General features: G+C 39.3%; 1 protein-coding gene and 2 pseudogenes across 1 annotated transcript; all 3 read left to right on the plus strand.

Annotated features, from left to right (window-relative positions):
- Nucleotides 1-19,784: 19,784 nt before the first annotated feature.
- LOC107782758 (uncharacterized) lies at nt 19,785-36,394 on the plus strand. The gene is made up of 9 exons (XM_075225116.1): nt 19,785-19,922; nt 20,720-20,805; nt 25,133-25,239; nt 25,688-25,722; nt 25,799-25,884; nt 26,174-26,282; nt 26,501-26,514; nt 34,102-34,203; nt 36,087-36,394. The coding sequence occupies exons 1-9, from the start codon at nt 19,883-19,885 to the stop codon at nt 36,207-36,209; spliced, it is 702 nt and encodes a 233-aa protein (XP_075081217.1). The 5' UTR covers nt 19,785-19,882; the 3' UTR covers nt 36,210-36,394.
- A 1,811-nt stretch (nt 36,395-38,205) lies between these two features.
- On the plus strand, nt 38,206-39,048 carry LOC107782756 (hypothetical protein At1g04090-like; annotated as a pseudogene).
- LOC107782757 (hypothetical protein At1g04090-like) lies at nt 38,930-39,654 on the plus strand (annotated as a pseudogene).
- The last annotated feature ends 32,435 nt before the right edge of the window (nt 39,655-72,089 follow it).

A 72,089-nucleotide genomic window follows, 5' to 3' on the forward strand; every position in this document is an offset into this window, starting at 1 on the left:
TTCTTTAACAAAATAAGTGAGAAAAACCAGTCAAAATTCCCCTAAGGGTTCTACAGGTCGGCACAAGGCCCCAAGCATGGCAACAAGCCCAATTCACAATAATAAAGTATATGTCTCAACCAAAAATGTAGTAAAATATCTCTCGGGACGGACCAAGTCACAATCCCCAATGGTGCTCTACCCCACGCCTGTTATCTGGCGTTCAAGTCACCTCAATATAGCGTTACGATGTGAAATTCCGGGGTTTCAAATCCTCAGGACATCATTTACATCTATTACTCACCTCTAGCCGGCCAAATACTACTCCGCGATGCCCTTTCCTTTCGTATCGACCTCCTCGCGCGTCGAATCTGGCCAAACCACAACGAATACATCACAATAGGCTAAGGGAATATAACCCAATCGGAAAGACTCGAAAAATATCAAAAATCACCAAATTTGCAAAACCCGAGCCCCGGGCCCACGTCTTGAAATCCAGAAATTTTTACATCAAAATGTTCCTTATCTCGCCACGAGTCTATACATACCAAATTCACAAGAATCGGAGTCCATTAGCCCCTCAAATCCCAAATTTAGAATTTCAATCTCAAGCCCTAATTTCTTATAATTTGGCTATGTTTTCATTGATTTCTAGGATTATTCTTCAATAAAATCATTTATTTAACTCATAAAACTTACCTCCAATCGATCTTACTGTTCACGGGGTATTGTTCACGGATACTGTTATGGGGTACTGTTCACGACACTATTCACGGATACTGTTACGGGGCACTGTTCATGTGCACTGTTCATAACTACTGTTCACAGTGCTGTAAAAAAATGCAGCAGTTTTATTTTTTTCGTGCCTAAATCGATCCGTTAACCTTTCGAAATACACCCGAGGCCCCCGAGACCTCAACTAAAAGCACCAACATGTCTTAAAACATTATCCAAACTTGCTCCAATCGTCAAAACACCTCAACTAACGCCAAAATCATCAAATTATATCGAATTCAAGCCTAAGTTCTTTTAAAACTTCTAAAACACACATTCGATCAAAAACTCGACCAAACGATGTACGAATGACCTGAAATTTTGCACAAATATCCCAAATGACACAATGAAGCTACAACAACTCTCAAAATTTCATTCCGACACCCGGATCAAAATCTCACCTATCAACTGGAATTCGCCAAAATACTAACTTCGCCAATTCAAGCCTAATTCAACACCGGACCTCCAAAATTACTTTCGGTCCTGCTCCTAAGTCACAAATCACCTCCCGGAACTAACCGAACCGTCGAAATTCACATCTGAGTCCTTTAACTCATAAGTCAACGTCTGGTTGACTTTTCCAACTTAAACCTTCTTAAAAGAGACTAAATGTCTCATTTCTTATCAAAATCGCTCCAAATAAATTCTAATGCACCCAATACCGATAATGAAACATGAGGAAGCAGAAAATGGGACGAACGAGACAGTAACTCATGAGACGACGGGTCGGGTCGTCACATTCTTCCCAACTTAAACAAACGCTCATCCTCGAGCGTACCCAGAGTTGTCCTAGAAGCCAACCAAAAGCTGAATGACCTTATCAAGCATAAACCCGGGGATGATCCCACGTCACCATATCTCACATTGGTCCGATAACGCGTTGTAACTAAGATCACACAATCTAGTCTAGCCCATAAATCATAGAGCCACATTTTACCTTTTCGGAATCATACACAAGATCAGAACCTCACACCTACATTCAGAATAAGTTTGAACCAGCTGTAATAGACCATGTCTGCAACCTTAAGTGCAATTGTATGATATACCAATAACTCAAACAAATGCAGCAATAACTTCCATTCACAACAGCTGCCCACAACAACCAAATACCGATAGAAATCTCTTATTAGCCAATGTCTCATTCCAACACTCTCATATACTGCCAATGATAATTGAAACACGCAATAAATCATAACCATTGCTCAGATCAACCATTCATGAGGCCATTTCTCCTCTAGCAATTATAGTAACAATTTTTTTTTTAAAACCGAAAATCGAACCTCGATATTTACCCATCAAACATGCTGAAATCAAATCCGTTCGTATTCATCAATGACCCCAATGATCACCTCGAATCCAACACACCACTCTAGTGATATGACACCTCAATACAGGCCTAAGCCACAACTTTCATAATACGCGCACCAATAAGAAACGGCCTGAACATACTCAAGTCATGAAAAATGACTCAAACAAAAGAGCCGTACCTCAAGCTCATCAGTACCATCAGCGGACCCAACAAGAACATGCCGCAATACTACCGAAATATCATTAGTTTAATAACATTACCTTTTTATGAGACATATACTCTCGTCAAGTCACTTTCAATTAGCAATACTATTTCCCCAATCATCTGAAGATCATTCGCCCTAATCATCTGAAGCTTTTTTTTCTCTAATCACCTAGAAGAAAATCGCTACACATCTCATGTTCTGCATGATGTACATAGGTATTGTTCTAACTCTTACAATATTGACATGACGGATGAGGTATGCATAAATTCATGACCACTGTCGAGACAACGATTCGTTGGTTCTATACTCCTGGCAAGAACTATCACCTCATTTTGAGCAAAATCATGGTCTTAGCTCCTTAATTTACTTCATATACTCAGATTGCACTAATCTCAAATTCAATGATCTCGTCTCACCCAGTACGAACTGCTTAGGTAATAAGCCATCCTAGACATAATCAAAAGTCGCATATGATGCCTCAATATGCCAATAAGCTATCAATTCGAACGCGGTACAAAAGGAAAACAAACTCTGGAAGGAATTACCAATCTCACACACTAATACAGACTTTCCTTAGAAAACAGGAAGCAAGGCATACAAATAGCATATAGAAAACTATACTCAACATCACACTGTTGCGGCGTGCAACCCGATCCAGATAACATACCCATGGCGGCGTGCCACCCGATCCACACATAGATCTCACATAAGGAGATGCACATCGAGCCAAATTTGCTTATTACAACAAAATACCAAGTATCGGTCGTAAGCATGCTAAGTGAATAATAATATCTCTAAGGGACATATAGCGTTATAAGCTACAAAACTCAAGCACAACTGAGGTGCGATGTAAAATCTGAATTTCAAGAGCCAAGATGCTCATATAATGTCATTCCTACACAGATTCTCAACACATAGCAATTTCTCAAGTCGTCTCACAACTCACACGGCGCAATGTATCACTACGCGAAATATCTGACAATGAAACATCAACCTAACTACTCTTCCATGAGGACCGCGTTACTAAAATGCACACATCTGCCCTGATATAGAGCCATTATTCACATTAAATCTATCCATCGACTTCAAGCCGATTCTGATCACACTGAACTAGTCTGATAACCTTTCAAAGGTCCATAATAACTCCCATTTTTCTCATAACACACAAGAACAACCATCACAATCGGGGTAATCCTCCCCAGTTCACAACCCAATATGCCAAGTGCCCTCTAGGCATGAATCTTTAATTTAACGACACCATCACAAACTTCATACTTGGTTTACATCTTTAATCAATCAAGTGATCACATGTCACACTTATATAATCTTCCCGTGGGACACACTCCTACAACCTACCACAACAATATCTGGAGCGTACCTCCAAACCATCGATCGCACTAACGCTGAAGAGAGATCAAGAGTCATTAACCGGGACGTAAAACCCTTTTTACAAAACACCGATCTTAGGTGACGCTGAAGATAATTCCAACTTACCGTAAACATCGAAACTTATCTCTTGCTCATCCGAGCTCATGACATCTTGTCAAAAAAATTCCTTCACTCGTGCCATTCTCGGCCTAATTTCCACAACCAGAACTGATTCACCAGCATGCATCAAATCGTAACTAACATAGTACATAACCGTACAATCCGCTAACCAATAGCAAGCTCCCCAACTTGGCTCGAAGCCATAGATCACAACACATATACTCTATTGTTGTCGTAATACCATGGTGAGATTAAACTCACTCCTTCATAAGCTTGTGGAAACACGAATCATCGTAAATTTTAACTCTTTTGCAATTTTTGCATTCACTCACACAACAGTTAAGCCCACTCTTTAGGCGACAATTTTTTTTTACTAAGTCCCAAATTTTTCAAAAATTTCGGCACAATTTTCTTTGTAATTGGGCCTATCCACCTACCAGAGAATCACCAAAATCATCCTAACAACACGTCCACAACTTGACAAAGCATCACAATGTATATCAACAACATTAATCTCAATATTACATGTATTATATTATCAAAATTGATACATGGACATGTGTTGCACCTATTTGAATCATAACACATAGAAAATACCTTTCAATCCTCCATTATTGGGCTATTCAACCGAGTAAGAACATATTCTTTCTTTAATGTTTTCGACCCTCAAGGTGGTCTCCTTGACTCAACAATTTCGTCATAATACATTTACAGAAGCGATCTCAGCTCCCAGACTTATCTAACTAGTATGACAAATAGATTCCCCTCATAAGCCAATTACCCACTAGCTTTACCTTTAGTTAATATTTTTTGTATACCTTCCACTGCCATACACATTACACAATCACTTAATCTTCCTGAGTCTAAACTCATACTGTAACATGAAATTTACTTCACTCCAAATAGGAGACATAAAAAGATTCTTCACGCACCCATAACTTGGGACTACACATCCTATCACAATGGAAATCATACACTCAATAGTTCATCTATCATCCAGTAGACCTTCCTCGTCACTTCCAAGTCATATAGATACATCTCGCAGTACTATCATACTCCTCACGTAGCTATCCAGCCATGATTCCCACTAATAGGGACAATACCGAACATAAAGGTTCAAAACACTTGCTCGCACAATCAGCACCTCAGTGCTCAAGCCATAGGCAAGATCCGGCTTCAAGTCCTCCAGACTGGCCTAACATCAAACTCACTGAGATCACGTCTCGCCCTTCTATCGGGGAATTACAAGCCATCAAGGTAAATCGAATACTGAGTACTCGTTCGCGCATACGAATATGTGGAAAGAATCGTAAGAGTTACTTTTCAAGCTGAATCAAGGACGCACGATAAGAATTCAAGAATGTGAAGTTTTCCTAAAGGTTATGCAGCCTCTCGAGGATAAATACAAACGTCTTTGTACCGATCCGCGAGACTCTACTAAACCTCTTCATGACTCGCGAGACCAATTAGCCTAGGCTTTAATACCAACTTGTCATGACCCAATTCCCGAACCTGGTCGTGATGGCGCCTCTCATGAAGACAAGGCCATCCATTCAACCCAATTCATCCTTTTAAGACAATTAATTAACACAATTATAGTATAAACATGGTTTAATAATATCCAATAGCGGAAAGTATAGATAAAATACGAAAATCCAACCCATCTCAGCCCTAACCGGGGCGTCACAAGTCATGAGCTACTACAGAGTTTACTAAAATTCTACAAAGTATGGAATTAGGAACAAAGTCTGAAGATATCATAAATAACAGAAGATAAGGGAGAAAACGGGTCTGCGAACGCCATGCAGCTACCTCGATAACTCCGATGAAAACTGAACAGCAGAAAACTCGCTCTATGCCTTAGCAATACCTGTACCTGCAGACATGGTGCAGGGAGTAATGTGAGTACTCCGACCCAGTGAGTAATAAATATAAATAATGACTGAAGGTAAGAAAACACGTTAAGGCACACAACATTCTATACAGAAGCAGTGAAATCATTTAAAATAACAATTCAGTGAAACATCATGTGAAATTTCTTTTAAACTAGTAAAATAGGTAATTTGGCAGTAAAATGACGAGTAGAAATCTGCCCCTCGGGCTCAATATCAAAATAACAAGTAGAAATCTACCCCTCGGGCTCAGTATCAAAATAATAACTAGAAATCTGCCCCTCGAGCTCAGAATCAAAATAATAAGTAGAAATCTGTCCCTCGGGCTCAGTATCAAAATAAAAATTAGAAATCTACCCCTCAGGCTCAGTATCAAAATAATAAGTAGAAATCTGCCCCTCGGGCTCAGTATCTCAGAACAGTATCAGCCCCTCAGGCTCAGAACAGTATAAAGCAACCAGTCAATGAAATAAGAGCACATAATTATTATGACAGATAATGCAGATAAAGAATAAATGCATGAGTGCAATGCAATGCATATGACGGTACCCTCTGGTACCCACTGCGGCGTGCAGCCCGAGCCATCCATATTTGTTTATCGTCGACGGCGCTCACTAGGGGTGTGTACAGACTTCGGAGGGGCTCCTACAGCCCAAGCGCAATATCAAGCCATCTCGTGGCATCAAATCTAGGCCCTCGGCCTCATATCAATCTCAGTATAATCACCCAGGCTCTCAGCCTCAATATCAATGTAATCAACCAAGCTCTCGGCCTCAATATCAATATAACATTGTTGCGGTGCGCAACCCGATCCATGCTCAGTCGAGAAATCATCATAAGCCCCTTGGGCATTTGTAAAACAGTAGTTCTCAGCCCGAAATATCATTTAGAAATATCATTTAAGTTTTCAAATCTTAGAAAGATGGCTGAGTTTGCAAAACAGTATTTAAAACCTTGGACTGAGGTCAAATGATATGCAAAATATGCGAAAACAGTGATATCAATCCCTGAAGGATTCAAATAATTGGCAAGAAGCCTACAATTGGAAACATGACTGAGGATATAAATTCTTTAACAAAATAAGTGAGGAAAACCAGTCAAAAATTCCCTAAGGGTTCTACAGGTCGGCACAAGGCCCCAAGCATGGCAACAAGTCCAATTCACAATAATAAAGTATACATCACAACCAAAAATATAGTAAAATATCTCTCGGGACAGACCAAGTCACAATCCCCAATGGTGCTCTACCCCACGCCCGTTATCCGGCGTGCAAGTCACCTCAATATAGCGTTACGATGTGAAATTCTGGGGTTTCAAACCCTCAGGACATCATTTACATCTATTACTCACCTCTAGTCGGCCAAATACTACTCCGCGATGCCCTTTCATTTCGTATCGACCTCCTCGCGCGTCGAATCTGGCCAATACCACAATGAATATATCACAATAGGCTAAGGGAATATAACCCAATCGAAAAGACTCGAAAAATATCAAAAATCATGAAATTTGCAAAACCCGAGCTCCGGGCCCACGTCTTGAAATACCAAAAAATTTACATCAAAATGTTCCTTATCTCGCCATGAGTCTATACATACCAAATTCACAAGAATCGGAGTCCATTTGACCCCTCAAATCCCAAATTTAGAATTTCAATCTCAAGCCCTAATTTCTTATAATTTGACTATGTTTTCATGGATTTCTACGATGATTCTTCAATAAAATCATTTATTTAGCTCATAAAACTTACCTCCAATCGATCTTAGTTGAAACTCCCTTCAATCCCCGTCCAAAAGCTCTCAAAATGACTAAAAATTGTGGAGAAATGGGGTATTTATCGCGTATGAAATGTAAACATTCTGCCCTCAATTTTTCGAAATTACTGTTCACCCTGTGTTACTGTTCACCCCGTGTTACTGTTCACCCTGTGTTACTGTTCATGGGGTATTGTTACGGGATACTGTTCACGGCACTATTCAACGATACTGTTACGGGGCACTGTTCATGGGCACTATTCATAACTACTGTTCACAGTGCTGTAAAAAAATGCAGCAGCTTTATATTTTTCGTGCCTAAATCGATCCGTTAACTTTCCGAAATACACCCGAGGCCCCCGAGACCTCAACTAAAAGTACCAACATGTCTTAAAACATTATCCATACTTGCTCCAATCGTCAAAACACCTCAACTAATGCCAAAATCATCAAATTATATCGAATTCAAGCCTAAGTTCTTTTAAAACTTCTAAAATACACATTCGATCAAAAACCCGACCAAACGATGTACGAATGACCTGAAATTTTGCACACATATCCAAAATAACACAATGAATCTACAGCAACTCTCGGAATTTCATTCCGACACCCGGATCAAAATCTCACCTATCAACCGGAATTCGCCAAAATACTAACTTCGCCAATTCAAGCCTAATTCAACACCGGACCTCCAAAATTACTTCCGGTCCTGCTCCTAAGTCACAAATCACCTCCCGAAACTAACCGAACCGTCGAAATTCACATCCGAGCCCTTTAACTCATAAGTCAACATCCGGTTGACTTTTCCAACTTAAACCTTCTTAAAAGAGACTAAATGTCTCATTTCTTATCAAAATCGCTCCAAATAAATTCTAATGCACCCAATACCAATAATGAAACATGAGGAAGCAAAAAATGGGACGAACGAGACAGTAACTCATGAGATGACGGGTCGGGTCGTCACACAAGGCTATCTGAAACCGCAGAAGCGGCCGAGGAGGCGTACCTGTGATAGCGCAGGTGCGGTATTTTTTACCATAGAAGCGGAAACTGGTCGAGTAAGTGGAAACCGCAGATGTGGCTTTTGGGACCGCAGATGCGGTGGATTGACCGCAGGTGCAAAAAGTCCTGGGTCAAAATGTATATATTTCTTCCTTCGCAATTTTCAGAGGGTTTCACCATTTTTAAATGCGAATTCTGAAGTTTTGGGCGATTTTGAAGAGAGAATTCAAGGAGACTTCATTGAGGTAAGGATTTTGGACCTAAAACTCATTTCCATGGTATTATTTCACGGATTGGAGCCATAAATAATGGAAATTAAAGGCTAAAAATTGAGAATTAGGGTTTGAGATTAAGAGACTTTTAGATGGAAATTTGAGGGGCCATTTGGACTCCGATTCCAGTGTTCTTGGTATGTATGGACTCGTGGAAGGATAAGAATTCCGTTGATGTGATTTTTACCGAGTTTCGAGGCATGGTCCCGGGGGTCAGGTTTTGGCAATTTCGAGAATTTTGGTATTAATTAATTATTTTTGCTTGGGCTGCGTTCCCTTAGCATATTTTGATGTCGTGATTCTGATTTTGGATAGATTTGACGTGAGTGGAGGCCAATTCAAGGGGAAAAGGCATCGCGGAGTAATATTACCACCGATTTGAGGTAAGTAACCATTGTAAATCTGGAACTGAGGGTAAAACCCCGGTATTTGACTTATTTTGATATGCGATGACGCACATGCTAGGTGACGAGCGTGTGGGCGTGCACCGGTAGGGATTGTGACTTGGTCCATCCCATAGCGATTGTTAAGCCACATATTTGATTTGGAACCTTATGATATTCCGTACTTTAGTCATTTATACTATATTATGGGTTGTATGCCATGTTTGGGGCCTTGTGCCGACCTGTTGAGACCCTTAAGGGCATTTTTACTATCTTTCCTCACTCTACTTGTTTGAAAGCATATCCTCAGTCATGTTTTACCTGTTTATTGTTTAAAACTGGTTTTATCACTCTACTTCTTAAATGTGAGAATTGTTTGGACTGAGTTCCCTAACTTCTACTATTATGCCCGAGAGGCTGTGAGGTTAATGACTGAGAGAGGTTGGGAACCTAATGGTGAGGATATTTATATATGTGTGAATTATGGATCGGGTTGCACGTCACAGCGATACTTATATGGATCGGGCTGCACGCTGCAGCGATATATATATATATTGGATCGGGCTGCGCACCGGATGCTTGGGCTGTAGGAGCCCCTCCGAAATCTGTACACCCCCAGTGAGCGTAGTTGACTATAAATTATGGATCGGGTTGCACACCACAAGGGTTACTATGGTTATTAGTATTATAAGATATTAATGAGCCTGAGTGCTGAGATTGTATATTGAGCGACGAGAGCTGAGTCACGAGTGACTGAGAGGTTGCCCGAGAGGCCATTTTCTGAGTGATACCTTGCCCGAGGGGCCCAGTTATGATAGTTTTTCACTGATTTCACTCTTCTTTTAAAATAAGCCTTTGTTGAAAATGTGCCAAGTAAATGATTTCAAGTATTCCAATTGAAACTAGAGTTTTATGATAAAGCTGGTTTACAAACGGTGGAATTTGACCAGTTATACTGTTGTTTACTTTCTTATATGATTTTAACTGCTTGTCACTGCTTTCAGACCTTATTTACCTTAGTTACTCACTGAGTTGGCGTACTCACGTTACTCCTTGCACCTTGTGTGCAGATCCAGGTGCTCGAGCGGCAGAGTGAGGGTCCACAGCTTATCCAGAGTTTTCTAGAGATTGAAAGGTAGCTGTATGGCATCGGCAGCCCTGCTTTACTCCTTCCTATCTTGTTCCTTTTTCCGTATTTTCAGACTATTGATGTATTAGACAGTCGGTTGTGTATTTAGAGGCTCTAGACTCGTGACACCAGATGTTTGGGCTGTGTTGTCTTATGTTTTATTGACTTTCGCATATTTCAGTTTTTTTAAACACTTCTTATGAAAATTGGTATTCAAACCCGTGTTAGAAAAATGATTTTTATGAAAGGATATTTGTTGTGGTTATATGATTAGGTTGGCTTGCATAGTAATGTGATAGGCACCATCACGACCGGGCATTTGGGGTCGTGACAAGTTAGTATTAGAGCCTAGGTTACACAAGTCTCGTGAGTCATGAGCTGGTTTAGTAGAGTCTCGCGGATCGGTACGGAGACGTCTGTATTTATCCTCGAGAGGTTGCAGAACCTTTAGGAAAAACTTCATTTTCTTGAAATTGTTGTCGTGCGATTCTGTTGATCTGAGTACTAAACTTCTATTATTCCATTCTCTCACAAATGGTGAGAACACGTGCTACCAGGCAGGATGGACGACTACTAGTACCGCCAGTTGGGGCCACTAGAGACCAAGGATGCGGTCGAGGCCGTGGTAGGGGCAGAGCAGCTAGGGTAGCACCTGCAGATCCACCAGCTGCCCCAGTTCAGGATCAGGTCCTAGTTGTGGACGCTACATCAGCACCAAATCAGGCACCAGTTGTGCCTATTGTGATTCTAGGCCTTTAGGAGGCTTTAGCTCAGATGTTATCAGTGTGTATCGGTTTGGCTCAGTCAGTCTCAGTTACTACGGCAACAACTACTTCTTAGGCCGGCGGAGGCACCCAGACTCCCGTTGCTCGCACACCTGAGCAGGTTGTGCAGGGACTCCACCAGGGGTACCTCCATCCTAGCCGGTTGTACCAGCTCAGGAGTATGTGGTATCGGTTATGCCGGACGACGAGCAGCATCGACTAGAGAGGTTTGGCAGACTTCAGCCTCTGACTTTCAGCGGTGCAGAGGGCGATGATGCCCAGGGTTTCCTGGATAAGTGCCAGAGGATGTATAATGGGTATTCTAGAGACCAGTGGTGTAGCATTCACTACCTTTCAGTTTTCTAGGGTTGCCTTCACTTGGTGGGAGGCGTATGAGAGGCGTAGGCCTGTTGGTGCAGCGCCCCTTACCTGGCAGTAGTTCTCTGTTCTCTTTCTAGAGAAGTATATACCACAGTATCATCGAGAGAAGATGCGCAGGCAGTTCGAGCAGTTATGTCAGGGAGAGATGACTGTGACACAGTATGAGATGCGGTTCTCTGAGTTAGCTCGTCATGTGGTCTGGTTGGTTCCCACAGATTGAGAGAGGATCAGGAGGTTTATTGATGGCCTCACATATCAGCTTCGGATTCTCATGACTAGGGAGAGGGTGACAGGTGCTACTTTCGAGGAGGTTGTTGACATCGCTCGTGAGATTGAGTCGGTTCGCCGCCGGGAGCGAGAGGAGAGGGAGGCCAAAAGGCCTCGGGGATCTAGTAGCTTTAGTAGTGCTCCTTCGAGGGGTCAGTTCCAGCAGGGCAGAGGCCGTCCATTCAGGCAGGCTCAATCAGCTCTCCCAGGTTATCGTGGGGCATCATCGGGTCATGGATCTCACAGTTCTCATTAGGTCCATTCATCATTCAGTGACCTTCTAGCCTAGAGTTCGTCCCGTCCTCTATCAGTTCAGGGTTCTTCTATGCCAGGTCCTTCTGCTAGTCATTCTGGTGCCAAGGGTTTCCTTCAGTCCCCATCTCCAGCACCAGGGAGTTGCTATGAGTGTGGAGAGTTTGGGAATATGAGGAGACAGTGTCCTTGTCTTCATGATGGTCCGTCTCAGCAGAGGGGCTAGACCTCGACTTCAGCTCCAATTACTTCACTACCCACCCACCCAGCTAATGATGGAAGTCAGTCAGCTAGGGGTCGTCCTAGAGTGGGAGGTCGATCAGGTGGTGGTCAGGCTCATTTCTATGCCCTCCTAGGTAGACCAGATAATGTTGCTTCAGACGCCGTGATTTCAGGTATTGTTTCAGTCTACCACATAAATGACTCTGTATTATTTGATCCCGATTCCACCTTTTCTTCTGTGTCATCATACTTTGCCCGTTATTTGGATACGCCCTGTGAGTCTCTTATTTCACCTATTCATGTATCTACTCCGGTGGACGATACTGTTGTTGTATACCGTGTGTACCAGTCGTGTGTGGTGACTATTGAGGGTCTGGAGACCCGAGTGAATCTTTTATTATTGTGTATGGTGGACTCCGATATCATTTTGGGCATGGATTGGCTATCTCTGTGTCGTGCTATTCTGGATTGTCATGCCAAGACAATCACATTAGCTATACCGGGTGTGCCACAGATCGAGTGGCGAGGTTTGACTAATTATGTTCCCAGTAGAGTGATCTCATTCTTGAAGGCCCAACGTATGGTTGGGAAGGGATGTCTTTCGTATCTAGCCTTTGTGAGGGATGTCGGTGCAGAGACTCCCAGTATTGATTTTGTCCCAATTGTGAGGGATTTTCCCGATGTGTTTCCTGCAAACTTGTCGGGCATGCCACCAGACAAGGATATTGATTTTGGTATTGACCTGGTGTAGGGCACTCAGCCCATTTCTATTCCGCCGTATCGTATGACGCCAGCGGAGTTGAAAGAGTTAAATGAGTAGCTTAGGAACTCCTTGATAAAGGGTTCATTCGGCCTAGTATGTCACCTTGGGGTGCGCCGGTTCTATTTGTGAAGAAGAAGGATGATACTATGAGAATGTGCATTGATTATAAGCAATTGAACAAGGTAACAGTTAAGAACAAGTATCCTTTGCCTCGCATTGATGATCTATTCGACCAGCTTCAAGGAGCAAGAGTGTTTTCCAAGATTGATCTCTGTTCAGGTTATCACTAGTTGAAGATCAGGGACTCGGATATTCTTAAGACAGCTTTCAGGACCCGATATGGTCATTATGGGTTCTTGGTGATGTCTTTTGGCCAGACTAATGATCCAGCAGCGTTCATGCATTTGATGAGCAGCGTGTTCCAGCCTTATCTCGATTCGTTTGTCATAGTCTTTATTGATGATATTCTGGTGTATTCGCGTAGTCAAGAGGAGCACGCGGGGCATTTAAGAGCTGTGTTGTAGAGATTGAGGGAGGAGAAGCTTTATGCAAAATTCTCCAAGTGTGAGTTTTGGCTCAGTTAAGTGGCTTTCTTGGGGCACGTGGTGTCCAACGAGGGTATTCAGGTTGATCCGAAGAAGATTGAGGCAGTTTAGAGTTGGCCTAGACCGTCCTCAGCCACAGAGATTCACAGCTTTCTTGGTTTGGCAGGCTATTATCGCCGGTTTGTTCAGGGGTTCTCGTCTATCGCATCGCCCTAGACCAAGTTGACTTAGAAGGGTGCTTCATTTGTATGGTCAGATGAGTGTGAGGAGAGCTTTCAGAAGATCAAGACAGCCTTGACCACAGCTCTAGTGCTAGTTTTGTCATCAACTTCAGGTTCATATACCATGTATTGTGATGCTTCGAGAGTTGGAATTGGTTGTGTATTGATGCAGGAGGGTATAGTTATTGCTTAGAACTACCCCGTTCATGCAGGGCCGGATTTGTGTGCCCAATGTAGATGGGCTTCGGCAATTGATTCTGGAGGAGGCCCATAGCTCGTAGTATTCCATTCATCTGGGTGCCGCGAAGATGTATCAGTATTTGAGGCAGCATTATTGGTGGATAAGAATGAAGAAAGACATTGTGGAATTTGTAGCTCGGTGTCTCAATTGTCAGCAGGTAAAATATGAGCATCAGAGACCGGGTGGCTTGCTTCAGCAGATGGATATTCAGAGTGGAAGTGGGAGAGGATCACTATGGACTTTGTAGTTGGACTTCCACGGACTTTGAGAAAGTTCGATGCTATTTGGGTGATTGTGGATCGACTGACCAAGTCCGCGCACTTCTTTCCTGTGTGTACTACCTATTTTTAGAGAAGTTGGCAGAGATCTATATCTGGGAGATTGTTCGTTTGCACGGTGTCCCAGTTTCTATCATTTCAGATAGGGGCACTCAGTTTACTTCGCAGTTTGGAGGTCTGTGCAGCGAGAGTTGGGTACTCAGGTTGAGTTGAGCACAATTTTTCACCCTCAGACGGACGGGCAGTCCGAGCGCACTATTCAGATATTGGAGGACATGTTGCGTACTTGTGTTATTGATTTCGGAGGGTCATAGGATAAGTTTCTACCGCTTGCAGAGTTTGCTTATAACAACAGCTACCAGTCGAGTATTCAAATAGCTTCATATGAGGCTTTGTATAGGAGGCAATGTAGATCTCCAATTGGTTGGTTCGAGCGCGGTGAGGCTAGGCTATTGGGGACAGACCTGGTGCAGGATGCCTTAGAAAAGGTGAAGGTGATTTAGGAGAGGCTTCGTACAGTGCAATTGAGACAGAAGAGCTATGCCGATATGAAGGTTCAGGATGTGTCTTACATGGTTGGAGAGAAGGTTCTATTGAAGGTTTCACCCATGAAGGGTGTTATGATATTTGGAAAGAGAGGTAAATTGAGTCCACGGTTCATTGGGCCTTTTGAGCTGCTTCGGAGGATTGGGGAGGTAGCTTATGAGCTTGTTTTGCCACCCAGCTTGTCGAGTGTGCATCCGGTATTTCATGTTTCTATGCTCCAAAAGTATATTAGGGGTCCGTCTCATGTTCTGGATTTCAGCACGGTTCAGTTGGATGGTGATTTGACCTATGATGTGGAGCCAATGGCTATTTTGGATTGTCATGTTCGAAAGTTAAGGTCAAAGGATATAGATTCGGTGAAAGTGCAGTGGAGAGGTCAGCCCGTGGAGGAGGCTACCTGGGAGACCGAGCGGGAGATGCGTAGCAAATATCCTCACTTGTTTGAGGCTTCATGTATGTTTCTTGACTTCTTTGAGGACGAATGTTTGTTTAAGTTGGGGAGGATGTGATAACCCGCCCCGTCGTCTCATGAGTCACCACTCCATTTCCCCTATTTCTGCGTCTTATTGCTTTGTCTTATGGTTCTATATGTGATCGGGTTGATTGGTTCGGGTTCAGAGAGGAATTGGTAAGGTTTGAGTCACTTAGTCTCTTTTGAGGAAGCTTAAGTTGAAAAAGTCAACTAAATATTGACTTATGTGTTAGAGGGCTTGGATGTGAGTTCCGATGATTCGGATAACTTCGGGAGGTGATTTGGGACTTAGGAGCGTGATCGGAATGAGTTTTGGAAGTCCGAAGTAGATTTAGGCTTGAATTGGCGAAATTTGATTTTTGGCGATTCCCGGTTGATAGGTGAGATTTTGATATAGGAGTCGGAATGGAATTCCGAGAGTTGTAGTAGTTCTGTTGTATCATTTGGGATGTGTGTGTAAAATTTTAGGTCATTCGGACGTAGTTTGGTTGGGGTTTTGATCAAAAGCATAATTTAGAAGATTTTGGAAACTTAGGCTTGAATCCGATGAGTTTTGGTTGATTCAATGTTGTTTGAGGCGTTTTGAAGATTGGTATAAGTTTGAATAAGGTTATGGGTTATGTTTGTGCTTTTGGTTGAGGTCCCGGGGGCCTCGGGGTGATTTCAGATGGTTGACGGAGAGTTTGGAAATTTTGAAGAAGCTGCAGATTTTCTGCTTCTGGTATTTCTGCACCTGCAGATTAGGGACCGCAGGTGCGATGCCGCAGATTCGAAGAAAAGGACCGCAGAAGCGAAAAAGGTCAAGGCTAGCTGAAACCGCAGAAGCGGGCGAGGAGGCGCACCTGCGATGGCGCAGGTGCAGTATTTTGAACCGCATAAGCGGAAACTGGTCGAGTAAGTGGAAACCGCAGATGCGGCGCTTAGGACCGCAGATGCGGTAGATTGACCGCAGGTGCAAAAAGGCCTGGGTGAGAATGTATATATTTCTTCCTTCGCGATTTTCAGAGGGTTTCACCATTTTTAAACGCGAATTCTAGAGTTTTGGCCAATTTTGAAGAGAGAATTCAAGGAAACTTCATTGAGGTAAGGATTTTGGACCTAAAACTCATTTCCATGGTATTATTTCACGGATTAGAGGTGTAAATAATGGAAATTAAAGGCTAAAAATTGAGAATTAGGGATTGAGATTAAGAGACTTTTAGATGGGAATTTGAGGGGTCATTTGAACTCCGATTTCAGTGTTCTTGGTATGTATGGACTCGTGGAAGGATAAGGAATCTGTTGATGCGATTTTTACCAAGTTTAGAGATGTGGGCCCGGGGGTCAGGTTTTGGAAATTTCGAAATTTTTGGTATTAATTGATTATTTTCGCTTGGGCTTCGTTCCCTTAGCATATTTTGACGTCATGATTCTGATTTTGGATAGATTCGACGCGAGTAGAGGCCGATTCGAGGGGCAAAGGCATCGCGGAGTAGTATTTCCACCGGGTTGAGGTAAGTAACCATTGTAAATCTAGAACTGAGGGTACAAAACCCCGGTATTTGACTTATTTTGATAAATGCGGTGACACACATGCTAGGTGACGAGCGTGTGGGCGTGCACTGGTAGGGATTGTGACTTGGTCAGTCCCGTAACGACTATTAAGCCGCGTATTTGATTTGGAATCTTATGATATTCCGTACTTTAGTTATTTATATTATATTATGGGTTGTATGCCATGTTTGGGGCCTTGTGCCGACCTGTTGAGACCCTTAGGGGTATTTTTACTGTCTTTCCTCACTCTACTTGTTTGAAAGCATATCCTCAGTCATGTTTTACCTGTTTATTGTTTAAAACTTGTTTTATCACTCTATTTCTTTAATGTGAGGACTGTTTGGACTAAGTTCCCTAACTTTTACTATTGTGCCCGAGAGGCTGTGAGGTTAATGACTGAGAGAGGTTGAGAACCTAATGGTGAAGATATTTATTTATGTGTGAATTATGGATCGGGCTGCACGTCGCAGCGATACTTATATGGATTGGGCTGCACGCCGCAAAGATATATATTGGATCGGGCTGCGCGCCGTAGCGATATGACGTTTGGGCTGTAGGAGCCCCTCTGGAGTCTGTACACCCCTAGTGAACGTAGTCGACTATAAATTACGGATCGAGCTGCACGTACGCAGCGGTTACTATGGTTATTAGTATTATGAGATATTAATGAGCCTGAGTGCTCAGATTGTGTACTGAGTGACGAGAGCGGAGTCACGAGTGACTGAGAGACTGCCTGAGAGGCCATGTTTTGAGTGATACCTTGCCCGAGGGGCCCAGCTGTGATAGTTTTTCACTGATTTCAATCTTTTTTTAAAATAAGCCTTTGTTGAAAATGTGCTAAGTAAATGATTTCAAGTATTCCAATTGAAACTGGAGTTTTTATGATAAAGCTGGTTTATAAACTGTGGAATTTGACCTGTTATATTGTTGTTTATTCTCTTATATGATTTTAACTGCTCGTCACTTCTTTCAGACCTTATTTACCTTAGTTACATACTGAATTGGCGTACTCGCGTTACTCCCTGCACCTTGTGTGCAGATTCAGGTGCTCGAGCGGCAGAGTGAGGGTCGACAGCTTATCCAGAGTTTTCTGGAGATTGCAAGGAAGCTGCATGGCGTCCAGCCCTGCTTTACTCCTTCCTATCTTGTTCCTTTTTCCGTATTTTAAGACTATTGATGTATTAGACAATCGGTTGTGTATTTAAAGGCTTTAGACTCATGACACCAGATGTTTGGGCTGTGTTTTCTTATGTTTTATTGACTTCCGCATATTTAAGTTGTTTTAAACACTTCTTATGAAAATTGGTATTCAAACCCGTGTTAGAAAAATAATTTTATGAAAGGATATTTGTTGTGGTTATATGGTTAGGTTGGCTTGCCTAGTAATGTGATAGGCGCCATCACGACCGGGCTTTTGGGGTCATGACATGTCTGAGGGGATGATATTACCCGTATCGGACCGTATCGCTCCGAATTGGGTGTAAGGGTAAGGGATTTGAATAAATTGTAAGGGTAATGAAAAAAAAAACCGTAGTACCGGTCCAGTTGGTACCCTTAAGGTACCAGACCGGTCTGCACCGGTACCGGTACCCTTATATATATATATTTTTTAAAATGTGGACGTTTTTGCACTGTTAGCCAATGGTTATTTTAAAAAAAATAGTTGTTGGCGACGGCTAAAAATGGCTATTTTTGCCTCCCTAGCCTCCTAACACTCCCTCTGCGCCTTAATTTATATTTTACTCTAAGTTTGTTTAAATACGCTTTGGCCCTATTTTAAAACTATAAATACCCCATTTCATTCATTCAATGTTCACACAAAACTCTCATATCTCTCTAATTCTCTATCTCTAATTGCAATTAACGTTCTAGCACTCATATTAATTTTCATATTTAGTTTTGTTATATTTGTATTGCTATTTCTTGTAATTTTAGTTATTTATTATTAAAAATGGTTCCTAAACTAGTAAAAAAAGTGTGTAATATATTGACTAAGGGTAATGCTAAGAAGGGGGTCCTCGTTTTGAAGTAAATCCTAGCCAATCCGATTTTAGGCGTTACATACAAGAAACGTATAATCTTGATTTTCAAGGTTTTCCTAGAACAACTGTAAAAAATCGTATTTGCGAATATGAAGGAAATGAAGACTCGTTGAAATAGTGGAAGAGAAGAAACTCTGGCCTTCCAGAAATAATTCATGAAGACGACGATGCCTATGTGAAATACTATCTAGCGGAGACATCAGGGACGCAAAAGAATAAGTAATATCAATTACAAGCGAAGAAGCAATAGAAGTTATTAAAATATTCATGTAAATTATAATTTTATTTTAATAAGCATTGAAATAAAAGTATTGAATTTTTTTATCAATTAAAGTTTGTTTGTATTTAAATATAATTTTTTTTATTTTTAATTTAAAATTATTCCTAAGTATCGGTACCGCACCCTTAGTACCGGTAAAGGTATTAGTGGGGTACCACTAAAAGTAACCTTACCCCATACCCTTAAATTTTCTTAAATAAATACCCTCTAAGGAATCCTCCCCTTACCCTTATCATACCCTTAAATCCTTGATCCGTAAGGGAAAATTTTATTTTGTGTCTCATACAATTGACACTAGTTGTATGAGACATCTTTTTTGTCTCGCAGTTTTGTGGACCCAGAAGTGTAAGATTGGGGTCCACAAATTTGTGAGACAAAAAGGAGCCTCATACAGCTAGTGTCAGTTGTATGAGACACAATAAAACTTCTCATCTTTAAGAACAGTTTATGTGAACCTATTTTCTTTTTGGTCCGTTCAAAAAAAAATGACCCATTTCTAAATTTGGTAATAATTTAGCTTAAACTTATAATTTTACCTTTAATAAGGAGTTTTTATAATAACACAAATACTATGAGTTCCTTTTTGACTTATTTAGGATCATAAATTTTAAAAGTTTTCATTTTTTCTTAAATTATGTACCCAATCAAATAAGTTCATGTGAATTGAGACGGAGGGACTATTATTTTCTGCATAACATAGTTCAATTAGAGATAAGACACGTAAGCACTTACACACGAAAATTACAAGAATGTCCTTGGTCGGGCAGTACCAAACGAGTTTTCTTGTGGCAAAATTCCATGATATTAAAGAAAAATGAAAGAAGAAAAAATCTGGACACAGATATCTTATCATATTAGAAAAGCTCTGTTAAATTGTTTCTTTGGCGGTGAATGGAGCTCTCCGCTGTTTGTTCGCGAAGCTTTGGAGGAGGTACTCTTTACTCTCTCCTCCCTCTTTTCATAATTTAGTGTCTTCTTCACTCTCACTGGAGTTTTCGGTTTGGTTAAGAATAGAATTTTATAAATTGGGGGATTGCTCTTCTGCGAGACGTGTTGTTTCATGAATTGGTTTATACTTTTGTCAGTATCTTGTAAAATGGTTGCCTCATTATTTTCATTTTACACTTTATTGATGGAAATTTGGTATGAAAACAGTTAGTCCCAATAGCTGATTTTATACTGAGGGACATCTATAGAAGAAATCATGGCCTAGTGTGAGTCATGCTATATTACAATAGTTGTTCGCTGATACCTTCTTCTCGGTTCCTTCTTCCATAACTAGAGCTCGGGCCCTATGTTAACATGGAAATTTACATGTTTGTTTCATTAATTTAATTAGAAAAATGGGTTTTTGACTTGGATAAGTCCGCAAAAATGTGAATGCTAAGCTTGTTAATTTAAAATTAAGAAAACAATAATGACTAGAACAAAGACAGACGGGGAAGTCTAAATGTGTCAAACTCCAAACTACCTGCAGTTAGTTACGCTCCAAAGTTTAATTGCATTGGAATGCATTTGGACTCTACTATGGGTTTCTGCTGCAAAATGTAATTTTATGTATGGGTTGAAGAAGGGGTTGAAGTTCCTACTTGTCTCATTGAAAAAATGCACAAGATCTGTTGAAACACTCCTATTGTGGAAGATCATCTTGTCTAATCTTGTAGTCACATAGCTGTTTTATTTGTTTTTTTTTTCTTTTCAAAATGGACTGCTCTTTCTCTTAAACAGATGGGCATGCTGGCTTGCCTTCTGATCGTATTGGAGTTCGTGCAAAAGTGATCTATGCTGCTGCTCCCGCAATGGGTCATAATCAGGTAAAGTAAATCTACTTACTATATGCATTATGAAGCTAGCTTTGGGGTTCCAAGGAATCATTTACTTTATAGCATCTTTTCTTAAAGCTGTCGTGGACCCAGCTCATGCCGAACAACCTTTTATATTGCTTACCCACCAAAAGAGTTAAACTAAAGTTATTTAAGCTGTTAAAGTCTTGATCAATTGCCAACCTTGCTTGGCATATGGCTTGTGGAGCAAGGAACCTGGACTTCTATATTTAGTCTGTTATGCTTAGCAATTCTACACTTAATTATGTGCACGTGTGGGAAGCAGATAAGTGAGAACAATAGAGGCTTAGAGTGTAATTGTTGATTTCAAAATGGCTACTTATTCTTCCAATTGTAAAGAAAAATGTATGCACACGTCTACTTCAAAGTCTGTCATTATTCCAACCTACTTTTGTTAGAAGCATAAGTAATGGCCTTACTCTGGATGATAGTTTGGGGAGTGACAATTAATACTCTATGTTGCCTTTGTCAAGCTGCCAGAGAATCAAATGAACATTTTTTTTTGGGTGCGCTCATACTAAAAACGCTGTGATTTGAGTATTATAACATCTGTTTCTCTCTAAAAGCAGTGGAACCTGGCCAAGAGAGCTCTGATGAAATTCACAAACATTTAGCTTCCATCAATGAGAAGTAAAAACTTAGCTGTTTTCACATTACATTTATTTTCACTCAGACAATGGAGCCAATCTTGAGCAACTCTGATGAAATTCACATATATTTCAAGTTAGAGTGCATGTATATGTATAAGTTTTCTCACTCATAAGATTTTGATTCATCGGCACGGGCAGCAATCTTCCCACATCAATTGCAATATCCTCTTCATAAGAATCATCAGCCGCTAAAAATAGACAAAAAAAATTGATAACTACAGAGAAAGAGTAAGAAAAAAGTTGACATAATACATCTCAATAAGAATAAATTTTACCTCCATGTCCATAGAGCCAATGTTGAGCACACAACTTAGCTTCTGCAGTTTTTGGTAAGATTGAACTTTGATAGTTCTCAATTACTTGTCCTCCAATGCTGAACTTTGGTTCAGACACAACAATACTAATAGGTATACTTAAAACATCTCGAGCCATCAGTGACAACTCAGGGTATCTAATGCACTATTAGATGTTGGGGATCTCATGTACTCCTTAAGCAATCAATGCAAATTATCTTCAATAACCTTCGTCTTTTCATTAAACAAGTTAAAGAATCAAGCTTTGAAAAGCAAAATTTCATAAACTTTAACTTGTATCGAGGATCGAGAACAATTGCCAATGATAAAACTAGAGTATACTCGTGCCAGTAGTTTGAACATTTCTCTTCCATTTTTCCAGCCATGATGATATCAGGATGTTCACTATTTTTCTCTTCCTTTATCAACAAATGAATGTTTCACACTTTATGAAAAAAGAAGTTAGCTGTCGGATATTCGCTTCCCGAAAACAAAGTAGTGATTTCATCAAAAGGCTTTAGGAATTTGGCAATTGTTTCTGCCTTATCCCAATCCATTTCTGAAGGACAATATTTCAAATCCGCACCAACTGGTTTGAAGTCAAAAAAAGCCCGACGATATGGAATAACACACTCAAGCATAAGAAAAGTATAGTTCCACCTCGTCGGCACATCTTGACGCACTTTCTCAATCAACTTCAATCAAAGATTTTTGATACAGTCTACAACCTTTTTATCCTTTACTCAGAACCTTTCACTTATTTAATACTTTCTCTTATGTTAAAGATTGCAACATCTATTGACTTTAGACTTGCTTTAACAATCGGATTTAAAATGTGATTTGCACAACGAATATGGACAAAGTCCCCGTTACATACAAAGAATCCATCGAGTTCACGTGCTTTTTGAAACTATCCACAATTTTCTCATTATAAGTTGCATTATCTAAGGTTATCGTCCACTCCTGTTTTCCTTGGCGATGGACGCATTAACGAGACACATTTAAGGTGAGGTGTCATGGTGTATGTTATTTGCTGATGACATTAATTTTAATTGACGAGATGCGGGGTGGTGTTAACGAGAGGCTGGAGGTTTGGAGGCAGACCCTAAAGTCTAAGGGTTCAAGTTGAGCAGGACCAAGACGGAATACTTGGACTGCAAGTTCAGCAACGGTACCCAGGAAGAGATATGAAAGTGAGGCTTGATACGCAAGTCATCCCCAAGAGAGGTAGTTTCAAGTATCTTGGATCTATAATACAAGGTAACGGAGAGATTGATGAAGATGTCACGCATCGTATCGGAGCAGAATGGATGAAGTGGAGGCTTGCTTTCGGTGTCTTGTGTGATAAGAATGTGCCGCTGAAACTTAAAGCTAAGTTCTACAAGGTTGTAGTGAGACTTACTATGTTGTATGGAGCAAAGTGTTGGCTGCTCAAGAACTCTCATACCCAAAAGCTAAAAGTAGCTGAGATGAGGATGTTGGGGTGGATGTATGGGCATACCCAGTTGGATAAGATTAAGAATGAAGTTATTCGGGAAAAGGTGGGAGTGGCCCCTGTGGAGGATAAGATGCGGGAGGCAAGGTTGAGATGGTTCGAGCATGTTAAGAGGAGAAGTATAGAAGCCCTAGTTAGAAGGTGCGAGCGGTTAGCCTCAGCGGGTAGTAGTAAAGGTAGAGGTAGGCCTAAGAAGTCTTGGGGAGAGGTTATTAAGCGAGACATGGCGCAGCTGGAGCTGACTGAGGACATGACCCTAGACAGGAGGGTGTGGAGCTTAAAGATTAGGGTAGAAGGTTTGTAGGTAGTCGAGCGTTTCTCTTTTAGTGTTAGTATGATATCTTTTATCCATAGATGGCTATTACCACCTAGAGTTTGACTGCATTCTTGGATTCAATCTTATTTTATCTTGCTGTTATTCCTACTTGTTGCAATTACCTTTTCTTTTTCAGTCGTTCTCTAGTCGAGGGTCTATCGGAAACAACCTCTTTGCCCTTCCAGGGGTAGGGGTAAGGTTGCGTACATCTTACCCTCCCCAGACCCCACTTGTGGGTTACTACTGGGTTTGTTGTTGTTGATTCCCCACTCCTTCAAGAAATTAACCAATATCGGTCCAAGAATTTGGCTAGTATGTGAAGGAGGCACATGCAGAATATTGTAAAATACAATTTAAGTCGACAAAATGAGCCGTCAGATAAAAATAACCATTTAAGGTAATTGATGTCCACAAATCAGTAGTCAAGCATATTCATCGTGAACTACTCCTTTTTGCTTCTAATATAATTTTAAAACATCAACCTTTGAAAAACTGTGTTCCATCGTGACAGTGGGATTCAAAAAACTGTGTATTCCTCTTATCTCTTCATATTCCACAAATCTAAAAGGTAAGTTATGCCTTACTACAACTTTGGCAATCAATTCACGGAACATTTCACTATTCACAGCTGGATAACAACATGATTATGACACATTGCTATGACGCTTAGCTCGGTGGCTCTTTAAATTTGAAGTTCCACCAATTGAATCAGCCAAATATACCACCACAATCTTTACACTTTGCCCTCAATCTATTATCCGGATTGATGTCAAGTGGTAACTTCAAAAAAATATTCCGTACTACAGAAGTCCTCCTGCATGCACTTGTCGAGCTTATTTAAGTAGATTTTTCGACTTCATCTATATGCTCCATAAACTTTTTTAAAAAAGTAAAAATCAGCTCTTTGACAGCTTAAGAGCAAAGCATATAGCTAGATATAAGAGCAAATATTATCTGGAAATACTTTGAGTTTTGAGCTCATAGAAACCCTAAATAAGAAATAAACAGTAGATTCAAACACTCAATTCACGAATGATAACAAAATCCACACAAAAATTAAATCAGCACTTTGAATGATAAAGAATCAAAGAGAAAGATTAAAGGAGGAGGAGAATGGAGTGGAAGAGCGAAAAATAGTAGTCTAACCTTGTGTCGTTTGAGAAATCGAGGATGAAGGAGTGGGAGAGTGGAAGAGAGTAGTCTGTCTCACCTTGGTCATCTGAGAAATCGAGAGATAAAGAGCGTATGTTTTGTTTATTTGACCCATTGGGTTGGGCTACATATTTCGGTGGGTCATTATGGGTCCAACCCATTTTGATCCATTGGCTTTTTTATTATTGATCGAACCCGTTCAACCTTGGGCGGGTTACAATTTTTTGGGTCAAAATTGCCACCCCTATGTGCACCCAGTGTTTCAGCTTCCTACTTTTTCTTATATTTGACTGATGTTTCCCTTCTTAGCTATGTTATGGTTTTGGTGCCTGTTTTCCTACTCAATATCCGTCTATTCTGCAATCACTGAGAAATATGTTTTATAGTGCAGGTTGTGCCTCTAATGCATCATGTTCATTTCCTGCTTCCAAGCAAATTGTTTGGAAGAGAATGTGTTCCTCTTTGGACCGGATGTGGTTTGGGACGACTTCCTGAAAGGTATTTAAGTGATTAGTAATATTTTTCTTTTTGCATGCTTCCACTGATGTAAAGATAGATGTGTTTCATAGTTTCTAGTATGTCGTGTGACTTCCGTGGTTATTGCATGGTTAATGGTACAAGGGAAGCTGCAGCAGTTCAAGAAAAAATTTATTTTTCTCGAAACTTGATTGTGCTATATCTTAGTGCACCTTCCCCGGAATGGAATTCTAACTTTTATTCCAAGTTACACTATGCCCTCCTATACTATGACTTGGTCATGCAAAGCGGCACTTACTATAGACACCTCCAATTAGTTTCGACGGTCTTACACTTCTCCACGACCATAGCAGCCAGATAAGAACCAAGTAATCAAGTAAATAACAGTATAAGAAAACATACACTCTTTATAAGGGTGTAATCATATTGCTCGCTTGCTTTGCTCACCCATGCTTCCCTCTTTCTGCAGGGCAAGAGCTGGATGCTGCTATGCTGTATCATTAGGTGCAAATGCAAGTCAACTCCCTTCAAAGATTCTGACAGTGGCATGGCTAACTTTTTCTCCTTCTTTCTTAATTAGGAATTGGAGATGCTGAAGTTTCTACTTCTGAATTTGAAGATTTTTCTGTTACCACGAGCGGTGTCAATGGTTCTAACAAATTGAAGGTAAGAATGAGGTAAGATCATGGAAAAGTTGTTAATTTGATTACTTGGTCTATTCATCCATGATATGTATAGAGACAATAGTCTGTGCAGATGAGAAAGCTTGTAAAGGTTTGTCTATAATCTGAAAGTGTCCTCTAATAGAATTCTTTTAATGCAAACGACACTATTCATAAGGAATTTGTTTTACCTCAGTAAGGCAACCATAAAGGGAAACCATGAAGGGAAGGTGTAAATCATCCTTACTACGTTCTTAAGCTTTTTAACACTTGGACTTAATGGTTCTTTGCAGATAAGTGTTAATGTCTCGGGTGCCAAAACTGAAGAGATCTTTGGCAAGGTGTTTTCAAGAATGGTTGAAGATGCTCAACCTATTCCAGGGTTTCGAAGAGTAAAAGGAGGTGAAGCATTGAATAAATTTCTATTTAAGTTACATTAATCTCAAAAGACATCAAGCAGTGGTAGATTCTCTTCCCTGATATTTTGGTTACTTAAAGATACTTTTAATTGGCTTCCTTTGTTACCTTTTTATGTCTGCATTTTTGAGAACTGGTGACCTACTAACTGATTTTTTGCATTGCTCATCTGCATCTCATTTGAACAACTTGGAATCTGTCAGGAAAAACTCCCAATGTAAGTTTCCTTAGTCTTTATCTGTTTTGCTATTGTTCTACATTTATGAATAACATCAATGGAAAAATATATTAAGCATGACCACAACTTTGAAAGTCGCCGGAAAAAAAGGGTTCCGGTGACTGATTTTACTTCCCGGAATCGCTGGAATTTATGCACAGCGATAAATCTCTCACGATAGCTCTGATACCATGTGAGAAGGCACGGGAGAAAATATGATATATTGATATTGTGTGTGATGCAATACAAGAGGTGCTATTTATAGCTACTCTATACAAAGGGGATACTACTCCTATTCCAATGTGGGACAATTACATAGCTATCTCTAACATTTACATAGCTATCTCTAACAACAAGTATCTCTAACACTCCCCCTCAAGCCGGAGCATATAAATCATATGTACCGAGCTTGTTACATATATAATCAATGCGAGGACGAGTGAGGGACTTGGTGAAAATATCTGCAAGTTGATCATTCGATCTCACAAACTTCGTAGTAATATCTCCTGAGAGTATCTTTTCTCTGACGAAGTGACAATCAATCTCAATGTGTTTAGTTCTCTCATGAAACACCAGATTTGATGCAATATGAAGTGCAGCTTGATTATCGCACACAAGTTCCATCCGACTGATTTCACCAAATTTCAACTCCTTGAGCAATTGTTTGGTCCAGACTAGTTCACATGTTGCCATAGCCATTGCTTGGTATTCTGCTTCTGCACTAGACCGAGCAACTACATTCTGTTTCTTACTTTTCCAGGACACCAAATTTCCTCCTACTAAAACACAATATCCAGACGTAGAACGTCTATCAGAAGGTGATCCTGCCCAATCAGCATCCGAGTACCCAACGATCTGCTCATGACCTCGATCCTCAAACAGTAATCCTTTACCTGGAGCCGATTTTATATACCGGATAATGCGGACAACTGCATCCCAATGACTATCACAGGGAGAATTCATAAACTGACTTACAACACTAACAGGATAAGAAATGTCGGGCCTAGTCACTGTGAGATAATTTAATTTACCAACCAGCCGCCTATAGCTTGCAGGATCGCTAAGCGGCTCCCCTGTCCAGGCAGAAGTTTAGAATTCGGATCCATCGGCGTGTCAACAGGTCTGCAACCTGTCATCCCTGTTTCCTCAAGAATGTCTAACACATATTTCCTTTGAGAAATAACAATACCTGAGCTAGATTGAGCAACCTCAATACCTAGAAAGTACTTCAATCTTCCTAGATCCTTAGTTTGAAAGTGCTGGAAGAGATGTTGCTTCAGATTAGTAATATCATCCTGATCATTGCCCGTAATAACAATATCATCAACATAGACTACCAGATAAATACATAGACTTGAAGCAGAGTGGCAATAAAACACAGAGTGATCAGCTTCACTACGAGTCATGCCAAACTCCTGGATAACCGTGCTGAACTTACCAAACCAGGCTCGAGGAGACTGCTTTAGACCATAAAGTGACCGACGCAAGCGACATACAAGGCCACGAGACTCCCCTGAGCAATAAAACCAGGTGGTTGCTCCATATAAACCTCATCCTCAAGATCACCATGAAGAAAGACATTCTTAATGTCCAACTGATAGAGGGGCCAATGACGAACTGCAGCCATGGATAGAAAAAGGCGAACTGATGCCACTTTAGCCACTGGAGAGAAGGTATCACTGTAATCTAGCCCAAATATTTGAGTGTATCCTTTGGCAACAAGACGTTAAGTCGATCAATCTGGCCATCGAGACCAACTTTGACTGCATAAACCCAACGACAACCAACGGTAGATTTACCTGAAGGAAGAGGAACAAGCTCCCATGTACCACTTGTATGTAAAGCAGACATCTCGTCACTCATAGCCTGTCGCCATCCTGGATGAGACAATGCTTCACCTGTAGACTTAGGGATGGAAACCGAGGACAATGAAGATATAAAAGCATAATGGGGAGATGACAGACGATGATAACTCAAACCAACATAATGAGCATTAAGGTTTAGTGTGGTCCGTATACCTTTTCGAAGTGCAATCGGTGTACTAGGAGCAGGATCCGCAGTAGGAGCCGTGTCAGGTGCAGGACGAGAACCAGATGGGCCTGATGTAGGGCGCGAACGACGATGATAAGTCAAGAGTGGTGTTCCTGTGGCTGGGGAACTAGGAGGGATCACACTGGACTCCTCAAAAGTTGGTATGGGTGAAACCTCTGTGGTTGAAGGTGGAGGAGGATTACTAAACTCCTCAAAAGTTGGTATAGGTAAGACCTCAGATATGTCATGGTGGTCAGCAGAAGTGACATCAGTTGTGAAGAAAGGTTTAGACTCGAAAAATGTGACGTCAGCTGACATAAGGTACCTATGAAGATCAGGTGAATAACAACGATATCCCTTCTGAACACGAGAATAACCAAGGAAGACACACTTGAGAGCACGAGGAGCTAACTTATCTTTCCCCGGGGCTAAGTTATGAACAAAACATGTGCTCCCAAAAACCCGAGGTGGAAGAGGGTATAAGGCTGACTGGGGAAACAATATTGAATGTGGAATCTGACCCTTGATGGGAGATGAAGACATCCTATTAATCAAATAACAAGCTGTGAGAACTGCATCGCCCCAAAAACGCAGCGGAACACGAGACTCAATTAGAAGTGTGCGAGCAGTCTCAATAAGGTGCCTATTCTTTCTTTCTGCAACCCCATTTTGCTGAGGGGTATAAGGACAAGATGTCTGATGAATAATTCCATGAGAAGACATAAATTGCTGAAACTGAGAAGATACATATTCTAAGGCATTATCACTGCGAAAAATGCGGATAGAGACACCAAATTGGTTTTTGATTTCAGCACAAAAACTCTGGAATATAGAGAATAACTCAGAACGATCTTTCATTAAGAAAAGCCAAGTACATCTTGAGTAATCATCAATAAAGCTAACAACAACAACAACAACAACAACCTAGTGTAATCCCACAAGTGGGGTCTGGGGAGGGTAATATGTACGCAAACCTTATCTCTACCCCGAGGGGCAGAGAGGCTGTTTCCAGGAGACCCTCGGCTCAAAGAGGCAACAAGAAACACTATATTAGTACTATCAATAGACTCGTAATAAAACAACATAAAATACCATAAAATCCATAACATAACATAAATACCATAAAATAACAAAGTAACAGCAATATAAGAGATATAGGAAATACGAGAAAGATGTAAGGTATTAATACACAACAGATAAAGCCCATCATCAGTAGTTGATCAATAACATCCTAAGACTAATTCCTAACTGGCTAGTCTCACTCTAGTGCGCTGTAGAAAAGACATCACAATTTCCCCTAACCTACAACCTTAATGCTCGATCTCCACAATTCCATGTTTAGGGCCATGTCCTCAGTAACCCTAAGTCGCGCCATATCCTGCCTGATCACCTCTCCCCAATACTTCTTAGGTCTCCCTCTACCTCTCCTTGTACCCACCACCGCCAGTCGTTCACACCTTCTCACCGGTGCATCAGTGTTCCTCCTCTGAATGTGCCCGAACCATCTGAGTCTTGCTTCCCGCATCTTGTCCTCCATGGGGGTCACACCCACCTTCTCTCGAATATCTTCATTTCTAATCTTATCCTTCCTTGTATGCCCGCACATCCACCTCAACATCCTCATCTCTGCAACTTTCATCCTCTGGATGTGTGAGATCTTCACCGGCCAACACTCGGTCCCGTACAACATATCAGGCCTAACCACTGCCCTATAAAATTTACCTTTCAGTAACAATGGCACTTTCTTGTCACACAGGACTCCCGTCGCTAACCTCCATTTCATCCACCCCACCCCTATACGGTGTGTGACATCCTCGTCGATCTCCCCGGACCCCTGAATAAACGACCCCAGGTACTTGAAACTACCCCTCTTAGGGATGACTTGAGAATCAAGCCTCACTTCCACTCTCGCTTCCGTCGGCTCTGCCCCAAATTTGCACTCAAGGTATTCCGTCTTCGTCCTGCTCAACCTGAAACCTTTGGACTCAAGGGTATGTCTCCAAACCTCTAACCTCTCGCTGACGCCGCGTTGTGTCTCGTTGATTAGGACTATGTCATCAGCAAATAGCATGCACCATGGCACCTCCCCTTGAATATGATGCGTTATAGCATCCATCACCAGGGCAAATAGGAAAGGGCTGAACGCAGACCTTTGGTGCAACCCCGTAATAACCGGAAAATAATCGGAATCGCCTCCTGCTATCCTAACCCGAGTCTTAGCTCCATCATACATGTCCTTAATCGCCCTAATGTAGGCAACCGGGACCCCTTTAGCCTCTAAGCATCTCCATAAGACCTCTCTAGGAACCCTGTCGTACGCTTTCTCTAGATCGATAAACACCATGTGGAGATCCTTCTTCTTATCCCTGTATTATTCCACCATCCTCCTAATAAGGTGGATAGCTTCTGTGGTAGATCGCCCCGGCATGAACCCGAACTGGTTGTCTGAAATAGACACCGTCCTTCGCACTCTCATTTCTACCACTCTCTCCCAAACTTTCATGGTATGACTTAGTAATTTAATACCCCTATAGTTGTTACAGATCTGGATATCGCCTTTGTTCTTATACAACGGGACCATTGTACTCCACCTCCACTCTTCGGGCATCCTATTAGTCTTGGATATAACATTAAGCAACTTAGTAAGCCATTCCAAGCCTGCTCTACCCACACACCTCCAAAGCTCAACCGGAATTTCATCTGGTCCGGTAGCTCTGCCCCTTCTCATCTTACGCATTGCCTCCATGACCTCATCGACCTCAATGTCTCGACAATCACTTAGTTCATGGGGGCTGTCGGCATTCCTCAATTCACCTAGTACAATATCTTGATCCCCTTCCTCATTTAGAAGTTTATGAAAGTAGGTCTGCCATCTCCTCTTAATCTGGTCATCCCCCAACAAAACTTTGCCGTCCTCATCTTTTATGCACCTCACTTGGTCCAAATCCCGAGCCGTCCTCTCTCTCATCAATAAAGCTAACAACATAACGAAATCCCAATGTTGAACTGACTCTACTAGGACCCCATATATCAGAATGAACCAAGGAGAAAACAGACTTTGCATGACTCTCAACACTACGCGTAAAGGAAGCTCGGGTATGTTTCCCAAGCTGACACGACTCACAATCTAATCTAGACAAACTGGATAAACTAGGCACTATCTTTTGAAGTTTGGATAAACTCGGATGTCCTAAACGTCTGTGGATTAGATCTTGAGGATCTGTAACTAGACATGTTGTGGAAGGACTGAGCGAGTTAAGGTAGTAAAGACCTTCTGATTCACGACCTGTACCAATTGTCCGTCCCGTACTGCGGTCCTGCAAAATAAAAGAATCATCAATAAAATATATACCACAATTGAGGGCACGAGTCAAACGACTAACAGATGCAAGACTAAAAGGACAACCAGGAACATAAAGAACGGAATCTAGGGTGATAGAAGACAATGGGTTGGCTTGTCCAACTCCTTGTGCCTTAGTTTGACATCCATTGGCTAAAGTAACAGTAGGAAGAGACTGTGAATATACAATATTCGACAAAAGTGATTTATTACCAGAGATATGATCAGAAGCGCCTGAGTCCATGACCCATGGTCCAAGAGTACTAGACTGGGAAACACAAGCAAAAGAATTACCAGCAATATGAGTGTCAGTCTGGGCAACTGAGGCTACTTGTGGAGATGTTTGCTTACTTGCTCGATACTGAAGGAGCTCATTATATTCTTCTTTAGATACAGAAAAGCCCTGGTTACCTGTAGTCTCGCTCTGAGCAACGTAGGCATTTTTGGGTGGACGGCCATTTAAGGAATAACACATTTCGCGAGTGTGTCCAAGTTTGTGACAATAAGAACACTTGGGTCTAGATCTCCCAAAACGACCGCCTCCTCGTCTATTCTCCATAGCTTGAGATGCCCGAACATCCACTGTCTGGGATGCAAGAACAGAGGAATCAAGTATCTGTGATGAAATCACTGGGTGACTTGGTGCTGCAGCAAGGCGAAGTAATCGAGAGAATAATTCATCAACTGTAGGGACAGTCGGACTCGCCAAAATCTGGTCTCGTACTGAATCAAGATCATGAGGAAGTCCAGCGAGTGTAAGAACTAGAAACATTTTCTGTCGCTGCTTTTGTTGTTTTGACGCACTAGCAGAAACTGACATCAATGTCTCAAATTCCTCCATGACTGCCTGTACCTGACCCAAGTAAGTAGACATATCTAATTCTTGCTTCTTTAAGTTTGTCATCCGTGATATCACATCATAGAAGCGAGATATATCATTAGTGTATAACGTACGAGCCTTTGCCCAAACCAAATAACATGTCTGGAATGGCCGAAACAAAGGCATCAACTTAGAATCAATAGAACGCCACAAGATGCTACATAATTGAGCATCAATTTTTGCCCAAAGCGCTATCGCCTTTTCATCTCCTTCGCTAGACTGTTTAATCAGATGATCTTGCACACCTTGACCTTTACACCACAACTCGACAGATGAAGCCCAAGCTAAGTAGTTTGAACCTCCCATTAAAGGTTCCGAGGTAATCATAACATTAGAGTTTCCAGAACTCATGCTTTTAGACCCAAAAACATCAATTCCCAAAGACATCTTGTAAATTATTACCAAATAAGAGAAATAATCAACTGTAATCCACTGAAAATAGAGTAAGGAACACTGAACCAGAATAGTAAACTACTGTAGCAGTTGGAAAGTTACTGTTGCAGCCGGAAAATATTCAAAGTGGTCGGAATGAAATAAAAACAGTAGGGGTAGGATCGGAATTACCAGAAGACCAACTATTCTGAAGGAACTTTTTCAAAAAATGGCCGGAAGTCAACTTTTTGAAATCACTATTCATGCCGGAAAAATAAAAAAGCGGTCGGAATTTGGTGTAACCTGGATGGGTAGGCTCGGAATTGCAAGGGAAACAATCTGTCCTGAAGAGTCGTCGCCAAAAAATGGCCGGAAGGTGGCCCACGCAATGTTGGAACTTTGCCGGAAAATTTTCTTTGGACAGCTACAGTACCGCCGGAGATTTTCACTGGGATTTGGTCGCCGGACAGTGACTACTCTTGTGGTAGTGTTGGATTTTGTGCACAACACTGACCGAGACAAAGCAGACGCAAAACAACTTTGAAAGTCGCCGGAAAAAAAGGGTTCCGGTGACTGATTTTACTTCCCGGAATCGCTGGAATTTATGCACAGCGATAAATCTCTCACGATAGCTCTGATACCATGTGAGAAGGCACGGGAGAAAATATGATATATTGATATTGTGTGTGATGCAATACAAGAGGTGCTATTTATAGCTACTCTATACAAAGGGGATACTACTCCTATTCCAATGTGGGACAATTACATAGCTATCTCCAACATTTACATAGCTATCTCTAACACTTCTTATAGTACAATTTTTTTGTCAGTTATAATTTTTTTTTTACGGAGAAAAAGAAAAAGATACTGAGTGGAGACTACTGTATCTGGCTTGTCTTATGAATCGATTATGGTTCTCAGGCCAGACGTACTATATTTATGCGTATTTTCCATGTCTTGACAGATACCAAGAGATATTCTTATTGAGATTCTTGGATACTCAAAAGTTTACAAGCAAGTTATCAAGAAAATAATCAACTCGACCATCAGCGAATATGTAGAAAAGGTAGACCCCCCTCCCCCCTCCCCCCTCCCCTCCCTATGCATCTCAGTCATTTTGTCTCTTCATATTCACGCCCTTCTTTTATATCTCAAAGACTTGGATAGATACAGAATTATCAAATGCTATGGGTGCATTTAACCATGTTATGGTGGTTACAATAAGTTATCTCCCCTGTTGACAGATAAATTAATACTTAGCTTCAACTTTTGGATTCTAAACATTGCTGATTCTTTACCGTTTCTAGCTTCTAAATAACATGTCAAATATTTGAATGGCCATATAAAACTTATTTAACTATTGCAGTCCTCTCAAGATTTTTACAGCGCACCTCAAAATATTATTCAAAAGGTTCTTCAAGGGAATGGCTAGAAGTATATTTAGACTTCTAAACATTTTAAAATAATTTTTGATTCTCATTTCTTGAATTTACAGAACTGTATGAGAAACTTACTACTGGAGTCAGTTCTCAAGGCATTTGCTAATTTTGTTCCATCTCACCTTTTCTGAGTTTAGAACATCTAGAAAGTTCTTGTTAAGTACTTGTATTTTTTACGGGTTCCATCATGATCAGAGTGTGATTACTCAATCATGAGTAAATATCTATGTTCATATGCAAATAGTTATTGAGGGCTTCTAATAGGGATACCTTGATAGTAAAGGAAATGCTTTATGTTGCAGCTACAAACTAATGTGATTTAACCTACCTCTTTTATCAACTTGATGCACAAATAACTTTTCGGTCGATCCGCATTTACTTGTTTAATATTGAAAGAATGTGAATTGTGCAAACCATGAGTTACGAGAAATGAAATCCCATTTTGACGACTTGTCGGAACTGACACATCAACTGAAGCTTCAATGCCTCAGCAGCTTATTTTTTGGTTAAAAGGGAAGAACTTGTACAATTCATTGATTTTTTTTATTCGACAGAAATTTTATTGCTGTAGTCTGTAGATCCCTGCAGATTCTATTGCACCGTTTATTCTCTTGCATGTGACCTTTTTGCTTATCTGTATAGTTTGTCCTTGCACCCGAAGCACTGGAGTGATCCTTCCTTCCCAAAAAAAGTCAATTAGTTTGGGCTGGCATAGGCATAAAAGATTTGGTTGAATGAATGCCACCTTGGCAGTTTTCAAACAAATCCAATGTTGGGCCAAGCTTGCCAGATAAATCAAAAACTTTTCATTCAACTTATTCTTTCAATTGAAATCGAGATTTTTGCCTATCCTCCTATTTTATTTTGAGATCCGCCCCCCAGCTGGGAGGCATCTACCTCATCCCGATCACAGGTGCCTCCTCTTTTATTATCAATACAAATCCTTTTACTGATCTAAAAATGACTTCACAAGAAATCAAGGAACAATTTACAATCCTTTTAATGATCCAGTATAGGCGGTTAATGCTCCCCTCACCCCCTCCGTACACACACAAGAGAGTGAAGGGAAACAGTAATAAGAAGAGGGGTTGGGGGAAGAGAAGACCCATGCCTAATAAACATTAATATGCATGTGTTGGAAGAAACACAACTTTGTTATGGCCCTCGCTGTAGCTCCTAGCTGAGTTATAGAGGTCAAAGTGGACTCTATTTGAAGTTCAGAAAACAGTAGTAGGTATTTATTTATTTCATGGGATGGGATTAAGACTTGGGGGAGAAGAGGAGAGGTTGGGATTTATCAGGAATTGGGCTGAAAGGCAAACAAGATACATCATTCACCATGTTCATTTTCTTTGCTGAATCAAACTATATGTATGAAGTTTCTTCTGATTGTCTCACTCTCTTTGCTTTCAACATGTTGCCTGAATGTGTAGTTATCTAAAAAAGAGACAAAAGTTTGTTTCTTGAATGTGAATTGCTTTGCCTTTATGCTTTTGCAAAACAATTGCAGGATGGTCTAGCAGTTTTTAAAGATTTACAAATTGAGCAAAGTTTTGAAGATCTTGAAGCAATATTTGAACCTGGTGAGCCATTCACATTCAGTTCAATTGTTCAGCGTCGAGATCCTAAGTAAACTGATTATACATTCACCATTCTCTGGAACAAATAGCAGTGGCTTTCAGATTATAGACTGTTGCAGAAAAAGTTTGTGGAAGGATTTCTTCTCTCCTTTCTTTTTTCAAGAGAAGTGTAGGTGGAAGGAAAGAACAAGGATTTTTCTGATAATGGATTTGAAATGGAATTTTTATTGTCTATGAATGAGGATTCGATTTAAATTTTTAGTTAGAGTGAATTGCCAACACATGAAAAAGCAGCATGTGAAAGCACTCAATAGCGTGGCCTAGTGGTCAATGAAGTGGGTGCAAATTTTGGTGACAGAGAAAAAATGCTAGGTAATTTCTTTCCATCTGCCTAAGACTTAGGTGGGGAGAGTTATTCAGTAAGGGTGACAAGTATCCGATGGAATAGTTGAAGTGTGTGCATTGGTTTGGCTACCACCTACATCTCCAATTCAAATTGGAGCCTTTGCAAGTTATACTTTCATGTAATTAAAGTTGAAAGAATAAAATAGAAATTTTGTATATTTGCCGTTGGATTATCATGATCAAAGGCATGTCAGTCTAATCCACTGAACTGTTCAAATTCGGGTAACCTCTTCTAACATCCAAAAAATTATATCCGTTGTTTCCATAAGGATGTCTTTAAATATTGTTGCCTTTTTGACTTTGTTGCAAAAATAGGCTTCTTCTTCACCAAGAACACCATAGTTCTTCAATATTGGAAGCTTGAAATTATTGTTTGAGGTTGAAAACTTCAAGTTAATTTGTCTTGAATTTTTAGTTCAAACATTGATATAGTAATTTATTTTTAAAATCTCAAAACTCCATTGTGGTTCTTAGAAAGTGTTAAGAAGATAAAGTAGGTCTTCTTGATTTGGTGTTATTGGCTAAATTAGTGATGGTGGATCGGTTGTATTGATATTTAGAGGTTTGTTTCAAATTTAAGATCATTTGGAGCATATTATGGGTGATTTGATCGAAATTCGAATTACAATTTTGAAGAACACTTTGTTAAACAAAACAAAAAAATTAAGTCAATCGGGTGGACTTGGATGAACAATTTAAGAGATAGGTCAATTGCAGGTAACATAAACTCATGTCAATTTGGTAGAGTTTGGTGAAGAATTGAAAAAGTACAAAATCATGTCAATTGGGTAGAGTTTTTGAACAATCTAACAAATAGGTTGAATGCAGATAACACAAAGTCATACCAATACGGTAGAGTTTGGTAAACAATTAAACAATCACAAAGTAACGTCAATCAGGTAGAATTTGTGAAAATTAACAATTTAAGTAGAATAAATATAGCATAAATTCTATCAATTTGGTAGAAAATCCATAACAAGTAATTAATGTTTGTGGGCCAGGGGTCATTTTCTAGATTCATTTAAAAAGAGACAATATTTAAAGACCAACTCCTTAATGCCACTTCTGTCCATCACCCTTTAACATCGTCCTTCAGAGCAATTTATATCAGGTATTATGAGATTATTCTTTCTCTCAAGAAAGGAAAACCTAATAAAAATTGTAAAAAGCAAAGTTAAAAAATGTCATGACCCAAAATTCCAATTGCGGGATATGATGACGCCTACATCGCTTGTTAGGCAAGTCAATACATAACAGAAAATACGAGAGGAACGAAACTCTCAATCAACAACAAAATGATAACATAGTGAAATATAATTTTGAAGTATACATGATGTCTATGATCAACTCTAACGTTCAACCATCCCAAGATGTGGAGTCACAAGTACATGAGCTACTAGAGTATACTAAATATATTGTCTTGAAAGAAATACAATACTTTCTGGAAAGTAAAAACAGTACAATAAAATGGAAGATGGCTCTAAGGCATGCGAACGATATGCAGCTCTACATTGAGTTGTCTATCTGGTATCCGCTAAGCACCTCTCGAGACTCAGCTGGTACCAATATCTGAATCTGAACAAGAAGCATAGAAGTATGTATCCGTACAACCGACCCAATGTACTCCGTAAATGTCGAGCCTAACCCCGACAAGATAGTGACGAGACTAAGACAAGACACCTACAAATAATTTGTGCAGTTAAATACCAAGAAATAACAAGATGGCAAGTAAATCATCTTACATTCTTCTGCAGTACAACAATCAGTTCCGGAGATGAACTCGATAATTTTTCGTGCTTGAAAAATCTCGACTCTTTCCTACATGGAATGCCCAACCTTGAGCAGATCCATGCACTTATCAAGCACTATGGACCAACAGTGTATCTCCATCTCCACCCCGATGAGATTTATTTGCCCTCCTCAGTTTCGTGGTTCTTCATTAATGGAGCTCTCCTCTACAAAGTGGGAGGAATAGCGGTATAGCCATCAACTCTAAAGGCTTAAACTTGCCTGCAGGTGGAGAAAACGCTGGTGAATATTGGCTTGATTTTCCAAATAAGGATGATGCCAATCGAACCAATGTCAAATGTGGGAACATGCAGAGTGCAAAGCTCTATGTTCATGTTAAACCAGCTTTAGGAGGAACCTTCACGGATATTGCAATGTGGATATTCTGCTCTTTCGATGGACCGACTTCCCTCAAGATTGGGTTGTTGAGTTTTGCTTTGAATAAAGTAGGAGAGCATGCTGGTGATTGGGAGCCAGTGGCGAAGCCACATGGTCACAAGAGTGGTCAACTGACTACCCTTCATCGAAAAATTGCACTATGTATATAGGTAAAATATTATGTTTTAGAGGTATATAACACATATTGAACACCCTTTATCGAGATTCTTTCAAATTTGAATACCTTTGGAAAAATTCTTTGCTTCGCTACTGTTGGGAGCATTATACACTTCGTATCAACAACTTTTCCGGTGAGCTCTCGAGTGTGTATTTCTCGGAGCATAGTGGTGTGAATGGCTAGACGCCTGCAACTTGGAGTTCATCGAGGGAAACAAGTTAGTTGTATATGCATCAAAAAAATGGGCACGTGAGTTTCCCACATCCCGGTTGCTATATCCAGGGCTCCACTAAACTCGGGGTTGGAGTGAGGAATGATTGTGCCCGTAGCAAATACCATGTAGACTCTAGTAAGCGTATATCAAATTATTGCTGCTGAGTACCTTGGAGAGGGAGTTGTTTCAGAACCACCATGGTTGCAATATATGAGGGAATGGGGTCCAACCATCATATACGATGGGCGATCAGAAGTTAAGAAAATAATCTAGCATCTTCCCCTTTTTATGAGATTTTCAGTGGAGAGTCTCATTGAGTTATTTCCAACTGAACTATATGGTGAAGTAGGGCCAACATGACCAAAGGAAAAGGACAATTGGTTGGGAGATGAAAGATGGTAGTGGTTAGGCAATATGTTTGGAATCCTATTACTGAATTGGTCCAATCTCCACCATTTCTTGCATGTATTGGATGTGAGAAAGCTGCTAATAGCTACTACACAGCAGTGGATTCAATTGAAAAAGCTTTCTTTGGCAGCTCTCTCAAATATCTAAAAGTATGGTTCATATTGATAGATTATCCAATTCTACGTAAAGTGTAACAGCGACCATACATTCGCATGATTAGTGTCGTTTTCACAGTAGTCAATTTAAAGACCTACAAACTAATTAAGATCCATCCTCAAGTTGTTGCGCAAGATTCAACATAAATAAGCACCCTAAAGGCTGAAAGCTTGGCTTTTTATAGAATAGAAAACATGCACAACTAAATAGACATGCTCTGTTCTGGATATACTTAAAGAAGCCAACGAGAAGCCATCAGTAATCTTGAACAAAATGATATCGGCATCACATCCTGTAATTGCATAAACTGTTTAGGGAAAAGAGGGGTTTTCTTCGTCTTCTTTGCAAAACGAAAAGCACTACAACCAAAAGAGACATTTCTCCTCTCTCTAGTCTGTTAAGTATTGAGATTTACAGAAGGATTGACAAAATGTAAACTAGGGTTCATAAATTTGAGAGACTGTTCCAGAAAAATATTTTCTATATTTAAGAGGTGTCAATCTGCACAACAAAGAGACTCGGTGGACCAACTAATTCAAACTAATGGACTCAATACAGACGTTGGCCTAAGTTACTAGGAAGGCCTAAATAGTCAGCCTTTATCTAATATACTAACATCCCCTCAAGTTGGAGGGTGATAAAACCCTCAACTTGCGAAGATGCAAATGATGAGCAGGCCTAGGAAGTGCCTTGGTAAGTATATCAGCAACTTGAGCATCACTGGAGACATGGCCCAAGCTGATTAGCCCATCATCAATTTTACCTCTGACGAAATGACAGTCCAACTCTATATGCTTAGTCCGCTCATGAAATACTAGGTTACGTGCAATGTGCAAGGCTGCCTGATTGTCACAATACAAAGGGAAGGGAGAAGAAGAAGGAAGACCAAAATCAGACAACAACCTTGAAAGCCAAGTGACCTCAGCTGTAGCTTTACTCGTGGCCCTGTACTCAGCTTCATCAGAGGAAAGAGAGACCACAGGTTGCTTCTTGGATTTCCATCTCATCAAACAATCACCAAGGAAAACACAAAAACCAGTCATAGGTCTTCGACTATCAGCACAAAAGCCCAATCATATCACAATAGACCTTCAAGGAAAGATCAAGTGAATTACTGAAGAAAAGACAAAACTCAGAAGTGCCCTTCAAATACCTAAACATGTGCAAAACAGCCTGCACATGGGGAACACAAGGAGCTTGTAAAAACTGGATGAGATGTTGAACTGCAAAGCTCATATCAGGTCTTGTATGGGTCAAGAAGTTCAACTTACCCACCAAGCACCTATACTCCTCAAGCTTGGGCAAAGGCTCACCAACAAAAGCCTTCAGTTTCTCATTAATAGAGAGAAGATAAACAACAATAGAAGAAGCAGAAGAAGTAAAGAGTCCAATAAGTTCATGACTTCTTTTGATGAAGAAGAACCCCAAAATCAGAATAGAGAACCTCAATCCCCAGAAAATAATTAAGAGAACTAAGGTCCTTGATTTTGAACTTTTCATGCAGAAAATCTTTTGAAGGAGGAAATCTCAGAAAAAATCAGTCCTAGTAAGGATGATATCATCCACATACACAACTAAAATGACCAAAGAAATCCCAGAACCTCTAGTAAACAGGGAGTAATCATTTAAAGAATGAGAATATCCTTTAGAACAAAGGGCCTGAGATAGTTTAGCATACCATTGTCTGGAGGCCTGTCTCAAACCATAGAGGGACTTAAGTAACTTGCAAACCAAAGGAGGAGAAGAAGAACAAGAAGGAGGAACAGACAAACCATGAGGCACCTTCATAAAGACCTCTTCATCAAGATCCCCATGTAAGAATGCATTATTAACATCAAGTTGAAACAAAGGCTAGTGTTGCTTAACAGCAACATCAATTAAAGACTTCACAGTCGATATTTTAACAATATGAAAAAAAGTTTCATGAAAATCAACCCCTCAACTTGAGTATCACCCCTAACCACCAACCTGGCCTTATACCTTTCCAAACTCCCATCAGCTCTATATTCTACTTTGTATACCCATTTACAGCCTATAGGCTTTTTACCAGGGGGTAACTCAATAATATCCCAAGTTCTATTAGCCTCCAAAATCTCAAACTCCTTTATCATGGCATCCTGCTACTCGGGGATGGCAGCAGCCTGAGCGTAAGTGTAGGGCTCAGGGATGTGGAGCTGAGTAGTGGTTGCATTGAAGGAAACAGACTCAGAACTAGAAGAGGCAGGAAGAGATGCAGAAGGAGGAAGGGTAGGACATACATAATCCTGAAGATAAGTAGGAACAATATGAGGTGTACTAGATCTTCTAATTGGAGGAGGAGATAAAGGGAGAACAGAAGGGGGATTGGAGCTAGAAGAAGGAGAAAAAGTGAAATCAGGGGAACCTGAGGGAGGAGAAGGATGAGTAGAGATGGGAGAAAACTTGGGAGAAGGATCAGGAACAAGAGGAGAGAGAGAGAGTGGGAATCATCAGAAAAATAACCAGGAACATGGGAAGAAGGTATGGCAGGACATGATGAAACAGAAGATTTAGAGAAAGAAAAGATGTGCTCATGAAAAATCACATCTCTAGAGAAACAGGATTTAGTGGACAAATTGTAAAGTTCATAACCCTTTTTGTTAAAAGGATAGCCAATAAACACACATGGGATGGACCTAGGGTGAAACTTGTCTCTATGGGGTTTGGGCACTGTTGAGTAGAAAAGGCAGCCAAAGGACCTAAGATGAATACAATTGATGACAACATTGAAAAGGCCAATCTCTAGAAAGGCACTTCCATCTCCTACTCCAACCACGATCAATCCTTCTATCGGAAATAAACCTGTTGGATGACTGAAATCATTTACTCCCACGCCCATCAACTCTTTCATAAAGCTGCAAATGGCTTCTAGAAGGTCTCCGGTCTGCATTGAAATCAGTTTTGAACTTCTCATAATTCCAATCACGAATACGTCCTTTGAAAGATACCGAGCAACTTAGTTGATCATCTTCTATTCTAATCTTTGACTCATAGCGACTGTGGACATCTGCCCATGTAGTTGCTTGAAATCTAACAAGTTTTCATTCAGCTTCCTGGAGGCATCAGAGCTCAATGGATTGAGACCCTTAGTAAATGCTTCAGTTGCCCACTCGTTCAGTATTGCTGGCAACGACATCCTTTCCTTCTGAAATCAAATCGCGAACTCTCGCAATAGCTCAAATTCTCCTTGGGCGATTCTGAATATATCTGACTTTCTAACTTGGACCTTTTACCCCAGCATGAGTTTTAATGAAAGAATATGCAAGCATTTAAAAAGAATCAATTGAATGCTCAGGTAGAAGAGAATACCAGGTTAAAGCACCCTTCGTTAGGATTCGTCAAATTTTTTCAACAAAACATATTCGATCTCGTGAGGGGCCAAGTAATTTCCCTTTACTGTCGTAGTATAAGTTGTGATATGTGTCACACCTCCTTTTTCCGCCCCTGCGAGGGTAAGGGAGTTTTTTCCAATTAAAGGACAATCGAAACGGGATTTGTTTATTTATTTCAGAGTCGCCACTTGGGAGATTTAGGGTGTCCCAAGTCACCAATTTAATCCTGAATCGAGGAAAAGAATGACTCTGTATTACAGTCCGCGAACCAGAAATCTGGATAAGGAATTCTGTTAACCCGGGAGAAGGTGTTAGGCATTCCCGAGTTCCGTGGTTCTAGCACGGTCGCTCAACTGTCATATTTGGCTTAAATATCTGATTTTTATACAATTATGAGCTCATGTGCAAATTTTATCTTTTTACCGCTTTTATTATTGTTATTATTATTTTTACAAGAATGTGAACATTGTTTAAAACATGTCTTTGGATTACGTCACATGAAATGCTCCCGCAATCCGGAACACATTTTTATTCAATGTTTTGAGATTTGGATTTGGGTTGCATGAAATACGCACCCGAGTTTAAGAAGATAATATTATTAAATACGCGCCTAAAGCGACTAGCGTATCATTATTTTGGGTAGGGCCGAGAAATTTGCTAAATGGCTCCTCCCGAATTCTAAGCAATTAAATGTACATTTATTGAGGGCCCCGCAATCTATACATTTTATTAAGCGAGACTCATCTCATTTATTTTAAATGGACAAATCTTAAAGCGACTACATTTTTCTATGAAAATTAGTCTCTAAAATAAAGAAAGAAAATCCTAATTAATCACTAGCTTTTATTTTATTTATTTAAGAAAGCATGACATACTAATTGCTAGATTAATACAAATATTGATGAAAAGGAATTTTATTTAAAAAAATTCGAAATTATAAATAAAATAAAAATTTGACAACTAATATTCAAACGAATCAAATACAGCTAGATTAAAACTCAGCATTGTTATAAAAAAAAACTATTGAGATTAATTATTCACAACCATTTGAAACTAGATTTTAACCATAATTACTAAATTTTTTTAGAAAGTCTTTTAGACTTAAACGAAGTTTCTAATCTTGCCTGAACTCAAATGCCTTAATGCCTAATTTTCGAAAATTAATTCAAATTCATGCCTTAACTAAATTTAGCTACTTATTCATGATTAACCTACTGTTGATAATTTTGAAACCTTCATAACTAGTGAATTAACCCGTTTTGCCAAACCGATTCATTAAAGACTAACTTATGTTATTTTTTCTTATTTCAATTATTATTCAGTAATACATGAAATAGTTTAAATACAATCGATAAAAGGAAATAAAAATGATATTAAAACTTCAAAATTTCATTCTTCATATGTATTCATGCTTCCACATTATTAGCTTTGCAATAGCTAGTATTACAGTCGTGTACCTGGTATTGGAAACAAAAGAAGATGAGAATCAGCAGCAGTAATAACAGTACAACACAACAACAACATCCCAGCAACAGTAACAACCCAGGAAAAGAGTTTGCAAACCAGTAGAGCAGTAATCCCAAAAACAAAAGCTTCAAGCTTTGAATGAAACAATAACAATTAATACCGATTTCAAACAAAGAAAGAAAGCAGAAGATTTTTTTTAGTTTTTTTTTATTTGAAAGCTTAAATATTTTTCGAAATTTTTCTTTCTCTCTTAAATATTCAGTCCTTTTTTCTCTCTTTCTATCTGTCCGTTTTTTTTCCTCTCCTTCTATTCAGATTAGTTCCTCTATCTGTATTCTTTCCTCTGTCTTGTATCAAGACCTCTATATATAACACATTCCCAAACTCAATTAAAATCAATCACTTTCCCCTACCAAACCCATTATCTTCCACTCACCCCCATTACATTAAATAAATATATCACCCCACCCCATTACAATTTGTCCCCCATGCCTAACATAAACAAATACAAGATTCCTCCCCACTAAATTTTGTCTTGTCCCCCCTTTATATTAAACAACTATATCAGAACCCACCCCATTACATTTTGTCCCCCATGCTTCACATAAAAAATTATAAAAATGTACAATTCCTAAACTACCCCTCCGACCTTACTGAAATTACCAAACTACCCCTGAACGTACTGCAAATTACCAAACTACCCCCATCAGCTATAACAAATCAATTAATCAAACTCAACCAAAATATAGCCAATATGACCAATTTTTACACAAATTCAAACAACAAATTTCATGAACATGATTTCAACAACAAATCATATGAACACAAATTGAACAACAAAGAACAACTAAAATTTGATTGAACAATATTTTTAGCAACAAACAAACCTATTTTCAGATTCAACAACAACAATCAAACAAGTATATTTAGATTTCTAAATTCAATAATATTGAACTTAAAATCAACTCTAACAACATTACAACCAACAATTCCTATATTAAACTTAAACAAGATTATGAGACAAATTCAAGAAATAATCATAAATGATAAACAATAAAACAAGAAATCAAACTATACAAATTTCGGATTCAAGATCAACCAAACAAAGTACAAACATGAATGAAAATATTCAATAAAAATAACAAAACGTGACGGATTCACATGATTTAAACAATGTTAATAATTTCTGAAAATACATAAAACACATGAAACAATATTGAAGAAACAATTAATTTAAACTTCAATTTGAATCTAACAAACATTAAACTAACAAACTTTTACCTAAACAATAAAACAAACATGAAATAAACATGAAAAACCACTAATTAAATTTCCATTTGAAATCTGAAAATTAATTCAATCAAAACACATGAACAAACTAAAAATTAATTCAAACGATAGACATGAACAAAGCAAGGATCGAACATTTATCGATTTTTACTTCGAAAAAAATATAAAAACGAAATAAACTCAAAACCAACTAACCGGAGATGAATCAACGACGAACTCGATTGTAAACAAATCTGTCCGAAAAATGATTATCGTAGATCTTGCCTTCAACGATAAACTCCCCTTCTTCTTGAACTCAAAACAACACACAACAGACTCAAGCGAAAACCAAACGAATCCTTGACGAAAACAAAGAAGATGACGCGCCATCAAAAGCAGAAATGAAGCTGCAACATCTGGTCGACGCAGCTGGAAGGAGGAAGGGAAGCAATAGCGACATGGGCTGAAACGTGAGCAGCTATGCGTGCTCGTCCATGGCGGAGAAGCAGCAGCTCGGAGGAGAAGAAAGGAGGAAGAGAAGCAGCAACACTGGAGCGCAGGCAGCAACGTTGCGGCAACGGAGGAGCTGGTCGACGCAGCTGTGCGTGCTCGTCCATGGCGGGCTGTAAAACTTCACGAGCTGGAGAGTTTCTGGACGTTAAGCAGCAGCGTAAGGTGTGTTTGGACGTAAGGTTGAGGAAGGAGAAAGCAAAAGCAGCTGGTCGATGAGCAAAACGCAGCAACAACGTTGCTTGTCAATGGCGGACGGTGGAGGGGTCGTTTTAATCAAGCCGGGGTCGTGAGGGTGACGTGCGTGTGTGTATGTCAAGGGGATAGGCAGGGCGGCCATGTATGATGCTTGGAGAAATTGCAAAGGGCAGCCATGGGAGGTTTGGAAGGTTTGGAGAAGAAGAAACCAAAGTGGGGGGGATGAGTTAGTGTATTTTTTAGGGTTTTCTTCTCTTTTTTTGTTTTGTGTTGTTTGTAAGATAATAGGGGTGTTGGGTTATGGACTGGGTCGACCCAGTTCGAAATGGACTGGGTCGTTTGGGAAGATTGGGCCATTTTTTGGGCCTGTGGCTTGAAATCGAAGAAGAGGCCCAATTCCGACTTTCTTTATTTTTTCGCTCTCTTTTCTTCTTTTATTTTTATAAAACTAAATTATAAAAATACTTAAACTATTATTAAGAACTAAATTAAGTTATAAAAGTGCAAATTAACTCCCAATAACAATTAACGCACAATTAAGTAATAATTAAGCATAAAATTGTATATTTGGACATTAAATGCTAAAAATGCAAACGATGCCTATTTTTGTAATTTTTACTTTTTTTGTAAAACAAACTTAGTTACTAACAATTGTATAATTTAATCCTACATGCGAAATGCGACATATTTTTGTATTTTTAATAATTTAACAAATAAACATGCATAGACAAACATACAAATAGTTACACAAAATATCACAAAAATTGCACACCAAGAAAAATTATTTTATTTTTGAATTTTTTGGGAGTAATTCTCATATAGGGAAAAAATCACGTGCTTACAGCTGCCCCTCTTTGCCCGAAGACACGAAGGGTTTTCGTGCAAAGATAAAGCGAGCGATTTTTGCCCATCCGAGTACTCCGTGTGAAGCATTTTTTTTTTAAAAAAGATTTGACTGAACCTTTGCTTCAAAGGTTTCCTACATATCCTGGGCTAAACAGGAATCAGGTCAATATAGTTCGGGAAGTTTTGGTAGCTGGGACTACCGTGAGACTGCAATGTTACTGTTGTTGCATGCTATTACCACTGCTTACCGATCTCCTTGTTACACCGTGCTTTAAATGAAAACAAGAAGCTAGGCTAGACTGCAATTTGTTCTTGTTGCCTTGCTTTCTTGTCTGCTTGCATTTTTTTCGGTGCTTTTCTTCTTTTTGACACATGCACTTGAGTTTGTGCTGGGACCTCTTGTTGCAACCTTCTGCTTCCCGGTGCCGGGGAATTTTATTGTTTTCTGCTGGGGATTCCTATTGTAACCCTCTGTTTTATTGTCCTCTGACTTGATCTTGAAATGTATGCCTCTGTTGTATGGGCGGGATCCCAACTTCAATACTTGAAAATTAAAGACTGAAATGTATGCCTCTGTTATCTGGGCGGGCTCCCAACTTCAATGCTTGAAATGTAAATACTGAAATGTATGCCTCTGTTATCTGGGCGGGCTCCCAACTTCAACGCTTGAAATATAAAGACTGAAATGTATGCCTCTGTTATCTGGGCGGGCTCCCAACTTCAATGCTTGAAATGTAAAGACTGAAATGTATGCCTCTGTTATCTGGGCGGGCTCCCAACTTCAATGCTTGAAATGTAAAGACTGAAATGTATGCCTCTGTTATCTGGGCGGGCTCCCAACTTCAATGCTTGAAATGTAAAGACTGAAATGTATGCCTTTGTTATCTGGGCGGGCTCCCAACTTCAATGCTTGAAATGTAAAGACTTAAATGTATGCCTCTGTTCTATGGGCGGGCTCCCAACTTCAACAACTTTAAAAATAAACGCCATTCCTCTCTTCAGGCGGGCTCCTGACTTCAACAACAACTTCTAAAATAAAATGCCTTTCCTCTCTTCAGGCGGGCTCCTGATTTCAACCAATAAATCGCCATTCTGTTCTTCAGGGGGGCTCCTGACTTCAACCAATAAATCACCATTCTATTCTTCAGGGGGGCTCCTGACTTCAACCAATAAATCGCCATTCTATTCTTCAGGGGGCTCCTGACTACAACCAATAAATCGCCATTCTGTTCTTCAGGGGGGCTCCTGACTTCAACAACTTTTCAAAAAATGCCATTCCTTTCTTTGGATGGCGAGATTTCAACAACCCTTTTTTTTAAAAACGCCTTTCCTTTCTTCAGGCGGGCTTCTGACTTCAACCAATAAATCGCCATTCTATTCTTCAGGGGGCCCCCTGACTTCAACCAATAAATCCCCATTCTATTCTTCAGGGGGGATCCTGATTTCAACCAATACATCGCCATTCTGTTCTTCAGGGGGGCTCCTGACTTCAACCAACAAATCGCCATTCTGTTCTCCAGGGAGGCTCCTGACTTCAACAACAACTTTAAAAATAAACGTCATTCCTCTCTTCAGGCGGGCTCCTGACTTCAACAATTTTGAAAATAAAATGCCATTCCTTTCTTTAGGCTGGCGAGATTTCAACAACTTTTAAAAATAAAACGCCTTTCCTCTCTTCAGGCGGGCTCCTGATTTCAACAATTTTGAAAATAAAATGCCATTCCTTTTTTAGGTTGGCGAGATTTAAACAATTTTAAAATAAAACGACTTTCCTCTCTTCAGTCGGGCTCCTGATTTCCACCAATAAATCACCATTCTATTCTTCAGGGGGGCTCCTGACTTCAACCAATACATCGCCATTCTGTTCTCCAGGGGGGCTCCTGACTTCAACCAATACATTGACATTCTGTTCTCCAGGGGGGCTCCTGACTTTAACCAATAAATCACCATTCTATTCTTTAGGGGGGCTCCTGACTTCAACAACTTTTTTTTTTCAAATTATCCTAGGAGAAAATTCATCAGACTAGATTTTGATCCTAGGAGAATATTCATCCGACTAAGATTTTATTATATTATCTTGGGAGAAAAATTCCATCAGACCAAGATTTTGACTCTAGGAGATAAATCGTCAAACTAGGTCCATTTTGTTGTGATCTTAGGAGAAAGATTCATCGGACTAAGATTTGATATCTTAGGAGAAAATTTCATCGGACTAAGATTTGATATCTTATCTTGGGAGAAAAAATTCCATCGGACCAAGATTGTGACTCTAGGAGATAAATCGTCAAACTAGGTCCATTTTGTTGTGATCTTAGGAGAAAGATTCATCGGACTAAGATTTGATATCTTAGGAGAAAATTTCATCGGACTAAGATTTCTATCTTAGGAGAAAGATTCATCGGACTAAGATTTGATATCTTAGGAGAAAAATTCATCGGACTAAGATTTGATATCTTATCTTGGGAGAAAAATTTCATCGGACCAAGATTGTATCGGAAAGGAAATTCATCAGATTAGGACTTTTATCCTAGGAGGAAAATGTAAAGATCAATGATTTGAGAAACTTACCTTCGTAATTTCTTCTTTTCTTTTCTTTTTCCTTTGCACTGCTTTGTTCTTGCTTGCTGAGGATAATACCACTGTGGGAGTCTCCTTTCTTCCCCTCCTTCAAATTCAATTTTTTTTTTGGTTTTTTCAACACTGCTGGGGATAAAAGTGTTATCTTCTTGGGATAACGTTGTTGAGGATAACGCTGCTGGGGAGTTTTATCCCTTCAAATCGATGCTTCATTCTTCTGGAAGCTGCTGGGGATGATAATGGCTCTTTGCTTTTCTGAGCACAAATGTCATCCCTTTGTTCTGTCTGCTGGGGATACAACTTCTTTTATTAAAACTTGTGATGCTGGGGGTAAAACTGGTTCAAAGACCACTTCCCTTGAGACTTGTGCTATATTTATTCTACCCCGAATGGGTATCTGACTTCTAGAAAATTTTCTAAATGGAAGGAAAATTTTCTGCCCCAGTTTGACAGTCTCCCTTATGGCATGCATTTCTGTCATCAATGCCATTTCCTTTACCTGTTTCAAATTAAACAAAATTTGTTAGTTTAAAACGCGGTGGTTGGTTGTGATACTCCTGCTGGGGATGGCTTTTCCCTTTCTCCTTCCCTGCTCTGTGCTCCAAAAAACTTGCTGGGGACGATATTATTTGCTGGGAATGATCCCTTTCTGCTGGGGATATCCCTCTTCTTTTGTGGCATTATTCGGAAACTGTCATTTTCCCGACCTTTTAGTCTCGCACGAATTTCCCAAATCCTGCTTATTGCTCTCCTTGTTTGTCCACGGGCCTTGGCCTTGAGGTTTTAATAACCTTTGATTTTGGCAAGGATATCCCTCTTGACACTCGTTGATCCTTTTGTCAATCTCCTTTTACTGGAGATATCTTTCTTGACACTGGCCTCGCGCTTGTTCCTTTCTGACTATACCACTTGGATGTATTAGTCAGATCTTATCTTGGAAAGCTGATGGCCTATTTTGAAGTCATTTCCCACTGGTTCTGACCAAACAGATTCTACTGGGGAACTTTCTATGAAAGGAAAAGATAAAAGGGAACAGAATAAAAGACAACGGAAAAAGATGACTCTTTAACAAAAGAAACTATAAATAAAATCTATCAAACGCAGACACCGACTCTAATGGTCATGGCATGCATATGTGACCTATCCTCCGTCGTCAATCGTCTTTCAAGACCTTCAATTGGCAATTCCCCATCTGATTCTTAATCTTATTCGACTTGTAGTGCCCGAAGGGTTTTCACTGTCAAGCCTCTCTCATTTTGGGTTTTCTCTCAGCTTTCATCGTCTTATGGTGTCCGTGAAGATTTTCACCGATAAGACTCTCTCATTTGTATCACTTTCCAGCTGGGAATTTTGGAGTGTTGCCGGTATGACTCTCTCTACTGGAGATTAGAGTCCTTTCTGCTGTGGAACAGAATGTTATGTTCGCCGGTAAGACTCTCATTTGTCTGACTTGGCATCTTTTGCAGACTGATCAGAAGGTCTTTCTTTGGACCGTAATGTTGGTTTTGGATAGGCTAGAAAGAAAGGGTATTAAAGGCTCAAAAACAAAATAAATTTGGGATTTAAAATTACAACCTTCGGAACCAATTTTGCTTACCACAAACGCAACCCTTGCCCCAGTTTCTTGCTTGGGGATTATTTATTTATAAATTTTTTTTAAAGTTTTTATCATACCATGTACACTGTGACCATTGTGGCCATTATGCACCCTATGACCGAGCCGTGAAGCGCCTACGTATCCTTTTTGAGGAATCAGGTCAAACGTAGTTCCCAATTCCTCTGTTTTCTTCATTTGACTTTCTTTTGTTTTTTTGTTATCATTTTTCTCTTCTTATTTTTTTTTCGTTTTTTTTTGTTGATTTTTTTTCTTTACCTTCAAGGCTCGTATTTCCTAGTCGTTGCTATTGATTCCGAACGAGGGTTATGAAAGAAAATAAATAAGGCTCAAAAGGGGTAACGAAGGATAAAGTGTTTAGGTAGCAGAATAAAATGCCTTCGTCATTCCAGTCTTCAAAACATGCCAAGTGCAAACAACACAATTGATCATAGATTTATAGTCTCTTCCGATGGTGCTGGACTTGACAATTGTGTTAAACACTTGCTTTTTCATTTGTCATTTCTAAAGCACTGCTGGGCGACACTCTCATTCTCATGAACGACCATGCCAATTTGGCGAATCTTGCATTTAACGATTTTCTTTATGTTTTACTTGCCCCAGTTCCACATGACTCGGGTTTCAAATAATCTCAAACCGTTCTTATTTCCTTTAAATGCTTTGATTATCTTCCGAGGGTTTTATGATTAACTTTTAAGATTAGGCCCAAACTGTGTGCGCATTTCATGTCACGAGAATCGACGCTGAACAAAAATGGTTTGAATAATAAAAGACCGGCTTTTGTATTAGACTACCGGCAAAATGGTTTGAATAATAAAACAAACAAAACGACCAGAATAAAATCCTAACACAGCCTTGACAAAACTTAAACAAACTGACATGATAAACTGGAAAGATAAGAAGGTTTGACACAAGACAATATTCGGATTACAACCCTAAGAATAATCCGGACAACAGAAATGACAACAAAATAAGCCACCAAAAACTTCTCTCCTGCTAACCAAGGAACGGAGCGTCCTCCCATTTTATCAAAACTGGCATCTCAGCCACTGAGCTTCGCATCAGTATTGCCCAGACCATTGCCAACTTCAATATCATCAACTTTAGTCAACAAGTCCCAATAGGATTCGAGTGCTTCTGTTATCAGGCCTGATCCCCGCAAAGTGTGCTTCTGGGTCTTGTATTTCCGGCTTACCACAAACCAACAACTTTAACTTTCTTTGTGATTCAAAGCGAAATAGGTTAGAATGGACTCCGTCGGTCCCCATTATTAATAACATCTTTTCCCTCTTTTTTTCTTTTTCTTTTTTTCATTTTTCTTCTTTTTTCGATTTTTTTTTTCATTTTTCTTTTTCGGTTTTTTTTTCTTCATTTTTTTTGTTGTGGTCGAATCTTATGGAGATTGCCTACGTATCATGACCCCGCATGAATCAGACCTTGCGTAGTTCAGACCAAATGAAAGGTAAAAGCAATGAAACATTTTTTTTCTTTATCAATTTTCATAATAAAACAAATTGGGTTTCAAAGGTTGAAAGATGACCAACACTCAAAAATCAAAACAACCCACATATTCTAGTCAAAAGATTTATAACCTCAAAACAAAAAGGCCAGCTTCCTTTCCCCGTTTGACAAATGCAACCAAACAGCTATTTTTGCAAATGTAGCCCCTTCCAAATTTCACATGAATTTTGAGGCCGGGAGGATTATTTCATAACACTTTACAAATTTGTCCATTCTTTTACGAAAATAGCCTTTCGACAACTGAAAGATACTCTAAGGCTATTTCGGCAAGAACGGTTTAAGACGCGGCCGAAGCTGGCTCGGCTTATTTTGACTAAAAATTCAAACGGTATTCACCTGACCGTTGACTCTTTGTTTTTTTTTTCAAATTAAAATAAAAACCGGGTGTTGCAAACACGGGCCTTCAGCGCCTCGGGGACGAAGATTTTTTGAGGCTGTATGGGTCAACTGGACCAAAAATCCTAAACATGACCCAAAAGGTGGCTGTTTATGCAAAGTCAGCCTACCGGCGTCCCTTTTGGGAACATTCGGCTATGTTTTGACAAAACAGCATCACCCGACTTATTTATGACTCTTTTTATCATTTTTCAAAAATAGAAAACTCAACATTGCAAACACGGCCTTTCAACGTCTCGGGGACGAAGATTTTTAAGGCTGTGTGGGTCAACTGGACCAAATCTTAAACATGACCCAAAAAGTGGCTGTTTATGCAAAGTCAGCCTTCCGGCGTCCATTTCGGGAACATTCAGCTGTGTCTTGACAAAACAGCGTCACCCGACTTCTTTATTAAATTTGACATATTTTTTTTGGCTATTTTTTTTAGCAAAAGGGGAGGCTGGACACTGCCCGACTTATTTATGACAAAATTAAAATTTTGACACGTTTTTTATTTATTTATTGGTTTTTGGCTATTTTAGCAAAAAGTGGGGTTGGACATCACCCGACTTATTTCACATCCACTGAGAATCAAACCCGCGTAGTTCGGGCCAACTAACCGAACTATTTTAAAACAAGATTTTTTTTCTTTTTCAGCAACAAATAACAAAACCACTTTCAAAGCACTACTCTTTTCATTTTCATTTTGAATTTTTCAGAAACGAATTAAAAAAACTATTTTAAATGTAAGACTCTTTTTCATTGTCATTTTCAGGGGAAGACAAATTATTTTCCTTTATATATATAGACAAACTATTTTCCTTTTTATATATTTTTTTTATTTTTTATTTTTGAAAAATAAGACAGAACAACGATTTTTTTTTCTTTCTATTTTTTCTTTGCTTTTAATAAAACAAACTAATAAAACATTTTTTTTTCATTTTCTCAAAATTTCGGCAGAGTTTTGACAGTATTTGGGCATTGGTTTTTTTTTCAAAAATAAACAGTCAATTCCCTAACCGCTATTTCTTTTTTTTTTTCAATTTTAAAATATTATTCCTGATATTCAAAAGTCAGTCAACACACAACTCCGAATCAAATAAATGCGCAAGTAGCAGCAAGTAAGATGCATCAGGATGGTCATTTTCATTTTTTGGTACACTTGTCCTAGACAGACCCAACCCCTGTGTTGAGCCTCCAAAGTCAAATGCACGTGATGCAAACAAACGTTCCTACTAGGGATCCGGCATGAAGCTGAGTTATTCTAAGTGAAAAACCTGAGGCATATTGTTCTAGCCCTGGCTTACCCAAGTGGACAGCTTGAGCCGAAGTGGGGGCAACGTATCGGGAGCACGAAAGTCTACCCGGCCTAGTTACTTGTCCCAACTTCGTTTTATTTGGTATGACTTCTAACAGAAAGGTGGGCCACGCGCACGTGTACACCATAAATTCAGAAGACTCAGAAAGAGGAAGGGTTTCGTAGCAGTTTTATATACACAATTCAAATAATATTAAAGCGGTAAAAGCATCATTCAGCACATTAAGCATATATCATGTAAAAATCAGATAATAAATAAAGCCAACTATAGCAGTTATTTTAAGCTCGAATTCTTGAACCCTGAACCAGTGGTTCTGGGTTTTCCAAATCCCCAGCAGAGTCGCCAGAGCTGTCACACCTCCTTTTTCCGCTCCCGAGAGGGTACAAGGGAGTTTTTTCCAATTAAAGGACAATCGAAACGAGATTTGTTTATTTATTTCAGAGTCGCCACTTGGAAGATTTAGGGTGTCCCAAGTCACCAATTTAATCCCGAATCGAGGAAAAGAATGACTCTGTATTACAGTCCGCGAACCAGAAATCTGGATAAGGAATTCTGTTAACCCGGGAGAAGGTGTTGGGCATTCCCGAGTTCCGTGGTTCTAGCACGGTCGCTCAACTGTCATATTTGGCTTAAATATCTGATTTTTATACAATTATGAGCTCATGTGCAAATTTTATCTTTTTACCGCTTTTATTATTGTTATTATTATTTTTACAAGAATGTGAACATTGTTTAAAACATGTCTTTGGATTACGTCACATGAAATGCTCCCGCAATCCGGAACACATTTTTATTCAATGTTTTGGGATTTGGATTTGGGTTGCATGAAATACGCACCCGAGTTTAAGAAGATAATATTATTAAATACGCGCCTAAAGCGACTAGCGTATCATTATTTTGGGTAGGGCCGAGAAATTTGCTAAACGGCTCCTCCCGAATTCTAAGCAATTAAATGTACATTTATTGAGGGCCCCGCAATCTATACATTTTATTAAGCGAGGCTCATCTCATTTATTTTAAATGGACAAATCTTAAAGCGACTACATTTTTCTATGAAAATTAGTCTCTAAAATAAAGAAAGAAAATCCTAATTAATCACTAGCTTTTATTTTATTTATTTAAGAAAGCATGACATACTAATTGCTAGATTAATACAAATATTGATGAAAAGGAATTTTATTTAAAAAAAACTCGAAATTATAAATAAAATAAAAATTTGACAACTAATATTCAAACGAATCAAATACAGCTAGATTAAAACTCAGCATTGTTATAAAAAAAACTATTGAGATTAATTATTCACAACCATTTGAAACTAAATTTTAACCATAATTACTAAAACTTTTTAGAAAGTCTTTTAGACTTAAACGAAGTTTCTAATCTTGCCTGAACTCAAATGCCTTAATGCCTAATTTTCGAAAATTAATTCAAATTCATGTCTTAACTAAATTTAGCTACTTATTCATGATTAACCTACTGTTGATAATTTTGAAACCTTCATAACTAGTGAATTAACCCGTTTTGCCAAACCGATTCATTAAAGACTAACTTATGTTATTTTTTCTTATTTCAATTATTATTCAGTAATACATGAAATAGTTTAAATACAATCGATAAAAGGAAATAAAAATGATATTAAAACTTCAAAATTTCATTCTTCATATGTATTCATGCTTCCACATTATTAGCTTTGCAATAGCTAGTATTACAGTCGTGTACCTGGTATTGGAAACAAAAGAAGATGAGAATCAGCAGCAGTAATAACAATACATCACAGCAACAACAGTCCAGTAGCAGTAACAACCCAGGAAAAGAGTTTGCAAACCAGTAGAGCAGTAATCCCAAAAACAAAAGCTTCAAGCTTTGAATGAAACAATAACAATTAATACCGATTTCAAACAAAGAAAGAAAGCAGAAGATTTTTTTTAGTTTTTTTTTATTTGAAAGCTTAAATATTTTTCGAAATTTTTCTTTCTCTCTTAAATATTCAGTCCTTTTTTCTCTCTTTCTATCTGTCCGTTTTTTTTCCTCTCCTTCTATTCAGATTAGTTCCTCTATCTGTATTCTTTCCTCTGTCTTGTATCAAGACCTCTATATATAACACATTCCCAAACTCAATTAAAATCAATCACTTTCCCCTACCAAACCCATTATCTTCCACTCACCCCCATTACATTAAATAAATATATCACCCCACCCCATTACATTTTGTCCTCCATGCCTAACATAAACAAATACAAGATTCCTCCCCACTAAATTTTGTCTTGTCCCCCCTTTATATTAAACAACTATATCAGAACCCACCCTATTACATTTTGTCCCCCATGCTTCACATAAAAAATTACAAAAATGTACAATTCCTAAACTACCCCTCCGACCTTACTGAAATTACCAAACTACCCCTGAACGTACTGCAAATTACCAAACTACCCCCATCAGCTATAACAAATCAATTAATCAAACTCAACCAAAATATAGCCAATATGACCAATTTTTACACAAATTCAAACAACAAATCTCATGAACATGATTTCTTCAACATTTTAACAATAAATCACATGAACATGATTTCAACAACAAATCATATGAACACAAATTGAACAACAAAGAACAACTAAAATTTGATTGAACAATATTTTTAGCAACAAACAAACCTATTTTCAGATTCAACAACAACAATCAAACAAGTATATTTAGATTTCTAAATTCAATAATATTGAACTTAAAATCAACTCTAATAACATTACAACCAACAATTCCTATATTAAACTTAAACAAGATTATGAGACAAATTCAAGAAATAATCATAAATGATAAACAATAAAACAAGAAATCAAACTATACAAATTTCGGATTCAAGATCAACCAAACAAAGTACAAACATGAATGAAAATATTCAATAAAAATAACAAAACATGACGGATTCACATGATTTAAACAATGTTAACAATTTCTGAAAATACATAAAACACATGAAACAATATTGAAGAAACAATTAATTTAAACTTCAATTTGAATCTAACAAACATTAAACTAACAAACTTTTACCTAAACAATAAAACAAACATGAAATAAACATGAAAAACCACTAATTAAATTTCCATTTGAAATCTGAAAATTAATTCAATCAAAACACATGAACAAACTAAAAATTAATTCAAACGATAGACATGAACAAAGCAAGGATCGAACATTTATCGATTTTTACTTCGAAAAAAATATAAAAACGAAATAAACTCAAAACCAACTAACCGGAGATGAATCAACGACGAACTCGATTGTAAACAAATCTGTCCGAAAAATGATTATCGTAGATATTGACTTCAACGATAAACTCCCCTTCTTCTTGAACTCAAAACAACACACAACAGACTCAAGCAAAAACCAAACGAATCCTTGATGAAAACGAAGAAGATGACGCGCCATCAAAAGCAGAAACGAAGCTGCAGCAGCGGGTCGACGCAGCTGGAAGGAGGAAGGGAAGCAACAGCGACATGGGCTGAAACGTGAGCAGCTATGCGTGCTCGTCCATGGCGGAGAAGCAGTAGTTCGGAGGAGAAGAAAGGAGGAAGAGAAGCAGCAACACTGGAGCGCAGGCAGCAACGTTGCGGCAACGGAGGAGCTGGTCGACGCAGCTGTGCGTGCTCGTCCATGGCGGGCTGTAAAACTTCACGAGCTGGAGAGTTTCTGGACGTTAAGCAGCAGCGTAAGGTGTGTTTGGACGTAAGTTTGAGGAAGGAGAAAGCAAAAGCAGCTGGTCGATGAGCAAAACGCAGCAACAACGTTGCTTGTCAATGGCGGACGGTGGAGGGGTCGTTTTAATCGAGCCGAGGTCGTGAGGGTGACGTGCGTGTGTGTGTGTCGAGGGGATAGGCAGGGAGGCCATGGATGATGCTTGGAGAAACTGCAAAGGGTAGCCATGGGAGGTTTGGAAGGTTTGGAGAATAAGAAACCAAAGTGGGGGGGGGGGGGGGCGGATGAGTTAGTGTATTATTTAGGGTTTTCTTCTTCTTTTTTTTGTTTTGTGTTGTTTGTAAGATAATAGGGGTGTTGGGTTATGGACTGGGTCGACCCAGTTCGAAATGGACTGGGTCGTTTGGGAAGATTGGGCCATTTTTTGGGCCTGTGGCTTGAAATCAAAGAAGAGGCCCTATTCCGACTTTCTTTATTTTTTCGCTCTCTTTTCTTCTTTTATTTTTATAAAACTAAATTATAAAAATACTTAAACTATTATTAAGAACTAAATTAAGTTATAAAAGCGCAAATTAACTCCCAATAACAATTAACGCACAATTAAGTAATAATTAAGCATAAAATTGTATATTTGGACATTTAAATGCTAAAAATGCAAACGATGCCTATTTTTGTAATTTTTACTTTTTTTGTAAAACAAACTTAGTTACTAACAATTGTATAATTAAATCCCACATGCGAAATGCGACATATTTTTGTATTTTTAATAATTTAACAAATAAACATGCATAGACAAACATACAAATAGTTACACAAAATATCACAAAAATTGCACACCAAGAAAAATTATTTTATTTTTGAATTTTTTGGGAGTAATTCTCATATAGGGAAAAAATCACGTGCTTACAATATGGTCATGTGCATCTGAAGTCCTATCATACCTCTAAATGTCAGGCATCTTAAATCTTTTCGGAATTAATTCTGGGGCCGCACTTGGTTTGAACGACAACTCTGTATACTTCTTTTAATCTGGTCCCTTTAACACCGGCGGTTCCCTCAAGATCTGATCCATCCGAGCATGAAATTCCTTAGTATTTTGGTCCATTTATTCATTCATTTCCTTCACGAATCTTGTGAGCTTGGTTTTTAAAGGATTATTAGCATTGTTATCTTTCCCAGATCCACTACCTGCACCACCTGCCTCATTAAAGCTAAACTCCTCCTTTGGAGCATCGTTACTGGTCCTTTGAACTGTTGGATTTGCACGGACACTGGGAGGAATACGAACTACTCCATTGGAGTTATTAGAAGCAACTGAAAGTGTCTGCTTCAATTCCGTTATCACTCGATCTTGTCTTGAGAGGTGATTCATAGTTTTCCTTCGTTGCTCTCTCAAAATTTTAACCGTCTCAACAACTCATTTATCGTCCATATCGTCAGGAGTTGGGATTCTCACATGCCGAGAATTTTGTTCTCCATGAACCAGAGTTATTTCATTCCATTCGTTGTGAGTTTCACTGGTTGAAACATCACCTTGGAACACATCCTCGTAATTTGTTCCATCATTGTAAGAGTTGTTCACATCATTAGCTGTCATATCTAATTTTTCTTTTAATAGATAAAAAGAATCAAACTTTGTTAGTGACAAATGAATGGATCAAAGTGATAATACAATTGTCTATGCCCCACGATGAGTGCCAAATTGTTTATCCGTAAAACAGTACAATTGCATTCGTAACGTGTTTTATAGACACGTAAATTAGTTTGATCCAAGAATATGAAAATGATAGCAACAGAAATAAGATTACTAAATAACTTGAAGAAAATACAAGTATGGTTGTGGACTTAAATTCTCCGGTAGCTGTAATAAGAGCAATGTTAAGAACAAAAGAAATAGAGTAAGTTGATATAGTAAGAGAAAATTATAGCCTCTGAGTACAGATAATTTTTCGTCTTAATTATGACTACAAATTCTTCTATTTATAGCTCTATTCAGGGAGATAAGATCCCCAAATCAAGCTCTTCTTTAATGAAAATAAAACTCTTCTTGATGGCTACATAACGGTTGACCATTAGTACTGAGATTCTTTGTAACAGTTGCTCATTGAATGTTGTCTTTTCCAACCAATATCTTCTTTTCAAATCATCGTTCTCGGTTCTCATGCCTTCGAAATTTATTCAGCACCAATCACATGTTTGTATCCGATGTCAAATATTCACCGACTCATATCTTACGTGTCTCCAGTTCCACATGTCGTCTCATCATTCATACACCTATCGCTAATCAATTTTACCCATACAGCTAGTAGTAGCTATACTGGGGGTTAATGAAAATCCCAGTATCTATATTGATGGATTATCCAATTCTATATAAATTGTAATAGCACACATAGATTTGCATGATTAATGGCGTTTTCACAGTAGTCAATTTAAAGACCTACAAACTAATTAAGATCCATCCTCAAGTTGTCGCGCAAGATTCAACATAAATCAGCACCCTAAAGACTGAAAGCTACGGTTTTTATCGAATAGAAAACATGCACAACTAAACAGACATGCTCTGTTCTGGATATACTTATTGTTGGATTATATATCGCAGCGGAAGCAATCACAGTATCTTATTCACGTATAAATTAAACAATTAGAATATACGGAGATTATACGAGTTACCTCTTGAAGCGTGAACAAAGCAAATCGATATCCTTCTCCAGTTGCAGAATTGCAAGACCTCAGCAACCTTCCACAGTCTTCTACTGTGTTACCCAAATAAAAGCCAAAAATAGAGAACTTCCGGTGGGAAAAATTCAAGGAAGAAAAACGTGTTGTTTTTCAGTGCAAAAAATGACCAGCTATATACCATGTATATATAGCTACGTTTTTTTTAGGTCAAAACCCTTTTCCAAAACCTGTTAGGTTTTCTTCTTCCACTAAGGAAAGGTTTCCTTTATTTCCTATTATTCAGGCACAGTAGGGACCATGAAATTTAATTAACAAGGCTTCCTATTATGGAATTAATTTCGAAATTTTGAAATTAATTTCTACAATAATAAATTATGAATTAATCCACTAAAAATTCGTAATTGCACTCCTTAGTTCAATTTCGAAATTCTTCCATAAAACCTTATTTAACTCCTCATGCTAAGATTCAGATACTAATCGATCAAATTAAATTACTGACAATTTAATTTATTGATCACTTCCTTTAGACTTTCACTTAACTTATTTCATGTGTCGGATACAAAATCCACCGGCCGAGTTTACACATGAAAACTTATAAGCTTTCATAAAGGAGTATCATCAATCTCAAAAAACCGAGATATGGATTCTATCAACTAATTATTATTTCGCCAATGTATATCATTATTGTCCAACTTACCAGGCTTATTGACCCACGAAAGAATCTCGCCTTTTAATAAATCAAAATAATAAATGATATACACAACTAATAATAATTATATCAAGATTAAGAGTATAAGTACATTGAATGGACTAGAGAAATTATTTTATTAAGTCAGTATAAAATACCTATCTCTACTTGACCCGTTCAATACATACAAAATGTACTAGCACAAGAAGTTGGAATTAGACCATTCCCATAATCAAGATAAATTATATTTAATCTTGTGCTACAATCATTCCGATGGCTTGTCCAATTCCATCATTAGGTTGTGAACATAAACTTTATGACTTATAAGAACCGATCATTTAATTTTCCGTATATAAGCTAAACTCTATACACTAAATCATCTACTATATAAGCAATAAACACACAAACAAATACATGATCTATTTAAAATAAAACTTTATTGATTGAATATATAAAACAATTGTTCCATAAAGAATACTATAACAGTACGCATGGTTCATAGTATATCCTAACAATCTCCCACTTAGACTCATAACTATGCGTCTACAATTCTGACACCCATTTCATCTACATACCTATCAAAAGTCTTCTGTGGTAAGCTCTTAGTAAACGGGTCCGCAAGTTGTTCTCCGACGCAATCTTGGTAACTACTACATCCCCTCTTTGCACTATCTTACGAATTAAATGATATTTACGCTCAATGTGCTTTTCTCTTTTATGGATTCGCCGCTCCTTTGAATTTGCAACCGCATCACTATTATCATAATAAAGTGTTATTGGTACTTGAATCGAGTGAACCACATTCAACTCTCTTAGGAAGTTTTCGCGCCAAACCGCCTCTTTGACTGCCTCAGAGGTAGCCACATATTCGGCTTCCATGATGGAATCAGCAACACAAGTTTGCTTGATGCTCCTCCAACTTATGGATCCACCTCCTAGAGTAAACACATTTCCTAAGGTAGACTTTCTAGAATCTTTATCTGATTGGAAATCCGAATCAGTGTACCCAATAGGCACAAGTTCATCCGAATGGTAGACTAGCATGTAATCCCTAGTCCTTTTCAAGTACTTGATTATATGCTTAACCGCTGTCCAATGCTCTCTTCCAGGATTAGACAGAAATCTACTAACAACGCCAACGACAAAACAGATATCAGGTCTAGTACATAACATAACATACATCAGACTCCCCACAGCAGATGCATAGGGGACCACCTTCATCTTTTCTATCTTTTCATCAGTTTTAAGAGACTGATCTTTAGATAGAGAAACTCCATGCCTGAAAGGGAGAAATCCTTTCTTGGAATCATGCATGTTAAACCTGGAGAGTATTTTATCAATATAAAGAGCCTAGGATAAGCCTAATATCCTTTTCTTGCGATCTCGCAAGAACTTGATCCCAAGGATATGAGCTGCTTCTCCCAAATCTTTCATATCGAAGTACGTGGACAACCATTGTTTAACTGAATCCAACATGCCCACATTATTTCCTATGAGCAATATGTCATCTACATACAAGATTAAAAATGCCACTTTGTCCCATCCCATTTTTTGTATACACAAGACTCGTTAAGACACTGATTAAAACCAAAAGTTTTAATCACCTTGTCAAAACAAGTGTTCCATGCCTTAGATGCCTGTTTTAGTCCATAAATGGACCTTTTAAGCTTACACAACATGTGTTCCTTGCCATTTTTTACGAAACCGTCTGGTTGCATCATGTAGATGCACTTGTCAAAACTTCCATTAAGGAAAGCTGTCTTGACATCCATTTGCCAAATCTCATAATCATAATGAGCAGCAATGGATAAGAAAATCCTTATAGACTTAAGCATGGCTACCGGCGAGAAAGTTTCCTCATAATCGATCCCTTCTTTCTGAGTAAGCCCTTTCCCTACAAGCCTTGCCTTAAAAGTTTGTACTTTTCCATCTACACCTCTCTTTTTCTTATAGATCCACTTGCATCTAATGGGTTTAACCCCATCAGCTAGTTCTACAAGATCCCAGACTTGATTAGAGTACATAGACTCCATCTCTGATTTCATAGCAGCAACCCACTTATCGGCATCCTTATCATGTAGTGCTTGGTTGTAATTGACAGGTTCGGAGGTAGGCCCCTCAGGGATCCTATCATATGATTCTCCCAAGAACGTATAACGAAATGGCTATCTTATTTCTCTCCCACTACGACTACGTACTACATCAGTTGCAACTACATCAGTTTGATTTTGTGGTTGAACCACATCATTATCAGGAACCTGAGTCTCCATGCTATCCACAGGGATATCAACGACTTCTTCATGTTGTGCAGTCTACTCAACATGACTCCCACTACTTTGTGGTAGTATGACTTAGGGCACTTGTTCTTGCAGGACATTAAGTCTATTGATATTTCTCCCACTACTAAAATGCAATGGTATGTCAAAATCGACTTCCGGGGTTTGGATCTGGTCGTTTTGTTTTTCAGATGACTGAGTTTACATTCCTTTGCTAAGTTCCCGTGAAACGAGTTTACTTCTAGGAATATGGTTCATCAAATAGTCCTCTTCAAGAAACTTGGCATTTGTGCTAACAATTACCTTTTTCTCTTTAGGACAATAGAATAAACCACCTTTCGTCCCTTTTGGATAACCTACAAACACGCATACATCCGTTCTTGCCTCCAATTTATTCGTTTTTCCTTTCAGCACATGTGTCGGACAACCCCAAACTCGAATATGCCGTAGACTAGGCTTGGGCCCAGTCCACAATTCTGTAGGGGTCAAAGGTACTGACTTTGAAGGAACTAAGTTCAGAACGTAATTCATCGTTTCTAAGGCATGTCCCCAAAAGGACAAAGGCAAATCGAAATAACTCATCATTGATCTAACCATTTCCATAAGAGTCCCATTTCTTCTTTCAGCTACACCATTTGTTGTGGAGTTCCAGGTGCAGATAATTGAGATGTAATTCCATATTCTAATAAATAACCAATGAAATCCGTAGAGAGGTACTCCCCACCACGATCAGATCGTAGTGTCTTGATATATTTATTATGTCACTTTTCTGTGTCAGTCTTAAATTTTTTGAACATTCAGACTTACAAATAAATATATCCATATTTTGAGTAATCATCTGTGAAAGTCACAAAATACTCAAAATCACCTCTTGCTTGGACATTCATTGGACCACACAAATCAGAATGAATTAACTCTAATTTATCGATTGCTAGATTTTCTTTAGAGGGGAATTTTGTTTTTTCATTTTTCCTTCTAAACAAGATTCACAAGTTGGTAGGGCCTCCATTTTCAATTAACTTAAAGGTCCATCCTTGACTAATCTTGAAATTCTGTTTAGATTTATATGACCCAAACGCAAGTGCCATAAATATGTTTCACTCAATTCAGAAGAACGTTTTCTCTTACTTGGTAAATCAACATAATTCAGTTCTTTAGGTTGTAACGGTTTAGGAATAGAGTCAACAACAAAAAGACCATTAATCAATGTAGCCGAAGAGAGATAACATTTATCATGAGTAATAACACATTTATCAATATCATGAAAATTAATGTCATAACCATCTCTCATAGTGCTAGAACTGAAATTAAATTCCTTTTAACGGAAGGTACATATAATGTGTCTTTTAAAGCTAAAACTCTACTACTACCAAACGAAATACTAATATTTCCTATTGCTAAAGTTGGGGCTGACGAACCATCTGCTTGATAAATATTGATTTCTCCTCTACATAGACGCCGCGTTACCTGAAACCCCTGCAAATAAGTGCATACATGATTAGTGGCTCCCAAATCTACATACCATGACATGGTAGAAACAACCGCTAAAAGAGTTTCAACGACAAGTAGATGTAAATCACCCATTTATTTTTGAGCTTGGCCAGATAAGTCGGACACTGCTTCTTATGATGCCCATGCAGCTTGCAGTGATAGCACTTGCCTTAGCCTTTTTCACACAAGCAATCGTGCCACCAACAAAGGGTTTTTGAGTCTTTTTCTTCTTCTGACCGCCTCTCGGCTTAGAAGCAGAACCTGCCTCAAAGTTCAATTCCATAGGAGGAGCTTGTTTCTTGATAATAGTCTCTGCCGACTGCAGCTCATTCAGCAATTTCGCAAGTGACAAATCCATTTTGTTCATGTTATAATTCAGGTGAAACTGCCGAAAACTATCAGGTAGAGTTTGCAGGATCATTTCAACATGCGTATCCTTATCAATGTTAGCTCCAAGGACCTCTAATTCATTCAGAAGACTCATCATTTTCAGAACATGGTCCCTAACCGATGAACCTTCAACCATTTTGGTAATCAGAAGAGCTTTCATGGCAGTCTACTTAGCCGGTCGATTCTGATCTCCAAACATTTCTTTGAGATTTTCCAGAATGTCATAAGCAGACTCCATTGACTGATGCTGATGTTGCAGAACATTTTACATAGATGCCAGAATGTAACATCGCGCCATCTCATCAGCCTTGACCCATTTCTAGTAAGCCTTTTGTTCATCATCTGTAGCATCATCTCCAGGTTTTTCTGGACACACCTCATCGAGCACAAATTTGTACTCTTCAGCAATTATGACAATGTCCAAGTTTTGTTTCCAATCAACATAATTCGGACCCTCAAGTTTGTTTTGAGTAAGAATAGTAGTAAGGGGATTGAAAGCATTCATTGTTAATATGGGAGATAATTTCATTAAATAGATCAAAATCAGTCATGTTTATTTGAATATTAAAACTCAAAACACACTACATATATATAATCTATGCATCTTGAACAACAAATTTCGATGGGAAAAAGGCTATTCTTGCAATATACATATATAACGACAGATTATTCACTCCATGAATTTAGACAGGCCATACTCAGATGGAGAGTAAACTGTTAATTTAAGTCAAGTGAATATCAACATTCAATATATATACTAGCTTCATTGAACCGACATGCATACTCAGATGGTGAATACAAGTAATCAACAACTAGTATAACCTAGTGATTATCCATAATGAGTTTATCCGATATGGAAGAAGACCTATGTCAACGTGTAAAAACATTATAACACTAGTATTTTAACCCTATAGTCCATAGGAAATGAACCCTACTACCACTGGATTAAAAACAACTCAAAAAAGTTTTGAAATTTTCAGAAAATCAATAAAACGTCCAAAAACCCATCTAAACGACCCCAAATGCCCAAAAAATGACTTATCCCATGAGCTTTAGCTGATGACTATTGCTTACTGGGCCGCCTCGCATGGACCTGCCAAGTTTCAGGTCAATCAGAGTCCGTCAACATGTTGACCTCTGATTTTCTGCCTACTTCGGCCAAATAGTGGCTTTTGCGTTTTTCATGGAACAATGTAATTTTCAGATTATTCTAATCAAATATCATAAACTATAAGCAGATATTACATGATTTTTAGAATAATCATAATACTCAGAACACATATTCATGTTAAGAACAATACAGAATTCAAAACCAATCTATGCATGTAATTCAAAACTTGCATATTAACATGATTGTCACGACCCCGGTTCGCCCTCCGTGAACCATTGTGACGACACCTAGTCTCTACGACTAGGTAAGCCTAAATTGCGGAAGAAAAACCAAAATTTGCGGAAGTAAAACAATTTAAAACAGGAATAAAGTAATAATAGTGTTTAAATGTGCCACTCGGCATACACCATGTTTAACTCTCAATACCAATACGTAAATACAAGACCCGAAAACCCACGAATCACAAGCTAAGATCAAGACTACATAGCTCTAACTCCAGAATGTCTAATAAGAACAGAAAAAAATATAGAAGGGCTAAATACTACAAGCAGGAATAAGAAGGGACTTCTCGGTCTGCGGACGTGGCAGATGCACTTCGAAGTCTCTAGAGCAGTCGCCTCCTCAATGATGATAAGCCTGAGTAGCGGTACCTGGATCTGCACATGAAAAACATGCGCCGAAGAGGCATGAGTACACCACAGCCGTACTCAGTAAGTGCCAAGCCTAACCTCGGTTGGGTAGTGACGAGGAAAGTCAGGGCCCTACTGAGATTAAATAAATATAAAGATGACAGGATAAAGTATGCAGTACAATTGAGAATCTACAGTAAGAATTTACACAGGATAATAAGAGTACAATAACGGGAACAGAGATGAAGGCAAACCACAAGAAAGTACCACGCATAACAAGGATGATAACTGGGGATCTCTTGGTATCCCGAACATCTCTTGGTATCCTCAATATATGCTAGGGATCTCTTGGTATCCCTAGGATCTCTTGGTATCCTCAATATATGTGCGGGATCTCTTGGTATCCCGAGGATCTCTTGGTATCCTCAATATATGCTAGGGATCTCTTGGTATCCCGAGGATATCTTGGTATCCTCAATATACGTGCCAGGGATCTCTTGGTATCCCGCACCTCAGTTCAGATCATAAATACGTACAATGGATCTCCCGGGATGCCATCCCGTAGTCCCAAAGTAAAAACACACAGCAACAAACAGTTAATTCTAGCCTAACATGCTTCACGTATCCTCAATATATGCTAGGGATCTCTTGGTATCCCGAGGATCTCTTGGTATCCTCAATATACGTGCCAGGGATCTCTTGGTATCCCGCACCTCAGTTCAGATCATAAATACATACCGGGGATCTCCCGGGATGCAGTCCCATAGTCCCAAAGTAAAAACACACAGCAAAAACACAAGAATGCCCAATTAAGCTAAATTTCATACCAAGTAAACAGTTAATTCTAGCCTAACATACTTCACGTAATGCAATTAAGGCAGTTTAAGCAAATAGGCAATTAAGTCAACTAAACATGCTTTTCTAAACTAGCAACATGCTAAATTCACAAGTAGAATAAAGCAGGAAAAAGAACTCAATTGAAATACTTAAGAAAAAAAACGGATTTTCAATAATTAGCTCAAGTACGCGCTCGTCACCTCACGTACAAGGCATTTCAATTATCAAATATATCATATCCTAAGGGGAAGGTACCCCACACAAGGTTAGACAAGCCACTTACCTTGAACCGGCTCAATAATCAGTTCGAAACCATACTCTTGCCACGAGTACTCGACTCCAAATGGTCCAAATCTATTCAATTCATTTGCATAATGTAAATAATACTTCAAGTAAATGATTCTACAATTATATTCTAAGCTAATACGCGAAATTATGTAAAATGACCAAAATGCCCCTCGGGCCCACGTCACGGAATTGAGTAAAATTTATATTTTCATAATCCTCACACTCTCACGGGTTCAGTCATACCAAGAGTATCAAAATAAAACCTCAAATGATCCCTCAAATCATTACTCAAAAGCCTCCAATTAGTCAAGCCCTAAACCCTAATTACCACTGATTTTCCTTAAATTTTTGTGCTTAAATTGATAAAAGTCATTCCAATAATAAGTTTAGGGACCAAAGACCTTACCCCAATGAACTCCTCTAAAAATCCCTCTTGAAAAGTGCTCCCCAAGCTTTTTCCCATTTTGAAAAGATGAAAAATGGCTAAATTTCGCGAAGGCAAGAATTTATATGTTCTACCCAGCGATTTCCGCATTTGCGGCCCTGGGACCGCATCTGCGGTCCCGCTTCTGTGGAGCCTAGGTCATCTGTGACTTTCACTTAAAGACCCATTTCCGCATTTGCGGTTACCCTTCCGCAGGTGCAGTACCGCTTCTGCGATGGACTACCCGCATCTGCGGTTCCTGAAGAGATGACCAAATTCTGCTTCTACGGTCTCCAACTCGCAGATGCGGTTCTGCTTCTGCGGAAAATCTCATGCTGACCTCCCTCAATTTCAATTTCACGGTCTGTTATCCGCTTCTGCGGTGCCGCACCTGCAGAACCCAAACCGCAGGTGTGGTTATGACAGAACAAGCAGCTGAAGTTGCAACTTAAAGTCCAAAATCTTTCCGTCAACCATCCGAAATCATCCCGAGGCCTCCGGGACCTCAACCAAGGGAACCAACAAGTCACAAATCGCTACCCAAACTTGTACCAATCCTTAAAACACTTAAAACAATATCAAAACCTCGAATTAACCATGGATTCAAGCCTAAGAACTCCAAAATTCTCAAAATACGCTTTCGATCAAAAAGTCTATCAAACCTCGTCCAAATGACCTAAAATTTTGCACACACGTCACATTCAACCCTACGGAACTACTCCAACTTCCGGAATTCTATTCTGACCCTCGGATCAAAATCTCACTATCGGACTGGAACTTCAAAAATTCAACTTTCGGCATTTCAAGCCTAATTTAGCTACGGACCTCTAAAACACAATCCTAACTCCCCTAAGCCCGAAATCACCCAACAGAGCTAACAGAACCATCAGATTTCCATTCCGAGGTCGTCTTCACACTGTTCCGACTACGGTCAACTTTCCAACACTTAAGCTCTTATTTAGGGACTAAGTGTCCCAAAACTCTCCGAAATTCGACACTGAACATCCCGGCAAATCAAAATAGTAGAATTAAACTTGGAGAAAGCAGTTATAGAGGATCAAGGCATTAATTCTTAAGGCGACCGGCCAGGTCGTCACATCTTCCTACACTTAAACATTCGTTCGTCCTCGAACGAGCATAAAGACATACTTGAAGTAGTGAAAAGATGAGGGTAACGACTGCGCATATCTTGTTCGGCCTCCCAGGTCGCCTCCTCAACCGGCTGGCCCCGCCACGGAACCTTTACCGAAGCAATGGTCTTTGACCTCAATTTTCTAACCTGCCTATCCAATATTGCCACTGACTCCTCAACATAAGATAGATCCTTGTCCAACTAAACTTAACTAAAATTCAACACGTGCGACGGATCGCCGTGATACCTCTGGAGCATCGAAACATGGAATACCGGATGAACTCCAGCCAAGCTGGGAGGTAAGGCAAGCTTATAAGCAACCTCCCCAACACGCCTCAATATCTCAAAAGGGCTAATAAATCTCAGACTTAACTTTCCTTTCTTCCCGAATCTCATAACGCCTTTCATAGGCGAAACCCGAAGTAGAACCCGCTCTCCAACCACATAGTAAACATCACGAACCTTCCGGTCTGCATAACTCTTCTATCTGGACTAGGCTATATGGAGTCTATCCTGAATCACCTTAACCTTCTCCAAAGCATCCTAAACCAGGTCTGTGCCCAACAATTTCACCTCACCCGGCTCAAACCAACCCATCGGGGATCTACACCGTCTCCCATATAAAGCCTCATATGGTGACATCTGAATGCTGGACTGATAACTGTTGTTGTAAGCAAACTCCGCCAATGGCAAGAACTAATCCCAATACCCTCCAAACTCGATCACACACGCACGGAGCATATCCTCAATAATCTGAATAGTACGCTCGGACTGTTCGTCCGTCCGTTTGAGGGTGAAATGTTGTACTCAACTCCACCCGAGTACCCAACTCATGCTGAACGACCCTCCAGAACTGTGATGTGAACTAAGTACCTCTGTCTGAAATGATGGACACTGGAATACCATGCAGACGAACAATCTCCCGGATATAAATCTTCGCCAACCGCTCTGAAGAATAAGTAGTACACACAGGAATGAAATGAGCGAACTTGGTCAGCCAATCCACAATCACCCAAATAGCATCGAACTTTTTCAAAGTCCGTGAGAGCCCAACTACATAGTCCATGGTGATCCGCTCCCACTTCCACTCCAGGATCTCCATCTGCTGAAGTAACCCACCCGGTCTCTGGTGCTCATATTTCACCTGCTGACAGTTGAGACACCGAGCTACGAATCCAACTATATCTTTCTTCATCCACCTCCGCCAGTAGTGCTATCTCAAATCCTGATACATCTTCGCGGCACTCGGATGGATGGAATATCACGAATATGGGCCTCCTCTAGAATCAACTCTCGAAGCCCATCAACATTAGGTACACAAATTCGACCTTGCATCCTCAATACCCCATCATCACCAATAGTCATATCTCTGGCATCACCGTGCTGAACCTTGTCCTTGAGGACAAGCAAATGAGGGTCATCATACTGCCACTCCCTGATACGGTCAAATAAGGAAGACCGAGAAACCATGCAAGCTAGAACCTGACTGGGCTCTAAAGGATCCAATCTCACAAACTGGCCGGCTAAGGCCTGAATATCCATCGCCATAGGCCTCTCTGATGCTGGTAAATAAGCGAAACTCCCCAAAATCTCAGTTCGGTGACTCAAAGCATCAGCCACCACATTGGCCTTGCCCGGGTGATATAAAATAATGATGTCATATTCCTTCAGCAACTCTAACCACCTCATCTGGTGCAAATTTAAATCCTTTTGCTTGAACA

This window comes from Nicotiana tabacum, chromosome 11, assembly GCF_000715075.1.
Source record: "Nicotiana tabacum cultivar K326 chromosome 11, ASM71507v2, whole genome shotgun sequence".
In the NCBI taxonomy this organism is placed as follows: domain Eukaryota; kingdom Viridiplantae; phylum Streptophyta; class Magnoliopsida; order Solanales; family Solanaceae; genus Nicotiana; species Nicotiana tabacum.

Coding starts and splice junctions, on each gene's coding strand:
- LOC107782758 (XM_075225116.1), top strand. CDS start 19,883: ATGGAGCTCTCCGCTGTTTGTTCGCGAAGCTTTGGAGGAG. Junction 19,923..20,719: donor TTCGCGAAGCTTTGGAGGAG/GTACTCTTTACT, acceptor TCTCTTAAACAG/ATGGGCATGCTGGCTTGCCT. Junction 25,723..25,798: donor CTGCTATGCTGTATCATTAG/GTGCAAATGCAA, acceptor TTTCTTAATTAG/GAATTGGAGATGCTGAAGTT.